This window comes from Vidua macroura, chromosome 9 (assembly GCF_024509145.1).
Source record: "Vidua macroura isolate BioBank_ID:100142 chromosome 9, ASM2450914v1, whole genome shotgun sequence".
Taxonomy (NCBI): Eukaryota; Metazoa; Chordata; class Aves; order Passeriformes; family Viduidae; genus Vidua; species Vidua macroura.
Genome location: NC_071579.1, coordinates 32830335 through 32900125, shown reverse-complemented (window position 1 = coordinate 32900125; position 69791 = coordinate 32830335). Strand labels below are relative to the sequence as shown.

Below are 69791 nucleotides of genomic sequence, written 5' to 3'. Positions count from 1 at the left end.
GGTGGTATTCTCAGAGCACCTCCTGGCACCTGTACACCGTGCAGAAAGGCACTAGCTCCCCGTGCTGCCTGTGGGAGCCTGAGATGCCATGGTGAGAAGTGGCTGCAGGTTGGAGGCAGCCAAACCCCAAGTGCTGGTGATGGATTAGGGCTTTGTGTCAGATGTGATGTGTGACTGCCTTCTTTTTTCTCATTGCACTTATTTTTATGGTTCCCAACAAAAAGGCAGATTGTTTTGAATGGGTAAGTGGTGTTTCTACTTGGTCAGTAGCGTTCCCTTGCTACAGAAAATGGTTTCTCAGGGAAGCTGTTGGAACTAGCAAGCTAGGAGGAGCTTGAAAGCATGTGCCATCAGCCCCCACTCTGCCGTCCAGCATTTCCAGCCTGAGGTTCCATGCACTCCCACACTCCCTTCCTGCGATGGATTACCCAGGCCATGCTGTGTGTCCAGAACAGCGCTGCCTGCTCTGACACTTGGTGAGCTTGTCTCTTTCTTGCATGAAAGACACAGAGTACCTGAAAAGCAAGGGGAAATTCTCTGAAGGACTGTTTTAGGGAACAGCTCCCTGTTGTGACATGTATTTTCCCCTCTAGTGTATATTTTCACTGTCTTCAAATATACAACTTTATTTCATTAATAATGTTGTTTGGACTACTGTTTTCTGCTCTCATGTGTCATGGCTGTTTTGAATTAAACAAGGAAGTTTTTTAATACATTTTTTGACTTTGGCTTTAACCTTAAGCCCAGTCCCAGAAAAACCTGTGTTCAGCAGTTTTCTGAACTCTGTCCAAATATGTTTACACAGGAAAATATTCTTTCCATTGCTGCATCTAAGGCCACAATAAATTCCACAAGTTTTAGGAAACTGAGGATAGTAGCAGTATTTGGAGGCAGACTTTTGATCTTAGTTCCAGACTACTGAGGCCTGAACTCTGCTGAATCTCCCCCCACAACATCTTCTTCAAATGTTTCATTATCAGTCCTTTGTCAAATTTCAGTAAATCAGTAATGCTAAGGATTTCCTGAAAAGACAACTTTTTTTTTCCCCCCCTCTGGTAATTAACTGAATCAGGTTGAGTTTGCTTGCTGGAATCAGTTGTTTTTAAATTAAAATGTGTCACAGACTGGAATTGTTTCCTATTTTCTTTTGATGTACTCTTTATATTAGTTACATTTGTAATCAGATAATTCCTTATTAACCTTTTCTCTAATCTACCATTTCTTTATTGCATCCTCATAAACACCAGTATGCACCCATTCACTTTAAATTTGAACACTAACATACAACATTTTTTTTTACTTAGTAGAAGTTTAAAATTTAGTCTCTGAAGTGGGCTGTCTCCAAGCTCCATCCGCATTTTAAAGATTCTCAGATGATCCTGACTTTGTGTACTTGTGTTTATTCCTGACTTGGGTGGTACTTCTTATCATCCCTTTGTTTCAGGGTGAATAAAATGAAATGTCTATCCTTAAGGTAAACTTAAGGCTTTCAGTATTTCTGACAAATGTAAGTACTGTTTAAAACTGTCCTTGTCCTTATAGGGGATGTGGATTTCCCAGATGTTTAGCCTGATTTGTTAAAAAACAGAGCTGAAATCTGGGTTCATTTTCTCCCAACTAACTTTGCAGAGAGAACATTTTCCATTTCCTGTGTGGGTGAAATTCAGGAGATGGCCAATGCTGAAAACATTTTCCTTTGCCTGCTATTTCAGGTTCTACCAGGTGCCTTTTGAAAAACATACATTTGGTCATACATTTGTACCTGCTTGATACCTGAGACACTTTCCTACAAAATGGAACAGGCTTTTGGGAATCTTGAGGAAGAATCTGGGCTCTGGCTATAGCTAAGCAAAGCCATGCAACTTCAGGTAAAGGAAGTGCAGACCCAGGTTAGATGTGAACACAGCAGATTTTTTTCCAGAAAGAGGGTGAGGCTGTTGATGATGTGTGGTGTCACCCTTTCTGATTCCAGTCTGGAAAGCCTCTATGGAAAGGTTCTCAGAGGCATCCTTGGTAACATTGAGCTCCTTGAATCCAAGTGCCCAGTAAATCTTGGCCCGATCACTGCTGGAGTTCATAGCATGCTGGGGGGATTTCAGGGCTGGCAGTTTGGCCACGTGTTTTATACATGGGTATTTATTAGGATATGCTCTACTCTGAGCTTCTGCCTACTCTAGGTTCAGAGGACTTTTCTTTTCCACAAGGCAGCATGAAATTTTAATTAAATTTTACTAGTTCTTTAAAGTATATAGGCAATTAGCTGTGTCTGAGGCCAAATTCTGAGTAAACTGTCCTGGGTTTCTGGGGAAAAAAAAAGGTATTCCCCTCACATATTTGGCTAGCAGGTCTTGCTACAGACTGGTGACTCTCACGGTCAGCAGTTGAGTGGTCTTTTCTAAAGCAGAACTTTTTGTGTAGTTTTTCATCTACTTTTACATCCCTTGATCAGCTTGGTGTCTGAAATCTGCTGTGTGAGTCTCTTGTCTCAATGTCCTGCAAATGTTGATGTGTCAGGCTCAGGTGGCTTGGTCTCTTAGTAGTATGTGGTTCTGTTTGTGAAAAAAGAGAAACACGTGGCTTAAACGAAACCTTGATTGATGTAGCTCACATAGATGGTACTTTTTTGGCAAGATTATGATGGAGTAAAAGGATGATTATTTATCACTCTGTCTCTGGTCTTTAGGAACCTCTGAAATCCATCAACCTGTGAAATCTATGACACCCAGTGTCAAAACAGTGGAGTAGGTGGAAGTGAAATTTGATGTCATGGCATCTGGGCAGTCCTGGCGAAGATGTCACTCTGGGCTTGATGCTGCTAACCTGTGCCTTTTAAAATCCTTTACTAATAAATGTTAAAATTTAATCACTAGTAATTATGTCATCAGCTCCATCTATTAGAAATAGCTGAGACTTAAGATGCTGAAGATTTTTAAGTAATTTTGCCCTTCTGCACCAGAGAGTATGTGCAATAAATACCTCTGGTTGTCTTAAAGATCTTTATGTTCTCTTAATATTTCTTCTTCATCTCTGCATCGAACTCCTATATTTACTTCTACAGAGGAAAGAAAATTCTCTGCTCTTTAATAGACATTACAAAGATATAATGTGTAAGAGAATGGTAGAGGAAGAGACTGTATTCCTGTTTAAAAGGTCTAAAGATACGTAAGTTGGAAGTAAATCCTAAAATAAAAGACTTTTATATGGATGGAAATTTCATGAATGAATTTCTTTTCCTTTTTCCCCTCTGCTTAATGAAGAACACAAGTAAAATTGCAGATTCAAATACTTGAGTACTGAGGCAGGCAGGGGGTTGATTAGAGTTCTCTAATTATAACTAATGACAGAAATAACATGGGCTCCTGTTTTGCCTGGATGGCATAGGAATTGAGCCACTCATACAAATACAGCATGGTTCCCCTTATTTTCTTTATGGTACAAAACTTACTCAGTAAACCCAACTGCTGTTTGAGGCTGTCAAGAACAGGAGCCTCAGCCTGCTCCCAGCTCTGTTCACCAGGTTCCTGGTGAACGTGGAATGGCATTGACGGGAAAGGAGCAGCAGGCGCTGGGGATCACAGCTCTCCTGCTGTACCTGTTCTCGTTTTGGCTGCAGCCAGCTGTGGGCTGAGGCTGACATCTTGCTTAGGGCTCCAGTTACTCTGACTTGGGCACTGTGCTTCTTCGATATGTTGTACTGTTAGCAGTGGAATTCTTCTGGCTGGATTGGGAATGGTGCTACTCTGGTGCTATGCTGAGAATCCCCCCGTTGTGCATTTCAATATTTACTCATACTCCAGTCTGTGTGAAATCTCCTAGGAAGGACAGGCCAGGAAAAAATGGCTTTTTTTGCTTAAATATAGTCAGAATAAGATACTTAGGAATGCATTTATTGCCCAGCATCTGCTGCAATAAACTCCCACCAAGCTTCATTCAATCAGCAGAGCTGTCAGTTCCTCCAGTGCAGTGCTGCCCAGAGCAGGGAGCCGGGCACTGCCTGCTCCCCCAGGGCAGGGACTGTGTTCTGCTAAAGGACTCCTTGGGCCTCGGTGTCAGTGGTTTCTAAATCAGGACGTGCATCACTGATCCTGTTTAAAAAACAGATCTTCTAATCTTGTTTGTTTTGTCTACTAATGAGCAGATTCACTGAAACAGGCACCTCATGTCCTGAAGCAAAATTTCAGTGCTGAGTGAAGAAGAAATGATAAATATTTTTGTTACATATATTTCTTTGTCAATATTTATACAACCTGATTCCCTGGGTAACTGTGGGTGAAATTACAGAGGGGAAAAAAGAATCCTTGAGCTTCTGTCTGACTCCAAGGGAACCAGCCTGTGTGCACTTGTATCAAAGGGAAGCAGGTGAGGAGAACCAGGAGTGTGCAGTGCTTGGGGGCTCTGCCTGTGGCAGCTGTTCCTGTGCTGTTGTCAAGCCCTGTCTGGTGTGCAGGGGCTGCTGGGGCAGAGCCCACCCTGGCTTTCAGCCCTGGCCCAGCACCAGCTGAGCCACAGCACATGGCAGGGGCAGCTGCCCAAGCTGGTCCTGGCACTGGGCAGTGCCAGTGGGAGGGCTGGGGGGCTTGCTCCTCCGTGTGCCCTGGGCTGTGCCGGCTGGGTGTGGGGTACCCTATGGGCAGCCCCTCGGGCTCAGCTGTCCCTGACAAGCAGCACCTGGTGTTCTCCCCAGGTGATCCTGTGGCTGCTGCCCCTGTGGGAGCTGCTGAAACCAGTGGGAGTCACGGCATTCAGCTGCAGAGAGGTGCAGAAAAGCTGCCCATTTATTCCAGTAAACACAGCGGGAACAGCGAGATGGAGTAACAGGGCACAAGCACAGAAAAAATCTGGCATGCAGACCACAATGACAACTCTCTTTTTTTTTTTTTTATTTCCCCAGGGAATCACATGTTTATTAAAGTGGTAAAATTTATTGTCTCACACTTCCTTTAGGCTAATCCCAGAATTTGCTAGAAAAATCCTTTCTTGTAAAGATTACATTATATATCTGTTTTTTAAAATAGGGTTCACAGTAGAACTTTGTGAATGTCAACATTTAAGCTTAGCATTTGTGGGTCTGTATGAATAACGTGGTTTTGCTCAAAGTGAGAGTACCCACATACACATGCTGTGTACTTCCTTAAAGCTCAGGAGAAAATGAGTATGTGCAATATATGTGCTTAAGTGTGACTGTGGAAGTGTGGCGTGATAGCTGGCTAAAGTGACATCCTCTAATAAACTGCAGTTACTTGAGTGGTCTCCTTTCCTGCGATTAGAGAATAGATTTAATACATTAAAGCAAATAGTGAGGAAGTTCAGGTAGAGGAGACACTGACAAGGGAAAGAGCTACTGAATTTTAAAAGAGTCCGATTCTTGCAAGAAGCTCAGAACATGAAATGTACCTTTAATTTAATTCTTCATTCTCTTTCACATTAAGAAAATACAGAATCAGCTCACTCATTATAGTCAAAGTGTTTGAGCTCCATACCCTTCCTGGGTCCCTTGCTTATGCTGTAAATCCATATGATTTAGATAATAAGGACTATGAAATGGCTCTTGTATTCAGTGAAATAGTTGTTTTTTTAAAGGTTCCTGATTAGACTATCAAGATGGGATAAATTGCATTTCTGCTTCAATGGTCAGAGGAATTTCAGAGGCATGCATCTTCATTAAAAATTATGTATTTAGCACCTTTCTATCAAAGAGATATTTATTTTCAAATTCTATTTATAATTTGTGTTTACTTTTATTATCTCTATAACTTTTTTTATAATAGACCAGTCTATCAAATAAACTAGTGTGCTTTTGGGTCTTCTTGCAGTATAAAATATCACATCACTGACTCTGAGGATGTGACATATTTCACTCCTGCAATCCCTACAATTAAAATAAATTATGCATCGGATACATCTGGTCCAAAATATTTCAGCTTACTGCCAATGAAACAATGCATATCTCCAGCACTTTCACCGGCAGCATCTTCTTCCATTTCCATATTATGATTTCAGGGCTTCTATCTGCAACAAACCAGAATATTTTCATAATAGGGGAACTTTGTAAGTAGAGATAAGACAGGCAGAAAACCTCTGCTAGACACTGAAGAGATCCCAAGCCTGTTCACAGGTCCCATAAACAGGGACCTTGAGTGTTTTGCACGGGTGTGATTTGGCCAGCTCTGGTGTTTCAGTGCCAGCTGGTGGGAAGTATCATCTTGGGCAGGGGTTCCCTTCCGTTCATCCACTCCTTATATCCTCTCCTGGAGTGTGGTCTTGAAGTCAGTAGTTTCCAGTGGTCGGGAGAGCAGAAGATGACTCCCAGCAGAAGCTGGGAGCAGCAGGCAGGGGCTGTGGGATGATGCGCAGCAGTTCCTTCCCCCAGGAGTGCGTGTGCTGGTGCTAAAGGGGACAGGCTGCACACAAGTGGCCTGGCCACAATGGCTCATGTGTACAGGGCCAGTCTGAGCTGAAATAATTCTGAGAAAGGATGGTACAAGGGGCTTTATTGGGGTAGTGGCAAGTATCTACTGTAGTCACTCAGGGATGGATTTGGAAGTGAAGAGAGATCAAAGTTATTTTGGGAGGGAAATTTCTTTCTTCCATTTTTTTCTCTGTTGAAATGCAAGTTTGCATGGGGACAGTCACTTAAAATTAAATTCTGGGGATGTTACCACTGAGTGTAAAATGATTTCTCAAATAATTGAAAGATGCAATGCCTTCTCCTTGCATATTTTACAGAGAACCACAAAACTATTGAAGAAAAATACTCCAAAAAATAAAAACATTGTCACTTTTGTTATTTCCCCCTACCCGGGATTGCAAACAGCATCTGGGTAGCTATGGGTCCCTGCTCTGGCACAAAACTGCCAGGTCTTCCCAGGAGCATAGCCTTGAGCAGCACAGTTACAGAATTGTCCAAAACCAGATGGTGACATTGGAGCCAAAATTGCTCACAACTGAAATGCTTTAGTCCTAAATTCCTCCCTGATGTTGCTCCATCAAAGCCAATTACTTTAGCCTCCTCAGCCAGCATCCTTCTGAACTTTGCCAAACCTTTTTGGCTTGTTCCTGTTGCTTGCAGATGGTTTTAGAACAAGTCCTCTTCCCACTCCACAGTCAGAGAACATGGTCAGTGGGCAAAGGCATGTTACCAGGAAAAGAGCTGTCCCTGCTTATGGATTTGCACTTGACCCGAAGAGATTATGTATGATCTATTAACTGTGGGTCTAATAAAGCAGGAAGGTTTTTAGAATTTCTTATTGCTTGCATCAAATTCTGCCAGCTGTTATAAATGCTCTCTTCTCCAGAGAATGTAAAGTAATACAAGGTAAAAACTAGTAATCTCACTCACTGGAGTCCACAAACACTTGGCAGCTGAGCTGCTGCTCAGCTTAAGAAGCACTGGGTTGGCTCAACAAAGTCTTGACAAAGTCTTCTTTCCTGGTCACTCATTCAGATCCAGAGCAGGTTGATAACCTCCAGCTGCTCTCCCTGGGGGATGTGATGGAGCTGCCCAGTGTAAGCCAAGGGCTGCTGGAGAATGAATAGCCCTTCCTCCTCCAGCCTCCCCTGCTGCTACACTGGTCTTCGGCCACAAAGGTGAGGTGGGTTGGAAAGCAAGTGGGCTGGGAAAAATAGAGGGAGGGCAAGACATATCAAGGTAGGGCTGGAAACTCTCCCTCCCAGTGTCACAATTTGAGTTTATTATTTCCTTGTAGATGCTTTGGTATGTGCCAGTTTCCCATAGTCCGTGTGATGTGCAGTGTTGTCTTACAGGCAGAGGCAGGAACACAGAAACTGTTTTTCCCCCCTTTCTTGCTTCCCACCCAGATGTAACTAGAGTGAATTTCCTGGAGTTACTCCAGTTAAAAAATGGAGAAATGGGGAAGTGTTTGCTTAACACAGTTCTTCAGAAATGATGTTTCCTGTAGCTGTCATCTCACAGTGCCACATGGATCATGGCACAATGCTGTAGGACTGTGTTGGTTGGGAATGTTTCCAACACTGCAGTGCTAGTCATGGTGAAGGGGAAGAGAACACAAATGTCTGGACTCTCAGTTTGTCTTTGGCCAGGCATGTATGGAATGGGAATGTTTGTCTTTGAGCTGAATGCTTCTTTCCACAGGCTTCAGTTTGATTGTATTTATGATTTAAGGGGCTTCAGTTCCCTGACAGGCATTTCAGGTGCTTTTCCCTGTATTCCAGGAAGGGATATAAACCCGCAGCATCAGTGATGAAATAAATGGTGGACCAAAATGTTTTGTCAAGGAGTCATTCTTCCTTTGGGAGAGCCAAGGTTCATGGTGGGGGGTCAGGTCTGTGCTGACCATGGTGCTCCTCATGCTGATCTGTAATGCAATGCTGCATTTTCCTTCCGGAGGGAGAAATACAACTACATCTGGTAATGATGTTATTCTTATTGCATTCGTGTGTTGCACTGCTGTATGGACCTTGGATACATACAGCCAGCCATCTGATCCAGCTTTTTCTTGACTCCACACATTCACTTACTCATCAGCTCTGAGGCATATTGACTTAATTCCCTCTGTTTTCTAATGCTGTGTGTGGTTTAATCACATCCCCAGGAAGAGGTGTAATTATTAAACCACAGGAAAGTTAATGACTGGTATTTGCTCTTCAGCATAACCCATTTTGGTGTCTGGGGTTTGGCATGTCATCCAATGGGAAAACCAGCTCTAAGGCATAATCCTCAAAGCACACATGATTTTCCAGTGATTTATGCATCTTTTTTTTTTTTTTTTTTTTTTTTTTCACATCTCAGTTTTAACAATAGCTTTGCTGGTTGTTTCAGAAAACTGTGTTTTCTTGATCAAGCTTACTGTGCTGAAAATTCTTCCTTGAAATTATGCCATGTTTTATTTGGGGGATGGGTATTACACCATATGTAAACCATATTTTACATAAAATTTGCATACTTGTGAAATTTTGCCTACAATACTTGTCCTTACACTTATGCATAATTCACGTTTTTTTGTTAAATCAAGAGCTCCTAATGTACTTTGCTTATTATGTATAAAATCCCTAGGAAACTGGCCAACAAATGCTCAACATTTTCTTTACTGAAGGGAGTTCCTGGTAGTCTCTCCATAGCAGTTGTATATAAGTAGCTCTTTGTATGTCTTATGAATTCTGTTTGACTAATGATCCACGAAACTATAGAAATTTTATTTTGGTCAGAAAGAAGGGAATAGAACCCATCAGAAAATATAATTTTTGCATTTGGTTGGTACTTTATTTAGGAAATTATGATCTGAAATAGAACTTCTGCTTTTTTGTCTATGAGATTAATAAAAACATGATAACAATAATAAAAGCTTAGAAATAGGGCTAATTTAATCATCTTTGTTAGTCTCCAGACAAAATTTGCAAACCAAACAAGTAATTTGTCAGCCATGGGCAGTTTTGGAGTCCACATTCTCAGAGGAATTTAAAAGCCATGTGGATGTGGCATTTGGGGACATGGGTTACCAGCCTTGGTAGTGCTGGGGAACGCTTGGACTCAGTGGTCTTGGAGAGCTTTTCCAACCCAGATGATTCTGTGATTACCTGCAGAGCTGCTGCATGCATTCCTTGATGTTTGCACATGCCTGGCCCTGCCTTTGCTGTTACCCAGACATCCCTGAATCAGACTTTAGTATGATAGTCCCAGAGAGACTTTAGTATGGACTTTATCAGTTGGGTCTAGCGGGGAAGGAGAGGTGCAGACATTCTGCTTTGTGTATTATGTTTGAAGTCCTAAGGTGGAATAGAATACCAGTGATAGTTCAGGAAATGGTTGTGTGATATCAGGGAAAACACCCATGGAATGGGGTGCTACTTTGTGTGAGCAAAGGCATCAGAATTGCAATAAGTAAACTTGAAATAACCATGTCTGTTTAAATTAACTGGTTAATAGCTCTGGAAATTGAGGGTTAGCAATATTTTCTGGAGTGGAGATGACCATGGTTTGTTTTGAGATGAATAAATCAGAATTGAATAGTACTCAATTGCACTTTGGTAGTTTTTCTTCCCAAACATTTGTGAGACTTCTAGTCTTACTGTGCAGGAAATCAACTTTTTCCCCTTTTCAGATGTTTAGTCTGAGCTTTACTTGGGGCTGCTCTTAAGAACTACAAAACCCATAAAGGGTTGGTTCTAGTTTTATGCACAAACTCAACACTAATGGTGGTTTACTACATTCACTTTAAAGACTGTTTCTGATTTTATACATTTCAGTTTCAGAATGTCAAGATTCCTAATTTAAACTGGCCTTGAGGTAAAAAACAGACTGTAAGCTTTTGTTTAGGAATTTACAGTCATTTGCACATCAAACTGGATATAAAAGCCTCCCACAGCACTGCAGCCCACTCTGCCTGGGTCTAAGGATTATACATGGTCTGGACCTGGAGAATCAAGCTTTGGGATAGAAATTCATCATCCCTCATCTGAAATGCCTTGGCTAGCTCCTCAACCTGGCAGCATAGTGAAGACAGGAAAAGTGTCCCCAGCACCAACAAAATTTCCCTACTCTGTCGGCACAGGTGAGCTGCACCAGTGAAGGTGACCCTCAAAGAAGCTCCTTTCTGCACGTCCCCTTTGTCACTGGTGGGCTGAAAGGGGTGGCACACGAGGCAGCTGGCTGCCTGCTGCCATAGCTCTGTGGCTATGCAGAATCTTAACTGGAGAAAATCAGATGATTTCTCAATGAAAATGTCCATGGCATTGGAATTATTTTCATGTTTCAAGAAAGACGAAATCTAGGAAAGTGCTTTTGTTTTTGTGCAAGTGCAGGTCAAAAAGAAGAATGTCACTAGGGAGAAGGGAGGCAGTTGTTCACTTAGAAAGTTTGAAACTTGTTTTTGAAGCAAGCGAACATATTGCTATTTTTTTCCCCCACTCTATAAATAACTCTTGGCAGGCAGAAACAACCTTGATTGCATGAGATGAAGTAGAGCAACCAGCAGGCTCTACAGCAGAATAAATGGCACAGTGCCAAGAGCTTCATCAAATGAATAATAGCTTCCACTTGACAATCAGTAAAGTGCCTCTTCTCCTGTGGATTTAGTTTTTAATGATGATTAGAGAGGATGGGCCCCTAAAATTTCTCTGGTAGGAATGACCTCCTATTAATTTCTGTTACTTGAAATGCTGAATTCAAAGCTATTTTACAGCTGCAAAACCAAAGGCACTGACATAAAGGAACTATTATCTTTGTAATTGTAGCAACAAGTACTAAATTTGTCATTGATTAAGAGAGACTTTTAAACTTTATGATTCTTCTGTTGTCGATGTCCCTTACATAATGTTCTGGGCTACCCAGATTGCTGTCCTTTGGAAGTAAAATGTTTGTTAAAGTGTGAAAGCTTATCTTGTGTATTAGGGACCCTTTCTATGGTACTGCCTTTGTTTAATTTAATTCCTTCACATGTTTTTTTCTGACATTTGGTACTGATGGTCGTGGGAAGCCAAGGGCATGTTTCCCTGTGTGGAGCATGGGAGAGCCCTTTCCAGGTGCGTGGTCAGGGTGGGAGGAGTGCTTTGGCAGTGGGGTGCATCACAATGAGAACAAATAAGTAAATCCCAGTCATCACTTTCCCCATGAACAAAGAGATTTTCTCTGCTCTGCTGAGTAAAAAACCTGGGGATTTTAAAACAGAAGGATTTAATTGCCTTGAAAACTGAGACCTGCAACACATATCCCATGCAGCTTTCTTTTTTTGTTTTGTTTAAAATAAAATTTTAGAAAGAAACTTTGGAGAATGCTGTTAGACCCTCCATGCTGTTGTTTTAATTGGGAGTTACAGGAAAGGCTGATTAGGAGTTAGTTCTTTATTAAAATGTAGAAGCAAATTGTTGTCTAGTCTAGGCTTCTGTCCTTGGGTTGCTGCTGCAGCTGGTGGCTCAGGATAGCGCCCACAACACAGCGTTTAACAACTTGGTGTAATTTTACAGAGCTATAAATTACTTTGTGCAATCAGCTCTGAAGGTCCCAGAGGTGCCTGTGTCCCTCCTAGCGAGCCCCGAAGGGGAGAAAAAGGCTGTGCTGATGGGGAGGCTCACAGGGGCTGGCTGCCCCCCGCCCTCATCCCCGGGGACCACCGCGGTGGCAAGGAGCCCCTTTCAGCCCTGCTGCCAGCTCTCAGCGGTCACGGCCACTGCAGGGGCCACCCCAGGGCAGAGAGGCTTCCTGGGAGCCTGGCTGGCCCTCCATGCTCCCTGCAGAGAGGAGAGAAATGGTAGAGGAAAGCAAGAAAGGAGACAGCATTCATGAATCATCGTGGGCATGTGGCTGTAACTAAATGAACAAAGTGAGTACTTGGGGTGAGTAAAAGAGGCTCCGAAATGAATTTTAGAGCCAAAGGTGGTTTCAGAAGGCTGCCCTGGCATGCCACGCTGTGATGAAGCATTAGCAGAGGGTGAGTAAGGAACACTGTAATGAGAAATGTTCATCAGAGCAGGTCCTCAGACTTGTTACTCATGGGGCTGCGGCTGCCTCAGTGTGTTGGACTTGACTCCCTGCAAAGTGAGCCCTCTGCATCGGTGTGAATCATGCTGAGAGGAAGCTCTGGCATCTATGGATAGTACTTAGAGGGATGCTGAAGGAAAAAAAATAATGAGAAAAGACCTAAGACCACTGTCCATACTACTGCATGTACCATTAAGATGTGAGGAAAGTCTGAAAATACAAAAATTAAGGGAGTCAGTTGCAACTACTTGCTTAGAATATTTTAAAATATTATGTTCTGAATTTCTTTCTTTTTTTTGTTTCATATTATATTTTTTTAATTTGTGAAAAAATGATTAGTTTTTCATAGTAAAAGAGTGACTTTGAATAAAAGTTGCAACTGTTAATATCAACTTCTAAAATTGGACTTTGGATTGGATGTTGAAACTGTCAGTTTCTCATAACTGACCTTTTCCCCTACATACAAAATTACTGTTGATGAATCAGCACATTTTTTTTATATAAACGTTTCTCTAAAACCACTTGGCAGGCAATGTAGGTATAGACAGCATGTGCGCAGAGATAGAAATTTATTTCTGGTCCTGATATGTGCATTGTGGGAGTCGGGATTTTCTTCAGTTTTGCCATGAGTGAAAATTATCTTGCGACTCTTTTCTGTAGATGCATCCTTTGGCTTCCTTAGTGTGTTGCGTTGTATTGTGGTTTTTCGCCATGTCAGAAAATCTGAAAGGAGCGTTTTGGAGTGAGGCTTTGTGTGTGCAGCTCCAGCTGCTGGGTGCTGTGCCCCGGCCCAAGGCTGGCACAGCAGTGCTGTGTGTGCTGCCAGCTGCTGTGGAGTTGCACAGTGTGGAGATGGAACGCTGGCTGGAGAGCAGAGCCAGAGGAGCCTGAGCCGCTGCTGCCCTGCAAGGGGAGTCTGTGGGGGATTCTAGCCCTTGCTGGCTTTTCTCCTTTTAGCTAATGGGATCTGCACTAAACAATTTCACAATCATACTTTATGGCTATTGGCAGAAGTTGGCTTTCATTTAGCAAGGTGTGACTTATCACTTAGAATCCTCACAAATGATGTGTGATCAGTTAACAGTGTTTAAACTACATTTCTCTGCCATCAGATGTGTACTTCAGTGAATTTTCACCGAAACTATTGGAGCTCTTTTCAAGGTTTGGAGAATACAATAGAATATCCAATGCTGACAACAATTAATTGCTTTTGTGAGATGTCACAACACTTCAAAAATCATCATCTGCTTTAAATTCAGGGGACTGTGGGATTGTTTTGGACACTGCTGTTAGTGAGCACTTCTGTGACAGTGACCTGTGTGAGACCAAGGTAACACTGAGCCAGGAATGTAATCCTGGCTTGTGGTTTGGGAATTGGAGAGGCAGAGGGGTGTCCAGAACATCAGGTTACACTGTGAGGATTCGTTTTCCCCCCTGGCAGAGGCTGTGCACCATGCCCTGTTGACTTTCAAAGTTGATACTCAAACTACATGGTGGTAAGAAAGGTGCTTTTGCAAAGTCCCTCCTGTTGACAAATGGCCTTTGCACAGTCATGCACCTTCAAGAAAATCCAACGTCTTATTTAGTAATTGATGACCCATTTGTCCTTTCTTTTTGCACCTTCCTTCATCACAGAAGAACATCCCAGTGTTTACTCTGGGGTTTCAGTGTAAATGCTGGCACTATGGACACCCTTTGTAAGGCTGTGGCAGCCTAGTATTTGTGTTTTAATGTAAATTTAAATTTATCTGGACTATTTCAGAGGCACCAGCATCATCTCTGGAGCTCTAAGTTGTACATCTGTGAAAGCAAAATAAGGTACTGTGTAACACCTTCCCAGGAATCCTGCCAGGACATTGAGTCAAATTCAACTCACATATGTTGAAAATTTGAGTGTATTGTTTCAAGTTAATGAGTACAGCTTTAACTCAAGACAAAAACAAAAGCTCAAACCAGGTGAATATGGCTTTGAACCACACAAGAATTTCCCTTGTGATTTTTTTTTTAATCTTTAAGTTCAATTGAATAACATAATCAAAATACTTCATAAGAATGGTAAGCTTTAAAGTGTTTTATTCCAGTAGTGTGGCTTGGTCATTTTGTGGTCAGTCTGTGTAACTCACAATGTGGTAAAAATAATTTATTGCAGGTATTAGGAATAAAAATTAGTTTAGAATAAAAATGGTTTAGAAACCAACCATTGAGAATTTCTTGTGATTTTATCCTGTAGAAATTAATTGGACTCCTTTGTAAAGCTTTGTCACAGAGATGTATTTTGTAGGTAATCAAATTCTAGAGAGAATTAGTAATTTTCCATATGAAATCTAACTCTTCTATATATCTTCATATTTTTATAATAATTAAGAACAACTATAATTGTTTTTTTTTTTTTCAGGCAGATTCTTCCCCATTTCAGTCTCCATTTTCTAACTGAAAAAAAAAAAAACAAACCAAACCAAAACAAAAACAACAACAACAACAACAACCAAACAAAAAACCCGCCAAAAAACAAACCAATGGCCAAGTGTTTCAAGGACTTTTTATGCCCTGAAACCTTCTGAAACCCAAACATGCAAAATAAAGGAACTAAGACTGAAGGTTCCCACAGCAATCCTCTGACAGCTGCCTCAGCTGGGGACAGAGATGCACACAAGTCTTGTACTGCTGTAAGCTGCAAGTTGTTACCTGTGCTGCAAAACAGAATAATGGTCCTGAGGTTCATTCTTGTCTTAGCTACACCTGGTTTTCCCATCATGGAGTAGATTCTTCTCACACAGATGGTCATGGTCCTCTCTTATCAGCTGGACATCAGACCACAGAAATTTCCAAAAATCTGGATGGAAATGGAATCAAACCTACTGCTTTATTATTTTGGGTTTAGTGTATTTTGTATGGGTTTTGTAGGTCTGAGTTATATTTAGCAACCAAAGGGAGAGTCTTTCTTCTCAGGGAATGCAACATTTGTTAACAGATCACAAGAAAATGCTTCAGCACAACCTGAGGCTCTGAAAGTCTGCTTGATAATTTCTGACACCTAACACTTTTTTTATTCTTAATAGGCTGATTTTTACCTTTGCAATAGGCACAAGACCTTGAAATTAATAGAAATTTCACCAAGTAAAAACTGGCTTCTGGGCAGCTCTTGAGGGGAGGGAGGTGGACTGTAGTGTGTCTACAGTCCAGTGCCTACTTTTGCCTGGGAATTAGCCAGCAGTCATAACAGAAAAGAAAGCCAAGTAATTTTTGCAGCATCTTTGGCATAAAGCCTCTACATCACTGTGGCAGAATAATTTCTGATGTGAACTAGAACCCTGGAGCACTGCCTTTGTGTATGATGTAGATGTGCCCTAAAATCACAGTGTCTGATTCCCCTGAGTGGCTGGAGGCAAATGCTGCCCCCACTACTGCACAGGTGACGAAGACTTGGCTCCATTGACTAAATGACAGCAAAGTCTTGGTTCACTTCCAAAGGCTTTTACTGGTGATGCAAAATCTTTTACAAGACTGACTATGAATCTTGGCTTCTCCAGAGTGGTGTTCTTGAGAAAGTGCCTAAAAAACTGCTTAGACCCCATTGAAGATGGAGTTTAATCCTTTCTGTTCCCAAGTGATTACTTCTTGCTAGAGGAAAATTGGCTGATATATTCTAATAGTTTCCTGAAGTCGGTATGAATTTGGCTTGAGCTGGTAAACTGCAGAGCTGTAGTATCTAAGATCTGGAATGGAACAATAACTATTCCAGCATTCCCAAGGAACATGGGTAAAAAATGAACATGTTCAGGGCTCTGCTTTGTTAATATGGGAGTAGTAATAGATGTGTATTGTGAAATTTAAGATCAGAACTTGTTGCCCTTGCTCTTGCTGTGGTAATCAAAATTATTATATTTTTCCCAGTATCATCATACTGATCATCCAAAATGCAAAGGCAGAACATGATACAGTTCAATGACTCACACCAAAGAAAACAATGCTTAATTATCTTTAATAAAAGCTGCATTTTTCAAGAAACTTAAGTCCCAGAACAGCCATGTTGAGGCAATCTGGTATTTATCAGTGAACACAGCCCCTTTGTGGGACATGTAAGTGTTTGCCACAACATATGGGGAAGAACTGATTGATCCCTGAGTGTCCACAGCAGTGTGGGGGCTTGTCTCTGGAGGTGCTCAGCCCTGGCCCACCCCAGTGCTATAGGCCCCTGGCTTATTCCCTTTCTTCGCCCATGTTTCATTATGCATGTCAGTGAGAGGACAGGAATGAGCTGTTAGAAACTCTCATTCACCCCAAAAAGCTGCAACCACTCAAAGACCAAATTTAGGCTAATTATTTGATAAGCAATTAGATTGGAGAGGTACATTTCAGGAAAAAAATGCATATCCAGAACCAGCAGGGCTGTAATGAGCTGAATTCTGCTGGTTGTGTCTGTGATGTGCAAGCACCTCTGTGAAAGACTGTTACTGTAGCCAGTTCTATGGCTGCTCAGACCTCTCCGAGAACCTGCTGCTCAGTCACACCTGTGATTTTTCTGGTAGCAGCAATACTTTACCTCCTTCTTCTACAGACGAAGCTGATTGTCTCCTTCTCACAAGACACAGCCAGCCCTCTTGCTCCTGGAACTGCCTTTTACCCCTCTCTGTGCGATACCATCATGACAGTCCGAGTGAAAAATATAGTAAAAATATGTTTTTTCCAAATAACAGAGAAGAAACTCCAAGTACAGAATTATACAATTGTTAGGGCTGGAAAAAAAACCTCTAAGATCATCAAGTCCAGCTATCAACCCAGCATCAACCTCATGTTCACCATCAAACCATGTCCTTGAGTAATACAGCCACATGCTTTTTGAACTTTTACAGGAATGGTGACGCCACCATTGCCCTGGGCAGCTGTGCCAGGGCTTTACAACCCTTTCCATGAAGATTTTTCCCCTAATATCAAATCTAAACCTCCCGTGGTGCAAGTTGAGGTCATCTCCTCTCATCCTGTTAATGGTTCTTGCAAGTTAGATTCACTGGGAATAATATGGCCCCAATCTTCAAGCAGTATGTGGTCCTTGCCCCTGAGCACTTTTGAGCACCACTCAAGGCTTCCTGGGCTGATGTGCTTTGTGAGAAAAGGGCAGTGAAGCACTGGAGTGACACCTGTGGTGCTGCTGGTGAAGGACCGTGAGGTGGGTTTTGGTGCCACGTTCTTCTGCCAGTGGCACATAACCTCGCTAGCCCAGGGGGTGGCCAGGTGATGGGATGAGAGCAGACAGCTCGGAGCAAGGGAGGGAAGAGCAAAACCACAACTTTATTTCCCAAACCACTGAAATAATTCTCCTTGCTTTGGCACTGATTCCTAAGCTTCTCTCGTTGCTTCCATGGGACTTCAGTATGTGTTTAAGCGCATGTTTGATTCCTCTCCTGGATTAGGAACCATTGAAAACAGATAAAGTGTCTTGTATAAGGGTATGCAAGCCAAAAGAATGGTTGGCATGGCAACAGCTGAAAGATTTCCCTGGTGCAAGAAACTAGAGTACCCTGAGCAGAAGAATGCTGGTCCCCCCTTGTCTGTCCATCTGATGACTGCCAGGAAGCCCAGCCAGCACCTGGATCCTCCCAGCCGCTCAAAGGTGGTCAGCCCTTGCTCAGAGCTGGGTGACTGGGTAGAGACATCTTATTTTTTGGCAACTTTGCTCATCACTACATTGTATTTATGAAATCTCCAAGTGGACCAAATTTAGCCTTCACTCAGGAATTTTTTGTGTAATTGTTCCTGCCTCTTAAGTTAAATCTGTGTGTTTGATCATGGCTTTTTCTCCAGCCACAGACATACCCAGTGCAGCCCACACAAGCTCTCAAGAAGACATCTGTAAACTGACACATTTACATGACTTTTGAACATATTATCATGAGTACTTTGGTCTTGGCCCAACAATGTGCATAGAATTATGGAATATCCTGAGCTGAAACGGACCCGTGAGAACCCTTGAGTCAAACTCCTGACTCCACACGGAGCAACTGGAAACTTAAACCATGTATCAGAGAGCTTTCTCCAAAGATCTCTTAAGCACGGGCAGACTTGCGGCTAGCTAATAAAGTTATTATTTTTTGTTACTATAAGTAGCAAGTATGCAATGTCTCATGTTGGTATGTAGGCAACTATATTACAGGTAAGGTTCCAGCGCTCAAGAGTGTATAGCCTAATCCCTGAGTTGAGAACCTTTAGAAATTATTAGTAGTGATGAAGACTATTCTTTTGTTCAGCTGTTAACTTTTAACACTGAAGAGCAAATAGGGTCTTGGCCATCAAAAATGCTGAATAAGTTGAATTTTACAGGAGGTGCCATGATGAACAATGCTACTGTGACCTTGCTGTTTATTGGGCTGGTTTTGTAATACCACAGTGTTTTGAAAAAATCATTTCCATATGAGCACTGGTGTGAGATTTTCCTTTCTGAGCATACCTTCCTCAGCTTGTCATGGTTTTCACTGCCATGGAGCTGTGAGCAGGAACCTATCTGTTTTCAATTGGTTTCCAGAACACTCACATATTTAGACTGTGCAGTTAAAACTGATTTATATTGTGGATATGGAGTTGCAGTTACAAACTTTTATTGAATAATCATCATTGGTAAAGAAAAAGCTGAGACATGCTGCAGAGAGATGAAATATTTCTGAACCCATGGGCTTTCATCTAAGTGGTGAAGTACAGAGCCATCTGCTATCATCCTGAGGGCCGAGAAGGGCCTGGAATGTTCCATCATCAGTCTGCTAGGAGATCTCAATTGGATACTGAGTGTTATGGTGTATGTGGTGATGGATGTTGGAAGGAAAATCCCGAATAAGGTCAAACCTCCTTTTGCTTTTCTTGCCATAGTCCTGTTTCAGAGGGAGTTCTGTTCACTAATCATGATACCATGCTGGGCATGAGGGCAGTCCATGCTGAACCATGTGTGGTTACAGCTAGAAGGTGACTTTTAACACCCCCTGCCTCTGCTATTCTCTTGGTTCTTGCTGTATGGCACATGGCCGTGGGCACGGATTGGGTGTGGAGAGCACACTTGTGTTTGCCAAAGGAGCCAAAGACTCTGGACATTAAATTTCAGTCCCCTGCTGTGGCATGACATCTGTGTGCCCTTGGGTAAATTTCTCAGTCCCTTAGCATGCTTCCACTCATTTTCTGAAAAATTACTCTCAACTGCACTTCTTAGGGGTTTTACAAAGGAAAATATACCAGAGATGGGGAGCTGTGCAGTTTCTACCTGAGCCTTGCAACCACACCAGTCCTCCCTGGGGTCCTTGAGTGTTTCACTTCTGCCAGTCGTGGTGGGAATCTGTGGTCCTCCAGTGCAGAGGAAAGGTTTAGATTAACAACTGTGTATTCCTTATACTCACATTCACCTGTCAGCTTTGCTCAGTCTCCCAGCATGATTAAGTCATCCAGGAATGAGTTGAAAGGTTTGGATTTGTAATTAAAACAGGAACACATGGCTTAGTTTCCTTTTACCCGTTGCAGAATGTGGAGCACAGGGCACGTAAGACATGAAGCTGGATGCAAACTTTCAAGAGGAACTGAGTAATCATCTTGGCGATACTGCCCGGGGCTCACTGGCTGCTTTTGATGCAGCTATAGGGTTACCAGAGGATTGCTCACATCTCTGTGACTGTTGGAATCCTGGGATTTTGATGACATTTCCTTTCACTGTCTGTATCTCTTCTATTCATTTCTAAGAGGGCATAAGTTTCGAATTAGGTTAGAGGTGTCCTAGCCATGTTGTTCCCTCAGATTCCTTCTCAAGGAATGAAAACTGAAAAGAACAGAGCCTTGACAGAATTTTGGCTCTGGTCTTTTGGCTGGTATTGAGTCAAAATGTGGTGTGAAAAGTGTAGGCTTACACTGTTTCCATCTGTAGTGAGTAATAAGGGATTGCAGTGAGTAATAATGGATTGCAGTGTTTGGTTTGAATATCAGCTGCCTTTGCAGCTCAAACCCAGCATTTGTGCATCTGTCTGGAGGTTTCTCTGGGGCTGGTTCTGCACACAAATGCTCAGGTCTGTGTCCAGGGGCACAGCTGGCACCCACAGGGCTCCATCACAGCGCTGGCACCAGGGACCCACAGCACAGGCTGAGCCCCCTCAAACAAGGCTGTTATTTGGGCAGGCTTTGTAACAGCTCAGACTGCCTCGAAGACCCCCTTGACAAATTTCAGTGGCTGATGGGTGCAGAGAACTGCCTGAGGCTTGGCTCTGGATGTGCCTCCACAAACCATTGGGCAGTGCAAGAGAAATGAGTGAGGCAAAGGTGTTTGGTACTGTGAGTTATCAGCAGGTGCTTTACCCGCTGCTTTGGGCATGCTACAGCCACAGTCTGAGGCTAAAGCTCAGGTTAAAAGGGAAACTATTATTTGCTTGTGGAAAGACAGGTAAAATGGGGCATATATTTAAGTCTCACAGAGAATCTACCGGAAAGCAAAAGACAGAAATCAATTCTCTCAAGCTGGGGGCCTCAAATTCAACTACAAACCTGTTTTACTCTATTGTACTTGCACTTTCATCAGGAGCTTGTTTTGTTAAATTCCTAGAGGTCTCAGTGTTCCCTATGGCAGGAATGAGGCAGTGCAATGGTTCATTGCCTGCAGCACTTGCCATGATAAAACTGCTCGTGTTAGTATGTATGTTTATTTATACACCCAGGAAACTCTTCTTGCAGTTTACTTTTGCTTGGTCTAATTGTACATTCTCCATCAAATTACTAAACCTTGGTATCCCACTGGAAACCATCCTCTATCCTCAATTTGCTCAAAGACTGACCTAAGCAGGAGTGTTTTGACTTCAATGCCAGACTGATTCATTGGAAGCATATCTTGCTCCAGATTTAAGACTGTAACTCGGTAACTTGGACAGGTGTGTCATGTTTGTGTGTTGTTTGTTTGTGGCACATGTATTTAAGCTGTTAATGCAGCAGAAGAATTCAGAACCGTCCTTGTTACTGTCAGACAAAAGATCACTAAGGTTTGGAACAGAAAGAAATATTTGTTTGTGAAATTTCCTCCTTTGGTTTTGCCCTTAATCGTTTTTCTGACCTAGGCCCAGGTACCAGCTGGTGCCAGGAGAACCTAGGCCCCCAGGCCTCCTCACCAGCTGTGCTGCAGTGGTGGGTTCTCTGGCTGTGTTGCAGCTGGAGAAGGATGTAAAACTCCCTGGGACACCCTGGGCCCTGGCTGGGTGACACCATTGTCACCTTGTCTGCGGCTGACAGTGAGGTAGCAGGAAGGGAACAGAGGGGCTTGTGTTCTGAAACAGATAGAACTGAAATTATTTGTCTGAGCACATTTCATCCACCTCTAATTTTAATATTTTAAGGTTGTATTAAAATGCAAACGGAGGAACAATCTTCTGGAGTGCCTCATCCATAGCTGTGAAGATCCACATCTTTTCCACAGAGAGGTAGTGTTGTTGTGCCTGTCATTTTAGATTTAAATTCTGGTCTTTTAAAATGCATTTTTCCATTTGATTTGTGCGCTGCTTTAATTTTCTATTCTTTGCATACATAACAGTTATGATAATTCCAAACAATTATTATGATAATAGTATGAAGAACTGATAGGTACTATGAGCTGTAGGAAGAATCTGAGGCATGTCTGATACGAAACTCACTGAAAATAACATGACTTTATGTGATAACCAAATAAAATATTTTGTGAAATCCCTTTTGGTTGACAAGAGCAAGAACAAAAAGCAGATTCGGTGTTTGTTGGAGACATACATCATATTTCACTGGTGAAAACAAACAGAGCAGGCAGTGCATTTGAGTGGGGCTGTAGTTGTATACAATGAGCTCATCTGGGTCCAGGTGCAGCCATCAAGGAAACATTTGATACTGTGAAGTTCCTTAAAATTCAAATGCTGGTATTTCTAGAAAGGGAGCTATTTAATGTAAGTGTAAATACCAGGCAAGAAAGGGAACTGCTTTTCATAGCTTGGGAAGTCATGTGCATTCTCTCAACATAAATACAATTAACCATTTCATACCTTTGCACACCAGGAAAAAGTTTGATGATGTAGGAACTGTGACATTAGCCCCCAGTACTCTGTTGATACTTGAAACTGTGACAGCATAGCCTGCAGTTTTGCCAAAAACAAGACGTGAGCTGTCTTCTGCCTGCGAAACAGCCCTCCTGCCCCAAATTGGAGGCTGCTCCCAGCTGCTCTTTGCAGACTCAGCTTGGTGATTTTCTTCTCTTCACACCCCTGGGCTCTTTCCTAGAACCAGCCTAGAAGGGTGTCCTGACCATGGCATGTCAGAGTGGAGCTGTGGCTGCCATCCTGCCCAGGATGGAGGAATCCTGGCAGGGACCCAGGGGGCTGTGCCTGGGCAGGACTGGCCACTGCAGGGGCTGGGAGCAGCTGATTCCCACCAGCCATTGGGTGTCTGTGTGTGCACCCAGTGTAAGGAAAGCCTGATGATTTTCATGGATGTGTTGAGAACTGAACTTTGGTAAGGAAATTGCTATAGGCTAAGCAAAATATTAATTTAATATTAGTAAGGAAGACAGCCTCCAACTGCATTCTAAATAATTTTTTTCAACATTGGAGAGCACTAACTAGTATTTTTTCCACTCTTTGCCTCCTTTTAAAAATGATTTTTAAGCAGTCTATCAAGTTAGTAAAGAAAAAAGACAGTGAATGGTCCCTTTGTAATGTTGTTAAATGTGGGGGGACATCAATGCAGGTTAACACATTAGGGAGGGAATGAAATAAAAGTTGGTTAGCAAAACTCTAGGCCAAGCTCTACTGTCTGGAGATGTTTATTCTCCTAAATACAGATACCAAATCTCTTCAGATTCTAAAAGCTGTTTTACACTTGTTTCTCAGTTTCTAGTACTAGAGAAAACTCCTCACGGATATTGTTTAAAATTCTTACGTTTTGGCCTTCACTGGCATATTCAGATCCTGAAACATATCGGTCATACGTTTGTGCAGGACCAGAAATAAATTACCCTGGGTCAAGTTCTGTTTATACAGTGGACTGCTCTTGCAGAATTACCTCCTTGACTTAATAACTTCCTTTTGGATGACATTTCTGCCAGAAAGAAGACAAATTGGCTAAGGTCAGCTTGCGGATCAGCTCAGCGTGTAGGAGGAAATTGTAGCAGATCAGCCAAATTGCAATGGGTCTGGCTGGTGGCAGCGTGGCTCGGCCCCCACAGCCCAGGGCTCTCCAGCAGGGTCGGGCTGCAGTGTGGCCAATTCCAGCCTTTCTGGAGCTGACAGAATTCAGCTGGAGCAGTGACTGTGAAGTAGATCAGCACAGGGATCCTTTTGGATCCACACTGAGTGTGCAGTGGCCTTTCAGAGTGCTTGTGTTAAACACAGCGTTACCCGGCTGTACCAAAGTGCTCGTGGGTCTCTGCAGATGTCACACTGTGAGATTTGCCTGCATGCTCCTCTCACTCATTCCTGCAACCTTCTTCGAAATTGTTGTCTTACAAGTAGCTGGGAGCTGAAAGCTTGCAGCTGAGCCTGTTCTCATCATCCGCAACGGCAGGGGGGAGGATGCTGAATTTGCTTCCTGATGAGTGACATTGAGGCACAGGATTGAAGGATTGGATGCAGATCCCATAATCCCACTCTTGATGAGTACCTTGGTGCTGCTCTTTGTAGATCTGTATGTTATAATAGACCACATTATGTTAAATAGAACACGTTATGTTATACAGAACGTATTATGTATATGTTATATATTTAATATTATTTATTTTACTTATAAAACATGAAGCCAAACAAATCTGAGTTGGTGAAGAACAGTCCTGCTGAAGTCAGTGGCCTTATATTGTATGGAATTGGTGGTAAAAGAGCAGTGGAAGCTGCAGGTATTGGCCAGAGAGGAACCAAAACCTTTGCAGAGCCTTTGCAAAGTGCTTGAGAAGTTGAGCTGCCCCTCGGCCCCCTGCCCATCTCACAACCTGCCCTGTTCCCTGGGGCAGGGGCAGTGTGAGCTACTCTTGCAGCACTGTTACTGCACCTCAGCCCTCCAAAGTGCACTTCCATAGCCCAGGCACAGAGGGGAAAAGCCAACAGCCAAACTGCAAAACATTTAAAATGGTGGCGTTACATTTTCCCTTTGCAAATTCTTCTATTTCTCCTGCGTTCTACAAAAAAGAAATGCAAAAGCCTCCTTTTAATTAAGCTCTTTATCCTTTGAAGTTATTTTGGACCTTTTTTTCATATTGGTGATGTAATTTATGTAAATAATCATCTATCTATGAAAGGAGTGTGTCTGTCAAAAGCTGAAATAAAAAACATCCGTCATTTTGAAGTGATTAACATTCTCCAGATGTTTAAATCATCAGATTTCAGGAGTTTCCCTTTGTTGTGATAATGATATAGTATCCAGAACAAGAATGTTTACTTTTTTGTAGGGGTCAAACATAGATTTTTCACAATCCTATTAAAGCAAGCAGTTTATTGTAATTGTATGTGCAGATGAAAGCATATGCAGTTATTATTATTTCCCTTAATTGTAAACTGCTGCTGGTAATTTTACTGTAAAGCTGAAACAAAAGGAGCATACTTGAAAGGACCACCACTGCCCACTTATGTAATCAATTTATAGATGTCAAGTTTGTACCAAGATGGTTATCCCTCTCCCTCCAAGCCCTGGTGACAGGCTACCACCCTGCAGCACAGTCTCTGCACTGGGGGCTGCCGGGGAGCACAGGAGATGTAGCTGATAATGATTAGTGACAGCTCTGAACCACTGCACCCCGAACGTGCTCAGTGTCAGGCTGCAGGGAGGAAGTGAGACACACATTCCTTCCTGGTGCTGGACCTCGTGGCTGACCAAGAGAATTTTGCCTGTCCTGCGCTGGCCAGCCCACTGTGGTGACTGGAACCACAGCAGCTGGATGTAAGGAAAAGGAGGGGTATAATCTTGGAAAAGGGGTACATGTGAAAAATGGACTGTTTCCTTTTGCTCCCATAGTCCTTGCAGAGCAACACCCTTCAATTCATAAAACTGGCCAACACACAAGACATGTGGATCTGACAAGTCACCCCACTGGCAAACTCCTCCAAGCTGACAAAATACAACTGGAGAGATCTCTGAGTGGGCTGACGGGTAACAGCAACTGGCCAACCTTCTTCAATGTATGTTTTTAACAGAACCTCTCCTGAAATGTAAATTTACAAAAAAAAAATACTAGATGTTCCACACAAATAACCACAGCATCTACCTGAAGATTTCAACTGGACTGAAACTTTAACTAAGGTGTTGCATCCTGGAAATATAACATTTTTTCAGTTGATGGAAGGTTCTTGTCAGATGAGCAGATACATCCTGGGGGAATGTTGCAAAGACAGAGACAAGCTGGCCCTGTGACCACTGCTGCTCTCTGCCCCCAGTTTCCCCTCGGGGATGATTTTGGCACCCATCCCCTCTCTGGCTCCAAATGGGCTGTTCTTAGAAAGGGACACAACCTATTGGAGCAGTTTCTTCTGTGTCCCACCCAGAGGAGTTGGTGGCTGATGGCTGATGTTAGTGATGCACTAGACCCTCCAAACTGACATTTTGAAAAACATGTCTGAGGAATAGGTGAGTTACAGACATGCACTAAATACCTGTTCTGCTGCATTTGCAGTTTCCAGCATAAAGAGATATTAGTTCTGTTATTTTTCCACTGCCTGTTTTTGCACACAGTCAGCAGGACTAGCCTTCTAATGCAGCATCACATCACATCTCATCACATTACATGGTAAATGTTACATCAATTTACATGGCATTACATGGCACAGCCTGGCCCCTGTGCTCCCAGGGCCTATCACACCACTGTAGTTGGGGTTTGGTGCATTTCCATTCACCATGGTTGCAGGGATGTGCCAGTGGCCCATAGAAGTGTGTGTTACTGAGTTAGCTGACATAGTTCCTGCCTGCAAATGGACTACGTGGCAAAACTCAGCTATTTCAGAGCAGTAGCAATTAAAGGAAAGAGGTCTATGTGTGTGGCTTCCTGCAGATGTACTGATGTGCTCCTGAGTCCAAAGTGCTGGCAGGCTCTGCTGGACTGGAGCAGGGTGGCCCTGGTGCTGCTTTGCTGCCTTTTCTGCACAGGCTTCATTGGCTGCCACCAGGCTGGGGGGCCAGGGTGAACCCTGGGGTCTGCAGGGCACCAGCCCCCTCAGCTGTGCTTCACACCTCCAGAGACAGCTTGGGAGGAGCTCTAAAATACAGTATGCTAGCAGAACAGGTAACTTCTGGAAATAAATGGTATAAATACAAATTCTTGGCTAAACTCAGAGTTTCAGGCAAACTAAACTCAACTCCAGCACCCAATCACCCATCAGTGCTTCTGGATTACTTCAGTCCTTGAGCAAATTACTTCAACCCTATTTTTCATGTAACTGCAGATCTGATGTGTACATAGAGCCAGATGACAACCAGCCAGCTTCACCTACCTTCTTTCAACTTCATACTTGGAACTAGAGTTCACACAATATTTTCAGAGATATCCATCCCCCCTCATCCACCCTCAAAAAAAAAAAAAAAAAAAAAAAAAAAAAAAAAAAAAAGCATGAGGAAGGCAATGGGAGGATAAAAGACAAACACAAAATGCAGTTCACTTAAAAATATCTCTCCTTGATGGAGGCTAAAAGGTGGCAGCTGTGCCAAAGTAGTGGACCCTAAATCGCTGAGCAAAAAAGAGCAGGGAAGACTCTGATTGCACCCAGTACTGTGGTGAATGTGTGCTCTCAGCCACAAATCAAGCAAGCTTTAAAAAAAAAAAAAAAAACCCAGAAAAAAAAGACTCAATCAAGGCAATAATGGCCTCCACTTCACAATCAGACAAGTGCTTCTACTTCAGAAATCCTACCATTTATGGCTGATTGCTAACCCTGGCCTCATTTCTAATCTAAAGGGTGAGTAATAATTTGGAAAAGGAATTATAACAACTTCCCAACCATTTGGTAAATTGTCATTACTTTAAAGGGGTGTTGGGGAGCTGTTGCTGTTTGTCAGATATTTTTTTCCTGCTACTGCTCTCCTACTTCCACCACCCCTTTTCTCCTTGATCTCATACTGGAAGGGAAGTAATTTACAGTGGAAATATGTAAGAAAGAAAAGTCTGGAGGGATCCTCTGTCCATGGGACTCTGACGTGTACAAGTTGCCATGCAGCACAGAAAGGTGAAATGGCTCTTCCCTTTGCCCAGAGATTCATGCAGGAATCGGTGGCACACTGAGCATTGTTCCCAGCCCAGGGGCTCCTGCATGAGCTCCCTAGAGTGGGAAACTTCTGCATTAGGAACTTCCCAAAGGAAAGGATGAGGGCCACCCGTGCAGGTGGATGGGTGATGCTGGGGTGCTGGTGCAGCAAGAGCCTGCTGCCCAGCTGACACCTCAATGCAGCCACCCTGGCCGTTCTCTCCTGGCCAGGGGCCACCCAGTTGGATGGAGCTGGTGCTTTGCTGTCCCAATCCTGCCTGGACTGTCTGGAGTAGGCAGAGAGACATTAACCATTGGACCCATAGTTTATCCTGATGGGAAGTACCTGATGGAACCCTGAGCTCCATTTATTTCCTGGTTCAAGCAGGGAGAACTGCATCTGTAAATATTTCAGTATTTTTGTGAATATTTTTTTTCCATCTTCTGCAAGTCTATTGTGATTTTTCACAAGCACATCAGAGTTGATCTTAGAGGTTATTCCAACCACAGCAATTCTGTGATTCTCGGGTTTTCTAGGGAGAAAATATCAAAACAGAGGACTTGGACAATGTTCCTTCTGGCCATCACCTGTGAGGGTGCCCTGGACAGGACTAAGGACTTTGCCTGGTGCTGCTGTTCTCAATAACAGAGTGTTTAAAAACAGATAAAACTTGATGCAGAAAAAAAGAATCAGGTGGGACCTATGCACAGCTTCACCTGGGTTATCTATTCTAATCCTGTGGAAATCATGATGGTGTTTTGATAATAGCAGACATTTGTGATCAAAATACCTCTTATTTCAATGATTCAAGGACAAAATGGGATGCTATTGTCTCCCTGGATGAATGTGAGATGTTTTATGAAAGGTACGATCGGTGTGTTCAGAGAATAACAAAATTTCCTTCCTATCTTGGGAGGTAACTGCAGCACCGGCTGTGCAGCACTGAGTCCCTTACTCCTGGTTTGTGCTGTGAAGGGATCTGTGTCACAGTTATTTATGTCTGTATTTTAAATATTATTTGAAAAGAGACTGATTCAAAAATTTTCAATGACCCAGTGAAATCTGAACTGCTTATAGCAAGACAAGAAGTATAATGCTTCAATCAAAATAGCAACTTGGAATGTGTTTTATTAAACAGAGTTCATTTAATACTACCCCAGAGTGCTGTGGATGTGAAAACACATTCTGGAATTGGAACTTTCATATCTAGGTAATAGGAATGAAGGGAAAGTGGTCATTTTTAATATTGTACATTTTGGGACAAATTCTGATCTCATATAGAATTACCCACAGCATTCCTGCATATTTTCCAAAACTGGTGTGTCCCTGGATCCTGTATGTCACTATGAGGTGAATATGTTACAGGACCAACAAGTAGACCCTGCACGGAGTTCTAAGTAAAATCCTGGCAGATTTAGCTTTCACATCATTCTCTCAGCAGTCTTTTCAAGGTGTTTCAAGTGAGAGAAAACAAAACAAGGCTCAGGCTAAGTGTGATTGAAGAAAACCCTGAAATAAGGCATCAAGGGATGCAAAATAACAGAAAAAAAGTGGATTATATGCATAAACTCTGGGTGCATTTCCCTTGGAAATATTCCTTGATTTTTGCTAGCAATGTTATGCAAAAATATTTAAATTAACAGATTATAAGAGAGCAGCGCTGCCCGCGTAACATGAGTGCCGAATCTATCGAGGACGAGCAGTTGGGAAGTGATGGAACCATTTATATCTCCATTAATGGAGAATTGCTGATCATCCCAAGGAAAACAGGTTTTTTCTTGACAGCTGTTCGGTATTTCGGGAGTTTAAATGGCTTCTGCTATCAGCCGGAGCGTGCGCGGGGAGAGGCACAAGGGCTGATTTCTCCCGAATGCTGGGCGATCTCCCCGGCCCCGAGCTCCCGGCGCGGGGAGCGGGACCGGCGGCGGCGGGGGCTCAGAGCTCGTTCGGTGCTCACGCCGGGCCTGGACCCCGCGCCAGGTCCCGGTTTCCCTCGGTCCCGCCGCCGCCAGGCACCCCCCGGGGCCAAGGAGGGACTGGCGGACCAGGGCAGGCGCGGAAAGCTACGCTCCCTGCGCCGTGTTAAAATACGATAAAACAGAACTGACTAGGTCCTTATTTAGAGAAACGAAAAATCCTGTTCTGTTCACACGGAGGAACTCCAATGCCTGTATGAATGAATTCTCACCGCCGTTAGAGCTGGTCGTGCCGGCACCTTCCACCTCTGCCCGAATCCCCGAGACAGAGGGAGGGTGTCAGCAGAGCGCCGAGGGGACGTGCCGAGCATCGGGTTCTGCCCGCGCAGCAGCGCACTCACCGCCCGGCCCGGGCTGGGACAGAGCCGAGCGGTGCGGGATGGGGCAGAGCCGGGCGGTGCGGGCTGGGACAGAGCCGGGCGGTACGGGACGGGACAGAGCCGGGCAGTGCGGGCTGGGACAGAGCCGGGCGGTGCGGGCTGGGGCAGAGCCGGGCGGTGCGGGCTGGGACAGAGCCGGGCGGTACGGGACGGGACAGAGCCGGGCGGTGCGGGCTGGGACAGGGCCGGGCGGTGCGGGCTGGGACAGAGCCGGGCGGTGCGGGAGGGGGCAGAGCCGGGCAGTGCGGGCTGGGACAGGGCCGGGCGGTGCGGGCTGGGACAGAGCCGGGCGGTGCGGGAGGGGGCAGAGCCGGGCGGTGCGGGAGGGGGCAGAGCCGGGCGGTGCGGGCTGGGACAGAGCCGGGCGGTGCGGACTGGGACAGAGCCGGGCGGTACGGGACAGGACAGGGCCGGGCGGTACGGGACAGGACAGGGCCGAGCGGTGCGGGCTGGGACAGAGCCGGCGGTGCGGGCTGGGACAGAACCGCCGGTGCAGGCTGGGGCAGAGCCGGGCAGTGCGGGATGGGGCAGAGCCGGGCGGTGCGGGATGGGACAGAGCCGGGCGGTGCGGGCTGGGGCAGAGCCGGGCGGCGCGGGCTGGGACAGAGCCGGGCGGTGCGGGATGGGGCAGAGCCGCCGGTGCGGGCTGGGGCAGAGCCGGGTAGTGCGGGCTAGGGCAGAACCGGGCGGTACGGGACGGGACAGAGCCGGGCGGTGCGGGACGGGACAGAGCCGGGCGGTGCGGGATGGGGCAGAGCGACTGTCCTCTGCCAGCTGGGCTAAGCGCCCAACAACCAGGCTCTGAGCTGTCAGAACTACTCTGCAAAAATCACAATTACAACTATAAAACCGATTTTGAGAAAAACATTTCTCTTTTCTCGGGATCCTGCAGAAAATGAAAACAAGCTTTTTCCCTCCAGTATAAAATTGACCAAAACAGCTCAGGTACCATCAATAAACTGCATTAAGAATGCAGAACAAGAGCTTTCATGTAATTTCTATATGGAATTTGGGTGTCATCCTCTGATTTAAGGAAAAAAAAAAAAAAAAAAAAAGCTGAGAATTTTCTCACCTTGATCCCAGGTAGCTGCCTGCTGTCACACCACTGCCAGCACAGCATGTTTGACAGCAATTCTTACCAGCTTTATTTTCTCCTGGTGTGAAGAAATGAAGTGAGCAGCTCAGGAAATTTTGGTATTTATATAATTTTTAAAGACACGAATTTTTTAAAGACACACCTTTTCAAAGGTTCTCTCACAAAACACCCAGCATGTTCTGCTCGGGTACTTTCAACTATGGGCAGATCAGAAGTGAAACATTTCCTACAATATCCCACTATGTAAAATCAAATTCACAAGATATTACAAAGTAATTGTGTATTTTCAGTAACCAAAAGTACTGAAGAACCCGCTAAGTCTCCAATGCATGATACATTTAATATGATAAATTCAAAAAACTTGAGACTGATTAAATTAAATTGAGACTTGGTTAAAGTCAAGTGAAGCCCTGGCAGGAGTGGAAGCTGAGAGGTGCAAAGCCACCCTGGTCTGGAGAGGTTTAACCCCATGTGCAAACATTGATTTCACTGCACTCTGCAGCTATTACTGCCACACTCCTGTGAACCATTTTAAGTATGTGAATTTCAGAGGAAGCTGTTTCAAGTGAACACTTGCACTCCTGACATCTGTGATTTGCATGTACAGAATTATGCCAGCGAACAGGTCAAGTGACTTTGTGCCCAAGTGCATGGATGTGCTGGGGAGCACAACTGGCTCAGAACCTGTGGCACAGCCACAGGGAATGCTGTGGCACTGATTTGAGTAGTTTCCTGGTGTGGATGTGAAATGCTGTGGGGTGAAAAATGACAATCAGTTCCTGGAGTGAATGAACCCATCTGCCTCCCCTGAAAAAACTGAGTACACAGGGACTGAAATTGTAATTTTAAAAAATTTAACACAGTGAGAGCAAGTATAAAAATATCTTTTAGATTAATTAAGTGGCTAAGCACACTTCAAAATGATAAAGATTTGACAGTTTTAGGAGTCTTGTTGCTTATTGGTGAATTTCCAGGCAGCCATAACCCCTAGAATCCCCTTTTCAGGGGTGCTGCCTCCAGCTGCTTCTGGATGCTCTTCCCAATTGCTGCCTGTGCTCTGCACACTGACAGCCCAAGAGAATCCCATACAGCAGCTGGAAATAAAACACAGCTTGACAAAATTAACCTCAAAATGAGCTGGTGGAACTTGGGTGAGTGTGGGGCAAGGTCTAAGGGCAGTGGTGCATGAAGGAAGGTGTTGCTGGTGCCAGAACACTGTCAGGGTGGTGAAGCCTCCTCAGCATCACTGTCTGCAACCTTGGATGGGGTAAAAAAAAAAAAAACAACCAAAAAACCAAAACAAAAAATACCAGAAAAATGTTGCACAAACTCTTCTACATACCGAAGTAACATGTTTCCCTGATCCTTCTCTGTTTGTCTTGTTGTAGTGTCAAGTTTTAGTACGAGATCCTCAACAGTCTTCAATCACTGGTGATGAAGGGAATAAAGTAACAAGATGCAGACAGGGTAACATTTTTGTGTTAAGATGCCAAAAAGTCTTCCTGAATTTTTAATCATTTTTCAGAGGAATGCGAGATGAGTTTCTGACAAACTGTATTTCTCAGAATGTAAATACTGTAGTGCTGTTACACAGGGTGAGGGTTTGGGCTGTTACAGGGTCTGTGGGCACTGCTTGTGGTTGGTGCTGGTGTCATCAGTCCCTTGAGCCATGTCCAACAGACCAGTGCCAGACATTCTAAGAAATGTCACATGCAGAGGAGGGTTCAGACTATTCTGAACAAACTCCCTGAAATCTATAAGCAACAACTCCCTCCTCTGTGTGCAAGATGTGCCCCCCAGGCGGTGAAGAGGGATCTGCAGGAACAGTGGGTCTCCCAGCAGTGGGGATGGCAACAGGGGTTCCCCAGGGCTTTGCTAAGGTAGCAGGCTGGGGAGGACCCTCTGCATGGAGGCAGATGTTGCTTTTGTTGATGGAAGCCCTGGGGTTTCAGTTCAGCCCAGACAGGCAGTTGACCTTCAGAGTGGAGAGGAAGGCCTGTGGAAAATGGAGACTGCAAAGGTCTGACACAAGCCCACATCCCGACAATGCTGCAGTAGCACCTGTGGCAGAAGCCATGTCCCCACACCTGAGGAGCTGCAGTGCTTTGCCCTGCTGTGGGCTGCTCCCACCACCTGCCTGCTGCCCCATGGGCTGTGGGACTCCAGTTTTGCTCACAGAGCTCCTGGCCAGCAGCTCTGCATTGCTAGAAATTATGCCCCTGGGTTGAGTCGTACTTTAACCAGTCCGCCCAAACACACAGGAGGTCTAAGACCGGTGCACACAGGCTACTTTGTAAGGTTTCTGTGTTTCCACCGCATGTATTGGCTGTCTCACAAGTGGATGGTCTTCAGTCTTCAATGCTTGTCTTCCCCTTCCTGAAGGAGAAACCTGCAGAGCCAGCTGGCTCCGCAAAACCCAGGAAGCTGGAAGTGAAATGCCGCCACAGAGAACAGAGTGAAAAGCTGCAGCAAACCAGTTATTTCTGGGATAATTGATGGAGTACCACTTTGTTAATTCAACAGTACACTTTAAAAACTCCCAAAACATTCTACGGCTTTGTTCTCTGTGTCCTGTAGCTGCACCTGCTCACAATTCTGTTAATTACCTTTTTTTCTGGTCAATATCCATGAGAATATTACTAATAGGAGCACAGGAGTATATAAGTCTCTTAAAAAGAGCATTACAGTAACTTTTTCAGTTCACCATTTGCTTTCAAATGTCTTAGTCTATATCATGATTTCAGCAAACAGACCAAGACTGCTCTCAGTATCATCATGGGGTTCCAGCTCTCTGCTGGAATCAGCGTGTTCCTGAGCGGTCCGTCTCTTTCTTCTGCGCATGTACACAGAGTGGCTCTCCTCTGGCCCCTTGGGAAACAAAGTGTCTGCAGGGACAGCAGCTTCCAGAGCTAGCTCCAAGCCTTTGTGGAATCTAGACAGAAACAATTCTGTAGTTACTGTTTTTATAGATTTGCTCAGGATCTGCAAATTACTCGGAGAAACTAATGCTTTAGAATGTAATCAAAACATGCAAGGGAGAAAAGTGGTTACTAACATCTTACTTAATACTGAAGAAAAAGTAGATGTTATGAACAGAACTGGTGTATTCTTACAGACCTGTCAATCCTCCGTATGTTTTCTTCCATTTTCTGATTGGCTACATGTACCAGAAATTCAATATATTCTTCGGAGACCATCAATCTCCCTTTGTGGCTCAGTGGAACTTCTAAGCAGTGAGTGCTCCGCACTGCCTGAAAACACACACATGATTTACCTGGAATAAAGTTTTTTAGTTTATGAAGGTTATTTAAATAATGTAGGGAGTTCATTACAGTAAGAAACCTGCTTATCCATATGATTATTTAGGTTGCTGTCACCTAAAGCAGCAAGCTATTTCTTTGCTATAGCATGCCCTGTGACAGCTCTTAAGCACCAATCAGGTCTTGGCTCGTACAAAAATTAACATAACAATATGACTTTATTACGTCCTTTACAGTAACAGAGTCCTTACCATTGTAATTTTTCCTCCTCTGCCAACTGTAATACCAGAGTTCCTGAACCCAGAGTCAATAGCCACTGAATGCTGCAGAAAAAAATAAAAGCTTAAACAGGTCTTGTATACTTTCACAGCAAAAAAATATTTATGGATGTGTTGCAATGCAACATACAATCTCAATTTTGCAAAAAATGTATTCAAATCATCTACCCAAACTTATTCAAGAACAGTTACATTAAAATACTTTTAAAGATCAAACCCACAAATGGTGTGTGGTTTTCAGAGGTGGATCCTGATTGAATCCATCAGTGCAGAAGGGATGCAATGTCTCTCTAGGCACTGAACTACTTTATCCCAATGAGCTGGAAGTTCACAGACAGTCGTGCCACCCCTTGACAATGATGAGTGCAGCTGCACTCTACATGAGCCCCTCAGCTCTTTCTTCTGCACTAACGCCAAAACAAGCCCAGCATGGCACACACTGCTCTCCGCAGTCGTACTGGAAAAAGCAGAAGGCAAAGGCATCATTCAATGCACTGGAAATGGAGCCTAATGACCTGGCCAGCAGTGAAGTACCATCTGAAATCCAGCCCTTGCAGCCAGTGAGAGCAGCCAAGGCTCCTCAGGCAGTGCTTCATGCAGCAGTCTGCTTCTGCTCAAAGCCTGAACTGCAGGTGAGTCTTTTTACTTTCTAACTACAGTAAAACCCTCATCAAGTTTAAAGCTGTGTTCTTTCATCAGCTTACTTTACTACCCTAATTATTAAACACACAGCACACCTGGGACTGTTTCTAAGTGCAACTGCTTAGCCAGGAGCCAATACTTTTATTTTTGCAGGCAAGAATGTAACAGAGCAACGTGTCATGGTACTTGACGTGGCTTTACCAGCAGCTGTGCATCCTGCAGCTCCCGACACAGCACATGAAGAACAAACGGTTCAAACTTGAACACAACATCACCAGTGGCTTTCTTGAGTGCTGTCATCTGGAAAATAAACCAAAATACATATATAAAAATCAGAGTACTTCCTCTCGTAATAGTTAACAACACCCTACTGCATCCTCCTTGGCCTGAAATTTTAACAAGCTTTGCTTTGCTGGAACAAATACTAATGAAAACAAATATTCTGGAGGACACTTCTGTGCCTGTGTGAGAATGTATATCTATGGTAAAGTGAACTACGGCTTGAGTGAGAAAACGCTGATCTTGCAACTGCCTCTTTTGTGGGACAAAGCAATATATGCAAAGAGTAGATTATTCTGAAAGCATACTAAAAATGAAAAACCCCACACTACAGATGTTTTGAACTTCAGAGTATTTAATGACACTAAATTAACAACGCAGTATAAGAGATTCCCTATTACACCACTTTCAGGTGTCTGTCTGCTAGCACAGCAAGCTGGGCTCAAGAGATTTTTTAATTTAAGAATTTTAAATATGACTCCAGACAGGAAGAAATTATATAAGTTTCTGGAATATCAGCTGCCTTTATAACTATGCAGAGAATTTGATACTGAGCTTAAAAGCATTCTCTTAAAATGGGTCCGAAGAATTTATTAAGCAACACATCTAAGGAAAAGTCAATTTTGAGAGTAGAGTATCAATTCATCTCAGTAGCAGGTATAAAAGCCCTTTGACACAATGTGTTTTCCATGACACCAGGAGCATTTCTATGAATAAATATAAAGGCTGTATCTCACTGTGCCCTTACCACATCGCCTTTGACACACGGGTCATGTGTTACCAGCAGCCACGTGCAGTTCTTCTTCTGGATCCCCGTGCCGTCTGTGTCCTAGTGATGGGCAGAAACCATTAAAATGACTCGGCAGCTCGGTGGCTTTAACCGCGTGCTGCTACAAAAACGATCCTTGGAAATAAAGGAGCATCCCTTGAAGCAAGAGCCCATTCACACCGCGACCAGACCCCCGGTCACGATCACCCAACCTGCCGGTCCGGTCCCATCCCTCACCCACCGTCTCTCACGCCCGGCCCGGTCCCGCACCCCGGTCCCTCACGCACCTCACGGTCACCCTGCCGCTCCCGTCCCTCACCCCGGGTCCGGTCCCTCACCCCCGGTGCCATCCCGCACCCCCGGTCCTTCACGCACCGTCACGGTCACCCTGCCGGCCCGGTCCCGCACCCCGGTCCCTCACGCACCGTCACGGTCACCCTGCCGGCCCGGTCCCGCACCCCGGTCCCTCACGCACCTCACGGTCACCCTGCCGCTCCCGTCCCTCACCCCGGGTCCGGTCCCTCACCCCCGGTGCCATCCCGCACCCCCGGTCCTTCACGCACCGTCACGGTCACCCTGCCGGCCCGGTCCCGCACCCCGGTCCCTCACGCACCGTCACGGTCACCCTGCCGTCGCACGAGCTCGTGCTGCAGAAGCGCTCGCGCGCGTTCAGGAGCCGCACGAGCTCCGCGGCTCGCGCGTCCAGCGCGCGCTTCCGGCTGGGGTCGGGCCGCGCGAGGCACTGCGCCTTGCGCCGCGCGAACGCCGCCATGGCGGGGGGACGGCGTCCCGCGACGGACAAACCTCGCCGCGCCCGCGCGGCGGGGCGGAGCCAGTAGTGGTACGGCCCCGCCCTCCTCGGCGCTCCGCAGGTAGGCGGCGGGCGCGGGCTGCCCGGCGCTGCTCCAGGGGCAGCGGACGGGAGGGGGAGACCGCGGCTCGGCGCCGCCCGTGCCGGGCGCCGCAGCCCCGGGACGCGGCCAGGCTGCACGGGGCGGCTCGAACGGGCGGGACCTGGTCGCAAGGAGCGCTTCCGGGGCACGGCCTGACCGCGAGGCGGCTCAAGGGGCGGGGCCTGGCGGCAGAGGCGTGTTTATGGGCGGGGCCTGGCGGTGCAGGTGTGTTTGTGGGCGGGACCTGGCGGTGCAGGTGTGTTTATGGGCGGGGCCTGGCGGTGCAGGTGTGTTTATGGGCGGGGCCTGGCGGTGGGAGCGTGTCGCGGGGCGCGCCCGATCGAGGTCCGTCGTATCGGGATCACATCGGGCACGGTCCTGAACGCTCTTACCCCGCGGTAGCCCCGCTGGCCAGCGGCCCCGGCTGTGCTTCCCGTCCTCCTCGTGCCCAGGATCCCGGAGGTGCTCCCAGCGGGGACGGTCCAGAGCAGCTCGGAGCCTTCCCTTGCCCCGCTCCCTCCCCTCCCCCTGGTTCGGTTCATTACCGCGGGACCGATCCGCACTCCGACCCCGCGGTGTGTGCCGTGTTCCAGGCGGTGTCCCAGGCCATCTCCCGGTGGCTCAGGCTCCCCGTGACCTCAGCAGGTACCACGGCTCTCATTGTTTCTCTTAGCAGATCCTCTGGTCGCCATGGCAGCCACCAGGAGCGTGATGAGAGCTGTCCGAGTGTTTGAATTTGGTGGCCCTGAAGTGCTTAAACTCCAGTCAGATGTGTTAGTTCCTGTTCCAAAAGAAAACCAGGTATATGTGAGCTCTCTGAAGGAAAATAGTGATAATGAATCTTAACAAGTGCCTGCAGGACAGAATGAGAGATACAACCCAGAACCCTACACCTAGAGTACCTGAGTTTTGGTCAGTGTGTTCATACTGCTTGAGATACCATGCTTAATAAGTGTGGGCTCTTTACTCTGCGGTGGGCTATATATTCCACATCAAGATTTCCCTGAAATTAGCTTTGCTTTGACACTGGGTTGTCGCAGAGGCTGTTTGAGAAGTCAGTAAAAATGCTACAACGCCATGCTGTGAATTCAAGGGCTAAGTCTTTTTAGCTATTGCTTAAGAAGTGTATTTTCTTTTAGGTATTAATTAAAGTCCATGCCTGTGGGGTGAATCCTGTTGAGACGTATATTCGTTCTGGGACTTATGCCAGGAAACCGGCTTTACCCTACACTCCTGGCTCGGATGTGGCTGGGGTGATTGAGAGTGTTGGGGAGCACGTGACTGCGTTCAAGGTATTTACACACTGGGTGGAATTCACTAGTGCTTAATGGGTCCTCTGTGGCTGGTTGCTGTGCTACTCTGCCTGGTTTTGTTGCTTATAATCACGGAATCCCTTCGAGGGGGGAAACCCCTTCACTGGTAAAAGCCCATAGTGGGATCCCACTGGCAAACCAGTCTGCTGATGGGACTGTGAGGAATGCTGTGCCCCCCTGAAGTTCAGAGGTCCCAGAAGAGGCACTGCAGTCTGCCTTTAAAGCAGTGATATCTGGTGTACAAAATCTGGGGTTTGGAGCTGTTTTTCTGGCATTGCAGAAAAAGTTGAGATTGGATGCTTCTTGCTGGGGGTAGTAATTTTAGGCAGAACTGAAAATTTTTCTGTAAAGTATTTGAGACGTGGAAATTGCTTACTTATAAAGCTCCATAAATTCTGTTATTTTTTGCTAAAATTGTTCAAATACTGTATTACTCCTGTCTAGTAACTTTACTTGGATTTCTCAGTGTGAAAGTCTCGGGACAGGAGAAGGCAAATATCAATTTGCTAAAAGATATCTACGACATCACATTAGTTTTTAAATTGGTTCTCCCATTTAAGTCATTAGACATTTGGTTCCAAACCAACATAAAAATTGTAGGTAAAATTGGGCTGGAATGTCCTGATTTGGAATTTGTGTAACAATTTTGGGAGATCTGAGAGATAAGGGTTATCAAGAGAGAAGAGTCATCTTTGTTCATATTTTCTTATCAACAGCTTGCTGTATCTGCTGTGTGTGACTTTTTGCTTCCTCTGACAATTGTGATGCTCTTGACTTGAATGAGAGAGAGATGTCTTAGGGTATATTAAGAGGACACATATTTTCACATTTAAATAATTTAGAAATGTTTCTTTTGTGTTTGTAAAAGCTTTTGAGGTTTTGCCTTTAGAATCTGTGGATGGAATTCCTGATTTCGGTTAAAGTTCATTAAGGTTCATGTTAATGAGGCAGTAGGTTTGTGTGTTACACTGCAGGGTGGGGTTATGATTATGATACTTAGATTTAAATATAAGAAATTATACAGTTGGTGTTGCATTGATGCTATGTATCAGAATTCATAAAATTTTTTTGACAAATGTAACTGGTTATTTTGATAGGAGAGCTGTTAGCAATAGCCTAAACCTCTGTAAATTTCATCTTAATTTTTATTAAGGAAAAAGTAAGGGAAATTATTGATTTCTCTGTGTTCTTTCCCTCCATTCTAGAAAGGTGACAGAGTTTTCACCCTTGAAACACTTTCTGGAGGATATGCAGAGTATGCAGTTGCTGCAGCCAACAGAGTCTTTCCTTTGCCAGACAAACTGGACTTCAGGCAGGGAGCAGCGATCGGAGTGCCCTACTTCACTGCCTACCGGGCCCTTTTCCAGAAGTAAGGCACCAAAGCCATGTTTGTGCACTTTAATCTTTGGTATTTACAATACCAAAGTTCATATTTTCGACGTCCTTTAAAAAGGGGGAGGTTGGTGAGTGGGAAACGTTTAAAAACGTTTTGTGGATGGAATTGTCAGATAATTGCAATCTAGAAGCTTGTGACTGTGTTTTCCTGTTAAGTCTTTTTTCTTGAGAGAATCTACCTGGAAAGGCTTCATGGAATAAAATATGTGACTCCCTTTCAGTACTCACTGGTATTTTGGCTGGGGAAGAAAAAGAGCAATAGTTCTCATTTCCTCAGCAAGCAGACAGGCGCTGTGGAGCAGAACCACTGCTTTCCTGTGACAGGCCAAAGTCCTCAACTGAGGCTCAGTACCAGGCTCTAACTGGCTGCTGGCTGCATGTTGCTTCAAGTCATCTGTCACAGGATTTATTTCGCCTCCTTGTTCTCCCAAAATGGCTTATGGTATCTCTTTAGCCATAAATTGGAATGTAATTGGAACATAAACTGGAAACAATGCTGTGTGAACAATGAGATTTGATGTCAGTATCTGCAACCCCATGCTCAGTCAGTGTGTGCTGCAGTCACAGTGCCAACATTTCTTGTGTTCTTCACTTAGAGGCTGTGCCAAAGCAGGGGAAAGCGTGCTGGTGCATGGTGCTAGTGGGGGGGTAAGTATTCCAACGAGGCAACTGCTCTCTGTCCTTGCATCTGCTTCCTGGGATATGAGTTATGGTCATATTTGTATCAATAGATTAGCAGATTAGGTTTTTATTTCAGATACTCTAGGATACACTTTCTTAGAAAAAAACCCTGTCATTCCCAATAACTGTGAGACTGCACGAGTGCTGGTGTGAGTTCCCCAGTCAGAGGGTCACACACTGAACAGGTGTTTGCTGCAGGTGGTAGTTGGTCTGGAAGTTTTATTGCTGATAGCAGAAAGCTTTAATTTTCCAGTATGTACAAATTGTTCTCAGTCCTCTGAGAAGAAGTGACTGGTGCAGGGTGACTGTGCATTTCTGTTTACATTCTAATGTTTTTACCCATGAGCCAACAGCTGACTGCACAGGGAAAGGTACTGGAATATATAAACCTGCAACTGATTACATGAAATTGCACTTCTAGTTTTCTTTGGGTTTTCATGACAAACTTATTTTAGATCTCTATGACTCAACATATTAGTTTATCTCCCACACTCTGCACTTGCTCACTTTCTGGTGATGCACCAAGCAGCTGCTGTGAACAGGCCAAGTTTCCTTAATTATTTGTTAAACACCAAAAAGATGAATTCATATCTTATTTTGAGATACTAGAATGCCATTTAGCATCATAAGTATTTTTTTAAATTTTCATAAACTAAATGTAGTGGTTCTATTCTTACTGGAGTGCAAAGCTGGTAGGAGACACTGAGAATTTACTTTCTAAAGAAGTAGTGTTAATAAAATTTGTGCCTGCAGATTTTCTTTGCAATGTATAATGCTGGTATTAATAGCAGGTGATTCTGTGAAGAGAAGAATTTCCTTGGATTTGTATCAAAAATATAGGGCCCAGATTTGACAGATACTCAGCATTCTACATCGATCTGTGTCAAATGCTGATGGCTATTGAAAAACCTCAAAAATTTACCATGCCTCATGTCTTTTCTTTTTTAAAAAGTATTTGGCTGTCTTTAAGATCCAAATTATTGGCTAAAAACCACTTTACCAGGCTAGCTTTTTAAATGCAGACGTTCCAAGTCACGGGTAGAATATTTAAAATTCTAAGAAAGAGGTAAAATAATTTTCTCTTTTGTTTTTTTTCTCCCCTCAGGTGGGACTAGCAACATGTCAGATTGCCAGAGCTTGTGGTTTGAAGGTTTTGGGTACTGCAGGAACTGAGGAGGGCATGAATATGATTCTGAGAAATGGTGCTCACCAAGCCTTTAATCACAGAGACCCGAATTACACTGAGAGAATTAAGGTAGGCCTGTGTCTGGACTCAAGAATGCAGGTTGTGTTTTTCTTAACAAAATGTGAACAGTTGTTTGCGGAAGACTTTAAACTAGATTTATGTAGGATCAATAGTGTACTGCCTTTTTCATTTCTACACAAGGAAAAGCTTTCTCAGGCTGGAAGAGCTGAGCTTTCCTCACAGGCAGTGGCATTTAGAATTTCTTACATTCAGCAAATTCTAGTGTGGGATCACATCACAATTTAGCACAGCAAAATGTGCTACAATTCAGCTCACTAGCTGTCAGCTGCAGTACAAAGGCTCTATTGAAAATTTAAACAATGAGCTGTAGGGGATACTTTCTGTAGTTTAAAATCAATGGTGGTACCCAAGCACTAAAATAACATCCTGTGTCCTGTACAGGCATGCACAGGGCCGGGAGGAGTTGATATCATCATAGAAATGCTCTCTAATGTCAACCTGGATGCTGACTTGCAGCTGCTGTCCTGCGCAGGGAGGGTGATGGTGAGTGTTTGTGTCCTGGGCCAGCAGGGTGACAGTGAGTCCCTGAGCAGGGAGGTGATGATGGGTGCTTGTGTCACTGATTTTGTGCATTCAGCATCACACTGAACAGCTGTGACTCCATGCTTTGGACACTCCTTTGGGCAGGTTGTGGGCTGCAGAGGACGCATTGAGATAAACCCAAGAGACACAATGAGCAAGGAGTCCAGCATAATTGGAGTGAGTCTGTTTCTTGCAACTGAGGTGAGAAGCATTTCTATTTTAAAGTATGCTTTATTGGCTTGTTCTAGCACCTCTCTATTTACAGTTAAAATTATTTGTAGGAATGAGACAATAATTTCACTGTAACAAACTTGTTAGTTCATTCCTTTATGTTTTGATTCAATCTCAGAACATCATAAAATATTTTCAGGTTGTGGAATTTGCTTTAATTCTTGCATAAATTGCCAATACTATTCTAAAATGTAAAGACCTTGTCATAAAAACTGTGTTTGTTACATGCAGGAGGAAAGGCGTGAATGTGCCACAGCAGTCCTTGATGGCATAGAAGCTGGCTGGCTGAAACCTGTTGTGGGCTTGGAATATCCCCTGGAGAAAGCAGCCAAGGCTCATGAAGACATTATTTGTAGCAGTGGTGCCCGAGGGAAGATGGTGCTCCTTCTGTAAAGGAGCACCTTTTTCCATTTATTTTGCAGCTGTTCTAAGCTTACATGGTTCACTGAATGTATGTTACAAACATACCTTTGATCATGTTTGACAGTAGCAGAAAATGCTCACTTAGATGAATTAGTTATTATTTTCTTTTTGCAATGAGCAGAGTTGCATTTACTGTAAAGTAATTTTGGTAGCCTTTTTGATTGATGTGGAAATAATAAATTTTCTCTGCTGGAACGGTTTGTGCTGCAGGGAATGGTAGGGTTTGGTATTATGGTCCATGTGAAGGCAGAGTGAGGCCACTGTAGGTAACACAGAATGAAGATGCTTTTTACAGATACACGAAAATAAATAACTCACTATGTGTGTTAATTATAACTGTAAATTCTTTTAGCCACAAAATTTGTACTCAAATTTTGTACTCAAATTTTGTCACATAATTTACTTGAAATAAAATCTTTTACTGACAAAATAGTTTACTTTCCAGCTCAAAAGATGGGCAAAATGTGTCAAACATGAACTGTTTGGAGCCAAGACAGTTTTACTTGTCTGTGCCTCTAAGGCTGAGGTGACAGTATCCTGGCTTATCCATAGGGACTGTCACTCTGGAGCTGCATGCTGGGATTTGCCTCTTTGGAGCTGATGATCATGACCTAAGCAGCTGATTCCTGGATGGTAAACGGCTCATTGTGAAGATTTCAGTTCTTCCTATGTGCTTTATTAAAGTCTCCTGGATCCCTGGCTGCACGGAGAACGGAGGCTGCATGGCTTTGTGGCACGGAGAGTTCCTGTGAAACTCCTGAGCTCCATCTGCTGAAGTGGGCAGGGCACAGCCTCAGCACTAGGGCTTGTGTGCAGGTGTCTATGTGGGGTCACTTTGCCATGACACTGGGTTCATTTCATTGTGTCTTCTTCTCATAAACCTTACATCCACTGCACAACAGATGGTGTTGCCAGGAAAGATGGTGGAGTGTTTCCAGAGTTAATGATTTCAATTTAGGGTTTCAGTGAGTGGTTTCAGAAAGCTGCTTGGGGAGAGAAGGATGAGGCCAGCTCAGCTGTGGGACTATCTGCCAAGGTGCAGTGGGATCCTTCCTCCCTCCAGGCTGCCCCAGGGGAATGAAGCTGGTTTCTTTGTTTGTAGTGCTTTCCACAGGAGTAGGGAGCTGTGTTTTTTATGTGAAGTTTAAGTGATTCACCTGGTAAGTGATGTGTGTAGCTAGTGTCTCAGCTGATTATCCAGGTGAAAGGTGCTGACTGTTCCTGTTGTCTCAAGCAGGATGCAGCCTGAGCAGTGGTGTCATGCTGGGAACCTGCTATTTGTCTTGACAATGCTTTTAGAGAAAGCAAAACATCTCTCAATATCAAAGTACTAAACAGTGGTTAAAAGTAATGGCTAATGACAGATATGATTGTAGACATGATGAAGTATATACCTTTCCTGTATATTCTGTGTTCAAATATGAAATTATTTTTAATTCAGTCTTAATTTAGTAGGGGTCTATGACATGAATGAGAGGCTGATGGTTTGCAGTGGCTCCTTTCTTGCTTAGTGCTGCCACTGCATCGTGGATGATGTTTAGGGGAGAAATTCAGAGGAAGTGTCTGGTCTGTCCTCATCGTTGTTGTCCCAAGGGCCGTGATTGTAGTGGAGTTTGTCGCCAGAAGGTGTCAGAGCAGTTCTGTGTTACCACATCATCGCTGCTCTCTGCCAGGTGACCTGGCAGAATGGCACAGCAGGACTGGGACTGACTTGTTGGGAATACCATATAACGTTTGTTCTTCTGTCAATTTCCAATGTATTGTATAAATTGAAAGACTATTTTATTTTAATTTTGCAAAAAGCAGTGTGAATAGAACTAATGAGGTAGGGCTCAGGTGTGTCTGATTTGTGCAAGCCACCAATCTAGGGAATGTCATCCTGGAGAGTCCTTGGTTTGGGACATGCTTTTTGGGACATGTCTTTTTGGGACATGCTGCCTCTTAGCAGTGCAGAAAAGGATGAGGAAAGGAGTGGGGGCCACAGACCATTGAATTTGGTGGAATAATTCTCTCAGTTTATTGAGAATCTTTTCCTGATTTGACTGGATGGGATTTTGAAAGCAGTGGTTCCCAGTCGCAGCCTGCTTGGTGCTGCCATGGGTGTTTGGAAGGGTTAAACAGGCTTTTGTATTTGTGCCGACTTTGGCATCTGCAGGAGAGGTTTGGGGTTCAAAGTGAGGAGTTGTGTACAATGCAAGGCTCTGGAAACTGCTGTTTTCTGGAAACTATGTGTTTCTGAAACAGAAAAGAGTGGAATTTTTCTGAAAAGCAGCTGCTCTTGGTTAATTTCATTGTGCCCCAAATAAATGCTGCTTACCTCTTCTAGTCATTTAAAGTGTAGTTGCCTCTCTATTGTAATTGTCCTGTGTTTGTTCCTGACTTCTTCCTGTGCTGCAGGATGATACAATAAGTTAGTTTAAGACTTTAATTACAGAGTTGGGAAGAGAAAATATCAAGAGAATATTTATGTCAAGAATTGCTCCCTTTACAGAAGGCAGGTCAATATTGAGTTTGGGTGAATCATGCCACAGAAAACTTGAGGATGGTGAAGTCTAAATTTTGGAACAGATGTATCAGGAGGGATGGTTGTCCTTGCTATTCCTCACTGCAGGGATCTCCGCTCACATCAGTCACTCTAGCCCTTGGAAGCATTACCTTGTGAGTTTGTACTTCAACTGGGACACAACTGCAAGAACTGCAGGAAGAAGGGAAAAACGAGCATGGAAGGGTGTTTATTTCAGTAAATCGGGTGTCTGTTGCCAATGCGCACTTCGGTACTTCCTGTCATCTGGACTGAGAGATGGAAATCAGGATTGATATTGGAAGTGCATCCTGTCACCTCATGATATATTTTAAAGTTTCTGGGTCTGTGTTGTATGAAAATGCCTTCTCCATACTTCTAACTTTTTTCTTCTTATATCCTCCCTCCTTGTTTTTTTTTTTTTCTCCTTTCCTTTATTCTTTTCCTTTTCCCATATTTCCTTTCTGTTTTTTCTTTTTCCTTCCCCTCCCCTCCCAGTCCAGTTGCTGCAGCGCCAGTGTCCCGCAGCCCCACACCAGCCTCACCCAGCTGGAGTCCTGTGGCCAGGTCCAGGCCCCTCAGTCCAAGAAAGACAAGAAGCTGCTGGAGGGGGTCCAGCAGAGGGTTGCAGAGATGATGAGGCGTACTGCATCTGAAGCATCTCTCGAACGCCGAGAGACTGCCCAAGGTGGGCGTGCTTAGTGTGGAAAAGAGACAACTGAGAGGGGATCTCACCGATCCATACAAATATTTCCAAGGGATGTCACAGAATGGTGCCAGCCTCTGTTCAGTGGTGCCCAGTGACACAAGGAGGAGCAATGGCCATGAACTAAAGCGCAAGAAGTTCTACCGCAACGTCAGGAAGAACTTTCCATGGAGGGTGGCAGAGCTCTGAAAGAGCTGCCTGGGGCGGGTGTGGAGTTGCCCTCTCTGGACACGTTCCAAACCAACTGTATGCGTTCCCGTGTCACCTGTTCCAGGTGACCCTGCCTCGGCAGGGGATTGAACTTGGACTCGCCAAAGGTCCCTTCCAACCCCAACAATTCCGGGGTTCTGTGATTCTGGGGCGGTAGGCGGAGCACCGGCCCCCTCCCGTCCCTCCGTCCCTCCCTCCCTCCGTCTCCTGGCGACTCCCGGGACGCGGCGGCAGCGCCGGTGCGGGGCAGCGCTGGGCCCCGCGGCCGCCGCCGCTGCCATGAGCGCCCCGCAGCCCCGGTGAGTGCGGCGGGGCCGGGGCCGGGGGCCGGGGCCGCTCCGTGCCGGCCTTTCAGCGCTGCGGGAGTGGTGGCAGGCGCGGGGCCACCAGCGGCGCCTCCCTGCAGCCCGCTGGGGGAGAGAGCGGGGCTGGGGGTGCCCCGAGCTGCCCGGAGAGACCCCGCGGAGCCTGCCCGGTGCGGGCGAGCGTCCGGCACCCCCCGGGCTCCCGTTCGGTAGGGCCTGCCTCTGCGCAGGGGTGATGGAGCCGTGGGGAATGGGGCTGCCGGCTGCAGGTGAGTCCCTGGTTACCTGCCTTCGGACCTGCAGGCTTTGAGTTCAGAGAACCCGGACTTCCCCGAGCTGATGTCACAGACCAACAGTGAGGAGCAGAGAATCGCTGCAGGTCTCTGTGACAAATTTCGGCACATCCTGGTATAGCGGGCAATGATCTGAGTAAGCAAGCAGTGGTAGAACTTGCTCCTGGGCCACGCAAGAAATCAGTAGCAGAACAGTCCTTTGGCTTCCAGCTCCGTGTGTGGTTGTGAGGCTTAAGACTCCCTCTGGGGGGGATGGCAGACGGGTGCCAGGTAGAGCACAGGCACCATGATCCCCTGTGACTCTGCCAATTAGTAACGGAAGCTTTGGTGCGCTCTCACATCGTTTATTTGGTGATCACTGACTTAATTGCACTGTGAAATATTAACTGTGAAGGTTTGCTTTACAAAATACATAGGATGCCTGCTATGGCTTTGTCTTGATATCCTTCCAAATGAGTGAGAGTGGTCTTAAAATTTACCGTGGTACGCAGCTCTGGCTCTGAGTGTAGGGCTTTGGGTAAGCTGCTAGCTGAGAACAAATATACTGTAAATAAAAGTGTCGATGATCATAGCATCACAGAATTCTAAATAACCTCAAATATAAAATTACTGACCTAAGAGTGACATGTTGTCACTGGCTGCTTTGCCAGAGAAACAAACATGACACTCATCTTGAGAAGAGCTTCAGACATACCCCAGGAATCTACAGATCAGTCAGTTTAGGTTCTGTGCCAGGAAAATTGTCTGCTATTCCAATAAAACCCCAGCATTTTTAGAGAGAAGAATGAACAGGATAAACATGCAGAGAAAACAGGAGTCCCAGGAACACCCAGAAAAGGGATGTGATTACTGTGACACACAGGCTGTATAGAGCTGTCTGAGGCTACTGCTCTCCCTTTCCTGTGTTTTTTCCTAACGTGGATTTTTGTCAGTTCTGCACTTCTGCCTGTTGCATGGGTCTCAAAGGTGACGTTTGTGTGTGGTTCTTTAATGCTGGAACCTTGAACAAGACAGTTCAGACAAGAACTTCTCTTATCCTTTTGTTGATACTGGGAGCAGGCTAAACGGGACCAGTGGCTGCTTTGCTGGAGTGTTCCTGGCCATGCCCGAGGCACTGGCCTATGCCAGCATTTATGGCCACAGGGGATTCCAAGGCTGGAACACGATTCCAGGGCTGCAGCACGGCACAGCCTGACCCTGGGGGGTCCGCCTGCATTCTTTCCAATGATTTAATGGGTGTGGGTTCAGGCCCAACACATTTCCTTATTTCCTCTAATACCCTTTTAAACTCTGAATTTAACTCATTATTTTTGAGGGCCAGCCTGTTCATAATTTAAATGAGAAAATGCATGTTCTGAGACTTTGGTGAAATAGAAATTGCCACATCACTGTGTTCAGATGGGAGCTGCATTTTAAGTAGTTATGTGGTCCAGGATATCTTAGGTGGTAGGAAGTAAATTAAAAGGAGTTGGATTGAGTTTCTTCTCTGCCTCAACATGCAGTTGCCAGGTGATACCATAAATGAATACTTAGCAAAATTGGTAGAATCATGTGGTGGTTTCAAATGCAAACTCTGGATTAAAAAGGTAACATACAACAGTTGCTATCCTACCAGTGTTTAACCAACAGGCATAAAAAGGTAACCTACATTGTTTGTTTAAAGTTTAATTTGTTGTTGGCAGCTACCTTTGAGGTTATTGTGAAACCCCATGTAAAATTCCTGTAAATTCATGATCTCTTTACTTCAAAAAATTTCTCCTTTCTTTCCTTGAATATGCTTTTGTGTGTGGCAGATCAGCCTAGCAATAGACATATAACTGAGTTATCCAGCTGGAAGGGATGTAACAGAGGAACAGTGCATTTAAATCTACAGCCAAAGAAAACAGGAGTTCACTCTCTTGTGTAACGAGAGCCCAGAGAGCCCAGAGGTCAGGCTGAACATATTATGTGACATGTACCCGAGTGTGTAAACTATACAAATGTGAAAGGATTTAGAGTATTACAAACTGCATCCTAGTGTCTCTGGCTTCTCTATTTGTCCTGTTTTCTAGAGGGCGAAGTAAGATGTGGTTGTGCTAAGAATAGTTGAAAAATATAACTGCTAATTATGAGTGCTTCAGTGTTTGTGTTCAGCTTTCACATCTGAGGTTCCGTTTTTTGAAACTTTGATCTTTGGCAACTGTGATGATTGTAGTGAGGCCCAGGTCCAGGTTGCCCAGAGAAGCTGTGGCTGCCCCATCCCTGGGAGTGCTCAGGTCAGATTGGATGGGGCTTGGAGCAACCTGGGCTAGTGGAAGGTGGCCCTGCCACCAGCAGGGCCCCTGGCAGAGTGGCTGGGGAGCTGTGTCTGTGCAGCTGGGCTGCAGCTCCAGGCACACCATGGTCAGGAGCTGCTGGTGGAGGAGGCTGTCAGGGCTGGCCTGGCGGGGCCGTGCCGCGGTGGTGGCAGCGCTATTCCACACTCAGCTCTTGGCCTTAGGTACCAGTCACGTGTTTCTGATAGGAATTTCCAGGAGGCCACAAGATATTCCTTTTACATAATCTGATGGGCACTTACCTGACCAAATCTAGGATGATTTACTAAGGCAGCATTTTGTGTAGCAAACTATTGGGTAGCTCTGTTTAACTTAGACTGTAATAATTTGTCAGTCAAGGGGATTATAAACATCTCCACTTTTTTTTTTATTGCAGACTTCTTGAAACCTATAACAGTCTTACAGACAAACACCTGGTTGGATATTTCAGCAATGCCAGGATAAGACGACATCTTCAGAAATCAGGACTGGTGAGACTGAAAAGTTTCCCTCAATTCTACATTCAATTCAAAATGTTTTTATGCTTTTTTTCCCCCCATATTTCTTTTTGCTTATTCGAGTTTCCCTCTGCAAAGTGTTTCAGTTTGCAGATATACACCATCATATTGATTCACTCATGGTTTTTACACTGTGAAATGTAAGCATCTTTGACTTGTTTAAATAGCTTTAGTATTATTTTTCAGAAGTGTTTAATGGAAAACTGAAGGATTTGGTAAAGGTGAATATGCTGAACATTTTGTTAAAAACGCTGGTGCTCTCCTAGGTGTGACTCTTTTGCACAGGCAGGTGCAGTAGGGCAGCAAGTGTTTAATCCTTCCACCCCTTTGGGCAGTGGCCTGTGAAGGGTAAGGCTGAGTCCTAGGCTATTAGAAATGTGACTGCTGCTCCTTCCATTTGGCTGGTGGAGTTCATGAGGTCAAAGATAATACAGTGCTGGAAGGTGAGTTCCAGCACCATGGCTGGGGCGGAGACGGAAACAAACCAGGAGGAGAAGTGGTCTTCTGGGAAATTGTACTGTTTGAAAACATCCTTTATTTCATCTTCTCCTTTTCAGTAACATTATATTTGTGTGTGGCAGATCTCAAGGAGCGGAAGAATAATACCTGAGAAGGAATACCGTCTCAATGCTATGAGAAGGGACCACCAGAGATACGTCCAGGAGTGCTTGGCCGATGCCATATTTCATAAGGTCCTTGACACGGAGGTGTGTCCTTACTGAGGATGTGTGAGCCTTCTCAGGTGTTTCCTCACTGACAGCCAGGGGCTGCTAATCGTACTGGACTGCTTTCCGTGGGTGCCCTCATGCTCCCCTGGAAGGCTCTTTCCTGCTGGGAAAAAGGACAGACTTTGTGCATGAGGCTCCCCACATGAAACCTTCATGGGCCTCTCATTGTCAAACCATGCTATTGTGAGAGCAGGCACTGTCCTGGCTTCCTTATTGCTTTTTTGACAGCTCTCAGAATATGCGATGATATTCACAGGGCTAGTTTGCTTAAAAGAATTCTGATAAAAACAAACCAGTTTGAACATATTTATATATATATTGTCTGAGTAAAAAATTTGGGCATGTTCCTGTGGGATATCAGGAATAGAGTTGGTTCCTACAACTTTACCAATTTTACCAGTGCTCAGTTGTTTCCTTGGCTGTGTGAATATATGCAGGGGAAATGCACGTAGATTCAACCCACAGCAGTTTTATTACAGGGCTCAATGAGGGTAGTGGCCAGGGAGAAGGCATGGGACAAGCAGGAGAGAAGCAAGAGTTCTTGCACCCACTGACATCTCATAATGGCCAGTAATGGGATTTCTCTTCCTCTTATATTGATAGCATCATCATCAGCTGGGGATAAAAAGGAGACTTGGTTATTCTGCGAGGAAAGAGATGATGCAGCCAGTCAAGGTAAGGCTTCAGCCCTGCTGATGGGGCCTGGCAGTTTTGCCTGTGTTGAGTAATAACCATGAGCCTGACCAGTGATTCATTGAGACAAGTGCTCTGCCTCTGACATGGAAAAGTACAAGAAACAGGCAAGTAGAGGACGATCCTGCCCCAGTTACATCTCCTTCGTCCTTTGTCCAGAAGTTCAGGAGCTTCCATTTATGCATTTAATTCCTTTTGAATCTTGTTATTCTTCTACTTCTTGGTTGGCAGTGTTCTTGGTTGGGTGATTTAATCATGAATTGCATGAAATGGTACCTCCTTGTATTTCTGTGTAGGAATAAATATATCTGCTGACTGATGTATCTGTTTGATGCTCCATTGTTCTCAGTATGACAAAAGTTATTAAATGTTCTCTTTTCCCAAGGCATCTGTGGTTTTACATATGTTCTTCACATTCCTTCTCAGTTTTCCAAGCTGAAGGTCCTCAGTCTGAATTTTTCTTACCTGAACCATTCCAGGCTTCTCATTACCGTTGTTATTTTTTTACCTTTTCTTGTTCTACTCTTTCTGTTTTGAAATGGGGAACCATAACAGAATGAATAATTCAAGATACATTCTCCTCTCAGTAATTCTAGACCTCTCTGCTTTTGACTGCTGATGAGCACTGAGCTCATGTGTTTTGTTGTTTGCCTCTCCACAGGATTTGGGCAGAACTGGCACGCGAGAAATCAAAGAGGTTTTAGGAGTCTTCGTTTAGGTGTCATGTAGGTTGAACTTGATTATCTAGTTAGAGTCATGAAAATCCCATAGAAGTCAATGGTTTTTCTCCCCATGCAATCACCTGAATTCATATGGGAAAAGTCATCCTCATTTTGGCAGAATCATGCTCAGAATTTTATTTCTGTATTAGTATTATTTCTGAATGCTTTGAGAAGAGTGCCTTGAGAAGGTGGCTGCTTCATTGAGCAGCTGGTAAACAATGCCAGGTCTGTTAAACTGTAAATAATACATCTGTAACCAAGTAATGGGGTAAAGAGAGGAGGAGATTTTCCTGAAAGACACTGCTCGCTATGGAAATCGCAAAGGCGTCGTTTGCTGATGGAACTCCTGTGGTAGGACATCACCCCATGGAAGCAGCAATTCTGGCACCCTGTTAAGGGATCCTGGGCTTGAATAATTTTGGAATGTAAACCAGAACTGCTTCCTTCAGAAAGACACCTGCAGACACCTGATCTGTGTTTGCTGTGCTGCCTTGCTGGGATGCAGGAGCCTGGCTGGAGCCAGTGGTGTAATTTAATTCTCACCTCATCTGTTCAGTGAATTCATCTGAGTCGCTCATCTGAAAGGAAAGGAGAAAGGCAGATGGCTGAGCAAGGGAGGCTGAGAGACAGAGCTGTCTGTTTCCAGTGGGGCAGCCATCCCAGCATTGGGTTGGTGAGAAGAGAAGGTGGGGAGAGGCTGCAGTCACAGCAGGGAAGTGGCAGGTACACTCAAATTTAAGAAAAAAAGAGACTTTTACACCAAGAATTGTGAGATACACAGAAACAGACATGAATTGAATCTAGTGGGTCAGCAGCTGGAGAGAGCTGCAGGAAAATGAATCAGAGGTGGGAGCAGGTCTTTTGCTTGTCCCCCACATTCTCCCATGATTTCCTTTCTTTCCTTTACTAGCTGTTCCGTCGGGTCCAGGCTGATTGTCACAGCTGTCCAGTGAAAGACAGATGTAATGAGACAGACATCGCTGTTTTTTGATTCAGTGCCTCAGAGATGTAAATTCCTTTTCTTTCAGATGGAGCAATTAATGGGAGAAGTCACCCATATGTACTCCCCACATCCCCCAGTCGCTCCGAGGAACCACCATGCGCTCTGTCCTTTGGTGTCTGGAGAACGCACTGGCCGCTCACAAAGGGTGGGTGTCATCAGCTTCTGCATGGGCTACCATGGGAGCACAGACAGCTGAGAGTGTGCCCATGCACCTTAGTTCACAGCATTCACTGCCTGGATCATTCTGGGTTAGGGCCTCATCCTTGATCACTTGAGGCTGATTTCCTGCTTGTGTTAAAGAGGAATCTCCAGAAGGTAGTGTTGCAGGAATGGCACATCAGAACCCAGAAAAAAACCCCAAAAACCTTTGCTGTCTGATAAATATGCTTCAGTGTTTCCCTTTTAGCTGCCTCATGACTGCAGGCAGACCAGTATCAGTGTGTTGAGCATTGTCAGTGGACACAGGGGCTATAGACAAGGTTACACATGTTGTAAAGCCCTGAAAATGGTGGGGGTCTTTTAGAAAACAGAGTTGAAGGAATGAAATTAGACTGGAGCTCATTTCAGAAGGTTGTGGTCTAGGAGCTCTGACTTCTGCTCTTTGTTAACAGCAAAGAAGGAATGTTAATAAACTCTTGAAATATAATGATACTAAAGCCTGAAGTCAAAGGTCAAATATCTAGATCAGTTTCAGCTGGTTCTCTATATCAATAATGATAATTGATGCAGACTGAAGAGAAACTTTTGAATCCTGAATGTCCTTCTTTTCATATAGAGGGCAGCTAGACTTGGAGTTGATTTTGGTGGTGGACATTATTCTCATTATCAGCGGACCAAGGATCCTGCCTGCTGTAAGGTGGTGAGTTAACCTCAGTTAAACAGTGGTGTTATGTGTTAGCATTTTGACTTGGTATTCTGAAGGGTATACAAGGAAAACATGAAATAAAACAGCCAGAAAAAGCTGAATATTGAACAAAAATAGGTACGTTTTTGTTGTGCATTCTCTCTGGGTGCATGTGCTGAAGTCCACAGCACACTGCTACAGTTTCTGAGTTCATAGCATTTGCTCCAAGGGTGTGTGGTGACAAGACAGTAGCAGACCTTGTATTTATGGCCAAGAGTTGTTTTGAATGGTCTGTTCGAGGTGCCTAAAGGGGTCTGGCTCTTTGGGGACAGACTAGAAAATGTCATGTCCTGTAGGTACCTGAAATAATTCACCACTTCCAGATACCTTCATCAGTGCTATTATTTTTCTTTGCGGCACTGCTCTGCACTGGAAGCTACTCACTGAGATTTTGTCATTGTTTCTTCCTCCTTTCATAGAGTTCCTGTCGACCAAATACAGCTCCAGGAGATATACAGCAGCCCCCTCGCCTCCAGCCCCTTCTTGGCTGGGCTGCAGCAGGGTCTGTACCAAAGGTTTCCAAACAGAAATGCCATGCACTGGAACATTATCAGCAGTTTGCCTGTGGGGTGAGGCTGTACTGTACTTCATTCTGAAAATAATATCACTTTAGGGATGGTTTTATAATATTGTTTAAGTACTGTGGTTCCCAGAACTGTATATGACAGGGAACATCCCTTTCAAATGGCACCAACTTTTATTTAAACTGTCCTTTTTCACTTCCCCTCAATTTTCAAGACACTGCCTTTCTGGTGTAATGCCCAGTTCTTGATCACATTGAGGAAAAATGTGGTGACTTACCTTTTATAGTATAAAATCTTTCTGTATATAAAATTTTCTCTTATGTAGATTTTCTCTTATGTAGAGAGAGAGGCAGCACCTGGTTGACTCCAGGAACTTCAGAATATTTTCAGTTGCAAGTCCTACAAGTTGTCATCGTCACCTACAATGTAGCTGCAAAGTAGCAAAAAATTCCTTTTTTTTTTGATCATTCCTTCTACTAAATCACACTAGTGGGATTAGAGAATGGGAGTCAAACATGGTCTTGATATGTTTGCAGTTACTTTCAAGTGATATTTGGACTTGTTCTCTGTTCTAGGAAAGCATAATGTAATTGGTTTTGTGATAAACATTCCCTGGGGTGAGAGGGCTTTGGAGTGGGACTGTGATCTGCTACCACTGGCTGGCAGACTCTGTGTGAATAGCTCCCTTCTGTGTTTGCTATGTATCAGCATGGTCATGATTCTTTCTCCAAGAATTTGCTGGTTGGTCCTCTTTATGTCTACTCAAATTATGGGTGATTTAAAAGTTTCTTTAGTGCTCATAACTGACAAAACAGCTAAATCAGATATAAGTTCTGAGAACATGATGCAGAACTCAGAGCCACAGCATGCAGCGTTTACAGAACTTGTTCTCTGGTAATGTCTTACTCCTAAGGGCTGGTGGTCCATTTCATTCTGCAAGAGCACTAAATCTCTATTCAGATGAGGAAGAAGCATTTTGAAGCACATCTTGTATAACTGATGCCACGTGATGTTTCTGTTGGACAACTGGCTGCTTGGGGATGTGCTTTCCAGCTGCAAGGGAGCAGCAGTGCTGCAGGGCTGTGCAGGGTTCTGTCTGAGATGAGATTTTGGTGGCGCTGGAGCCAGGGCTTGGTGTGTAGTGCTGTCTGTATCTCTGAGGGTGACATTTTCAAGCAATATGAATGTTGCCTTGCAAATTAAAAGAAAGGGTTTTAGCACAGAAATATTTTAATGAGCAAAATTTCAGCCCCCGAGTTAAGGAGCTGTTTCAGAAGGATGCATGTTGCTCAGTGTACCAAGAAGTCAGACCATGGCCAGCTCCATATGCTCGGGAGCTGGTTTTGCAAAGGCTGTGTCACTTCATTAAAATGTTTTTCCAGGGTGGGAGGAGTGAGTTACAGTTTAGGAATCCAATGGAGTACATGGCTGGTGTGTCACCGTATCAGCTCCCTGTCATCAAGCGTCGTCTTCGTGGTCGTTGTGTGGTGCCAGTGCCACCGCCCCGCCCGCACATAGGGGACAGGTGTATCCCTGGAATCAGGCGTGGGCTGCCTGTGGAGAGATGGTTTCATCCCACCACTGGATTCAATGAACAGTTTTTGATCAATGTAAGTAGTCTCTGTCCATGTACAGGTGTATGGCATTCCTCACTGGTGTGTTTGCTTAATGCTGAAAGATGTGCATACCTAGTTTGCATAAAGAAAATGTATAACTATTAAAATATATAATTGCTATGCATGTCTCTGTAAACGAAAACATTTGGTGTTTTTCATCAGCTAGGGAGAAAAAAGGTGCTGAACAACAGCCTAGATCAACAGTTATTCAAAGCCTTCCACTTCAGTCAATCTGATCCTGTCTCTGGCACTAGAATCTCAGGGATTTGTGAAATGCCTTGAGTGTATGAACACTGCATCAGTTACAGTCTCCAGCCAGTTTTAACTCCTGTAAATAAAGTTGTAGGAACCCAGGACTGGGAGGGATGATACGGGTCATTAAACTTGGTCCCTGCAATTTGGGGCTATTCAATACGTTGGGTTTTCAGTTAGAAATATATCCCAGACCCTCTGCATGTTACAAACACTTGCCAATTTAATCAGCTCAGCACTTGTTATCAAAGCCTGGAAGTCTCAAGTGCATGCTGCACAGATGTGAGCTTTGTTTCTGCCTTTGTGGGAGCTGGGAGCTGAAGGCATTTCTGTGCATTTTCTGCTGCAGAATACCAATGGGTTCCCCAAGTCCCCATTATGCAGCAACGCCCTCGTCACCATGATCTACCTAGGAAAGAGTAAGCATGTGTCTCTCCGTGACTGGAAGGATGAAATCAAAGTCTATCAGCAGTACTGTGGAACAGAGAACATTTGTGTCTATAAAGGCGACCTGTTGGAAGGAGGTAAGGATGGAGTCAGAGAGTTCGTATTGATTGTGGCAACATTGCTTTTTTGCTAAAACTTTGCCCTGACATCAGAATGATTACAGCTCAGTTTGGTCAAGATACATGCATCCAGGGATGCTTGTACCATCTGCCTCCACATTAGATCTGGATCTACTGTCCCATGATTGAAAGTGAGGTTACAATTACTTTTGCAATGATGGTAGAAGATTTTGGAGAATTGATTTAACAAAATACTTGTGGCTTATGGTAATTTTCTATAGAGGTATATGGTTAATAGAGCAGTTGTAGCAATAAACTGTCCTTAAAAAGGGGTTATCTGAGTTGCTAAAATACATCAGTGAATGTTGATTCTTATTCCAGAAGGAAAAGTACGTAGTGGGAGCATGGTTCCCATCTCTTTTTATGTGAGTGCAATTCCATCACAGCAGTAAAAGATGAATTGTGTTCTGGGAAACTGGAGACAGGAAATGGCTGGGAGGCTCTGGCCTTTGTCCTGCTGTAGCAGTGAGTGGCCAGACTGACAGTGTGACACTTATCCTAGCTGTCCCTTAGGATTCTGGGGCTGGCAAGAATCAGGGCTGTGTGTGTGGAGGGGTAGAGTTTAACCAGCTGTTGAACACACCTGAGAACCCCAGTGCCTGTCCACAGAGGGCTGGGTACTGTGGTGATGCAGTTAAGACACAGCAGTTGCTACAGGCTGACAGTGAAGCATAATGTTTTTCTTTGAACCCTTTATTTCTGTGATTGCAGACACCTTCCAGTTCATCTCCAAGAGGTATCTCGGTTTCCCGTTCAGCCTCACCTTTTTCCTCAACGGGCTCCAAGTTGACAGGCTGAGCTGTTGCTGTGAGTACAAAGGCTTCCAGTGCAAGAGGCCTTCCCGGCTGCGACGCAAAAACACCTACTTCAGGGTGCTCCATGTGGCAGGAGCACCTCCCTGCTACAGGTATGGAGAAAGTGCTCTTTGCTCACAAGGACTTGGTTTTGAGAGTTTCTAACTCGTTTCTCTTCTGTCGTCTCTCTGGCTGCACAAGCTCTGTAGAGCCTGCTGTGTTTCTCCGTGCCCCATGGAAGGTGCAGGAGGGAGGTGCCCTGTCAGGGTCTCACAGCCAGGGGTGCCAGCACAGCTGGTTCCCGTGGCTCCTCAGCCTCCCGTGCTGTGTGCACAGAGTGGGAATAGTGCTTGTGCTGGAGCTCGGGGCAGTGGCTCTGGGGTGGGGACCTGTGCCACCCATGTGGCTGTGGCCACAGTGGCAGTGGAATAAATACTGAGCATGCTGCTCAGTCAGCTGTGGTTTCCAGAGACTTTTTTTGTGATAATTGATTTTTAAACAGCTCTGCCTCTGAAGTGAGATTCTGCTGTAATAGCCCCAGCTTCAGAATAAGGCAGCACTGAATATTTGCCATGGTTCAGAAACCAAATCTCTGCAGAGAGGTCTTGGGTAAATGTCAGGCTGTGACCAACAGCTGTGATTCTGCCAAGAGGCTTTAATTTTCATAAAATCTCCCTTTTCTGTAATTCTCAATTCAGGCCATACAAGTAAACTTATGGACATGTGGATAATTTAAAATCTTTTATGTTAATTTAATAAATAATTTCTGAAAGAGAAGCAAGCAGTTGCGACAAGAGACTCTCCACAGAGGTGTACTCTGTTCCTTCAGATAAGGACTGAATTCTAAGAAAAAAAAAATGCTAGTTTGTTGTACCATAGTTTTTGCTCCAGTCTAACAATGAACATGATTTATCTTCATATTATGTTCATTGCATGTTCAAAGGAGTGAACAGCATCTGAATTCAGAATGGCTATAGTGGCTATAGATTTTAGGAAATGCCCCAATCTTAGCTTTTTGAGGTTTCTATAAAGACTTGAAGTGAATTTTCAGATTTTAATATAGTGTCCAAAAATTAATTGAATTGGATTACTTAATTCCTAACTTTCTCCCCTCTTCTGTCCCCCTTTCCCTCTTACTCTTAGTGATAGCTCTCTTTTCCTGACCTTATCAATCCAGCTGACCTTATCTGATGACTAAAAATCATCTCCATTAACCTGATTTTCCCCATAAATTACAACTATTTTCACACCTCTTCAGGCCAAGTGCACTTGGGTTTGTTTTCTGCTCTATGACATACATTGAATGCCCACTCTGGTTCCCAGTAAAAGTCCCAGCTGATTTTCCCTGGTGGGTCAAGGCTTTGGCTCACAATGAGGTGATGCTGCAGTGATTTCTGTACCATGCTGTAAGCCTTGGTCTGAGAGCTTTCTGCTGGCCAAGGTCCAGCATTTCTGTACAGCTCCTGACTGTAAGAGAGAGAGAGACAGAGCATATCACTCCATTTTATACAAAAGGGGCAGTCTCAAGAACTCGTTCAAAATGCTTTGTTTTCCATCTGTTTGGGTTTCTTTTAAGTAGGTAAACAGGACAGAAACAGAAAATTACTAACTTTCAACCTTCTTCTTCCCCCACAGCTCTTAGACCCGTCAGATAACTTCAGAAACCCCCAGACCCAGCCACAAACCCTCAGTTATCACACTACTGGGAGTTACAGCAGGATCTGGATCCAGAACATGTCTGACTCAGAGCTTGTCTGCCTTTCTCAGTGGTTCTGTCTTCACAGCCAATGCTTGGTGCAGCTTCAAATTAATGGGCACTTGTAATAATTTTGGTTCTGTTTGTATGTCAGTTGTCGCCTGTAAGTGTAGGCAGCATTACTGTCCTTCAAGGAAGAACTGCATCTGTGTTAGGGGAGCTCTCAGGGATTTCAGGGTGCTTCTCCTTGTGAGTCACTGTGGTGGTGCAGAGGCAGATGGGTGCTTGGTTTCCCTGCTAATAACAAGCTGAACTCACTGTCTGCTGCCCTCCATTGTTCAAAGGAAGAAAAATGTGATACTTCCCAATTATTATTACCCTGTTATTTTACAGGTGCTTTCTTGCGATGGGTCTGGACAAAAAGCTGTTCCCTCCCAAGAGGAAGAGTAGGTACGACAAGAGGCAGCAAATGTGTTCCTGTTCTCCTTACTGTGCGCACAGCCAGCCGTGTGACAGCAGCATGGTGCAGAAATCACTGACAGACTCAATGTCAGTCACCATACCGAGTCATGAAGTAAGTGTGGAAGCTACTGAGGAAACACTGGAGACTGAAGAGGAGTCCAGCGAAGAAGAAATGGAAGACCAGTCTAATCAGGAGACTGAAGACAGTCAGGAGGACACCAGTGAAAATGGTATAGTATTCCCAAACAGGAGCAGGGGATGAGAAATGGGAGGGGGTGGTTCTGGAGAAGGTATGGGATTGTGGACCTCCAGCTTTGACTTGGGCATGGAGAAATGTGGTGATGTCTGTATCTGGGTCACAGAATTAGAGGGGCTCCTCTCAGCCATGTAATAGGATGAGGTGGTTTGCAGGAGCCAAGAAAGTGAGTAAGGAAGGGTGGTGAGGCAATGACACAGGTTCCCCAGAGCAGCTGTGCCTGCCCCATCCATGGAAGCATTCGAGTCCATGTTAGACGGGGCTTGGAGCAACCTGGGATAGTGGAAGGTGTACTCAGCTATGGGAGAGGTGTTGAGCACAGTCTCTGCCTTTACTTCCTCCTTATCATAATCTTCTTTGGAGGCAATCACATTCAGAGATATTTTAATTCCTATTCCTATTCCTATTTTTGCTTTCACAGTCCTGCAGTGTTGCTGGTCATCTGATACTCATTAGTCCCTCCAGATGTGTGTTTGGGATTAATGAAGCCTTTTTCCTTCAGGAGGAACTGCCCTTCTGACAGAGACCTCACTGCCAACATTGCAATTGGAATCTTGATTTTTAATACAGAAAAATAAATCTCCTTATGCCCTTAGCTCTCATTGTCTTGGTAATTGTTTGTTTGCCTTAATGGTTCTGCATCAGGAACTCTTCATTTCTGCCCTTGGTGTTCTGTCACTTCAGCGTGCTAAAAGTCCTGATGGAAGGAAAGGAGGGCAGCAGTAAAGCCTGTGAAGTGAGGAATGATGGCCACAAGGGACAGCTGTTGTGGCAGCAGTGCCAGCTGGCCTGCACGGTGCAAGTGTGTTCCCCGCGTGCGCGGGGAGCCCGCGGCAGCAGGGCACTGTCTGGATTTTAGGTGGGAATCCCCGACATCCCTGTGCTGGTGCCTGGGACGTGCACAGCACAGCTTTGGGGGGAAGGGGAGTCTTCTCTAATGCATCTGCATGAAGAGGGTCTTCACCTCCAGAGCCAGCAAAGTGCTGTGAAGGGCCAAGACTCGAGGATCCGTGTGGATCCTGTCCAGCTCAGCATGCTCTGTGATCTATCAGATGTCACAGCTTGTCAGGCTGGTGCCTGGCTGAATTCCAGAATGTGGATATAAGAGTGGTAATTCTGCGCAGGCTTTGTTTGTACTGGGCTTTCCCCTGGGCCCTGGAGGAGCACGTTAGAGCAGTGTGATAACAGAGTGCCTCTGCAGTGCCCTTTGGCTGGAGTTCATTAAATTCATTGAGCTCATAAGACACTTCTTTGCTATTTAGCCATGTCAATATACATTTATTGTACTTTGTACTATAATATATTACCTTTCTCCAGCTTTCTCAATTGCTTGTAATTTTTTTCATCACAACCAGTTTTTCTCCTGTAATAAGAGACTCTTAAATTTAATTTCTGAGTTTTTGCAGCCCTAAATTTTTCTAGTACTTTCTGTGGCTGGTAATTTTGTTTATTTTTGTTTTAATGCATTAATCATACCTGTAGTTTTGCTGCATTTTTGCTAATCTATGAGGAACACAATGCTTTTTTATGATAATATGCTCTTACAATTCCTATCTGTGGTCTTAGATTCTCTCATGGCTTTAAAAAGGCAGCAAATTCAAGGGTAAAAGGAGATTAATGATGTTAATTAATATAAGCTCAGAACGTTAACACTAGCTCAGTGTTTCTATCTGCTTAAAAAGAACATTTTAAATTGTGAAATCTGTTTCCTGTCTCACAGTACAATTCTTCTATTTTAGAATATGATGAAGATTTTGAAGCGGATGAAGAAGTTAATGAAAAGGGAAAGACTGGTGATCAAATGAATGGAATGTCAGAGTCATCCTCAGATGATAAAAACCATAATTTAGACTATGGAAAGGAGAGTGAAACCTCATCTCAGAAGTCACTGCAGTCCTCTGGCAGTGATAAAGATGAAAGTGACGGATATTCTGATGACAAGGACTCTGAAGATTATATACAAGGTTAGTTTTGTTCATAACAAGGCTTGGAGGAGCTGACCTGATGCATGTTTTACAGTTTGCGTGTGTCCAGTGTGTATGTAGAGTCTGCATAGGAAAACCTATGCCCTTCCTACTGAAATGCTAAAAGACAGCTATTTTATCTGCTGTTAATTGTGCCACTGAAGTGCAGGCAGCCCCCTGGCAGTGAGAGATGGGCCTTTGCTGAGCTGTTCAGGCTCAAGATGGAGGTGCAGCCAGCTGGCTCTCAGACCCTGGCAGGACAGCCCTCCGTGTCAGCAGGCACTCGCGTGTGGGAATCTGGGACCCCTTACACCTTCTGAGGGGTCCCAGGAAACCTGACAGGCCTCCCTGGGTTTTAAAACTGCTGTCTTTAATGGCCCTGAATATGGCCCTAATTTATTTGGCTGTGCTGGAGATCTGGAAATAGTTAGATGGTCTGAAAGGCGATGGTGCTGTGCAGGGCTGGGAGTTGGACTTGATGATCCTCATGGGCCCCCTCCAGCTCAGCTGATTCTGTGATTCAGTGATTCTGTGGTTCTGCCTGTAGAGGAACCCACTTGGTTTTGCTGTGATGGAGCAGTAGTAGTCTGAGTGGGTATCGCAGCAGAGTAATAATTAACATTGACCCCATGATTGCAGAAGGCTGATCAATAGCTTTATTGAAATATACTATATTATACTACTGTACTATATTAGTGTTCTATTAAGAAACACTCATGGCTCTCGCAGACAGTCCGATGCAGACTGACCAGATTTGTTAATTGAAATCTAAACACCACCACCATGGGCTAATTAGGAAATGACCTTTTGGTAAACAAATCTTTATAACACATTCCACACGTGTGCAGCAGGTGCAAAAAGTGAAGATAATAATTGTTTCTCATTCTCTTCTCTGAGCTTTCTCACAGCTTCCCAGGAAAATCCTGGGAAAGCTATCTCTCTCTCTCTCTGTTCAGAGGATATGTGCTTACTACAAGTGGGAATCTTTAAACTGGGGCTTTAAGGTTTCTTGTTACAACATGTTTTTTAGAACATGCACTTCTGCATGGATTATAGTTCTGACACTTTTATTTTCTCGGCCTGACTGGATTTTTTGGTCTTGAGTTAGACCAATCTCTTCTTGAACCCATGTAGGTTGTGGACAGCAGCAAGGCTGAGCAGCAGTCAGCTCTGCCATTCAGCTCACTGTTGCATGAAGGATTACAGCCTCTTTTCCCCTCAAATTTTCCATTTATGAATTTAATATGATGATATCTGTATATTTTTTTAGAGGAGACAGTGAACTTCATCTCCAGTTCAACCTGAAGGGTTTACACATGGTTTAGATCTTTCTAATAGTCAATGAGTTAACAGAAGGGCACTGAGGGATTGTTGCCATGGTTGAAGTCTTTTATCAAATGAAGCTCAAGAGTCTGTGCTAAACCCTGTCTGAGCCATATTTAGAAATGCATTTGGAGGTGTATTTCTGTGTGATCGATAGAACTACTCTGATTTATTTTCATTCGATAAAAAGCCTGCATGTTAAATGGCTTTAATTTTAATACTTCATACATCTGGGCAATGTTCTTCTATTTACACTTACTGAAATTTTGTCACAATATCCTCAGATGGTATAATTCAGAGAATGCTATTGGATAGGATTGTGTGCCTCTGTGAGTGCCCAGTGAATGCAGAGGTTTAGTGACAAACACTAAATTAAAGTTTGCTGTTTTCAGAGAGGAGGCCTGCAGACTCTCTCTCATCCATGAGAACTCAGTGCAGCACTGAGACTGACTCTCATGCTGAAATGATGGCAGACAATGTGAATGGCAAAGAGGACTGCAATATCAAAAGTACATCTGATAGTGCAGCACATGCACACTATGGAAATGAGAATGGAGAGAAGAAACTGCTCAGAGTGGAGGAAAATCAGGAGAATTCTGTGCTGGAAAAAAAAGGAATAGATGAAGCAGAAAAGACAAAACCAGAAGATCTAACAGCAAGGGAAGATACTAGAATTTTTAATGAAAACATAATGGCAATGCAGCATCAAAATCCTGAGGTTAATGGGGAATTCAAACAGACTGGGTCAGGAGAAAGTAACATGAATGAGGAGGAGAAATGCCCTCCAGTGCCTTGGGAAAGCAGGGTATTGAACATGGAGGATGGCAGTGAAGAGGCTCCTTGGAGTGAGGAAGGAGTTGGTGAGTACAGTCCCCCTGCACAGCTCTGCAGCCTGTGCTGCTGCATTTGCCTTGTGCTCATTCGTGGTGCAGCACGGGGAGTTGCTGGAGCTGCTCTGAGCTCAGTATCCACTCAGAACATTAACACTGGCTCTGTGTTTCTCTGCTACTGTTTCAAGTGTAAGGATTTGTCCAAAAATTAATTTTAAACCATTTTAAAGCTGAGATGGCTGAATGGCTTCTAGTCCCCTTTTGCTCTTTGATGGTTTCTCTTTCTTGCTTCCTGTTTTCTTTGTGATAGTTTTTGACGATAGCAAACCAGTCCAGAAGGAAACAGCAAAAGCAACCGGAAATGATCATCCTGTGAATTCTGACCCTGAGCCTGGTGATTTGTGTGCCAATGAGGAAGAAAAGAACGCAGCAAATACAGAGCATGGTGCCAGTGGAGGTAAGATTGGTGGTCAGTCAGGGACAAGGATTAAATTACTCACCTGAAGTCTTTCAACAAAAGTGTTTGCCCTTTCCCTCTCCTTTGGCTATCAAAGTCCCCTTGTGCTTTTTTGCTTTCCTAACTTGTAAAAAATCAGGTGATGACTAGCTGGCATCTGTAGTCATGTATAATTAATGGTTTTTTGGCTGTTAAATGGTTCTAGAAGAATCCAGGACATGAAAAAACTGTGAGTCAGGAATTAGCTGTGGAAAGCAGGAATGCAGTGAGGTTCCATGTGCAGCCTCCTTGGGAAATGCCTTGGTTCCCAGGGGCAGGAATTAACCCCGTATTTTTCCCTGGTGTAATTACAGAATCCACAGGAAGCTGAATGCTCTTTGTCCTTTCTGTGCATATTTCACATGAGCCATTTGTCAGCTATTTCTGACTTTCTGAGTGTCACTGTCAAGCTTATAGGTGTTGCACACACACACAAGCTCCCTGCAGGTAGGGAGGGAGGCAGAGCAGGCAGGACAAGCATGATTGGCCTTGCATCAACAGTTTTAGTTAAATTCTTTATGCTAGATGCTAGAACAGCAGTACTAAAGACACTGTTAGAGCACAGGGATGTGATGAGAAGCATCACAGCAAGTTCTCTTCGGGTGCCCAGGTTGATGTCCCTCATTGGCACCTTTAGCACTAACGCTGTGAAGCATGTAACACTGACGTGGTGCTGATTATAATGTTTGATTATTTCCCGACAGCACCAGATGGAGGTTTCCTGGCAGAAGGGAGGAGAAGCCCTGATGTGCAGGAGGCAGCAGGACAGGCGGCACGAGAAGGGGCGGTGACAGGGCCGGGACAAGCCCTGGAGCAGGACGGTGCTGCCGAGGGAGAGGCTGGTGGCGGAGAGGCCGCGGGAGAAGCTGCACGGGCGGGGGATTCGCTGCCCCAGGCAGGCGCGGGGGCTGCGCTGCAGGAATCCGCACCTGGGGAAGGCGCCGTGGCAGAGGAGCATCCCAAAGAAAAGGGAACAGGGGAGGCAGTACAGCTGGGCACAGAGGTGTCACCTGGGGAGCAGGAGGTGCTGGTGGAGGGGATGGAGAGAGAGGTGGCACTGGGAAAGCCGGCAGCTGGGGGACAGGGGCCAGCTGGGGCACTGCCAGGATGGCAGGCAGACAGAGCCGTGCCCCAGGGGCAGGAGGGGGCTGGGGGCACCACTGAGGAGGAGGCTGCAGAGGAAGGCTTCAAAGCAGCAGGGCCGCCAGCAGAGGAGGGGGGTGAACCAGAGTCCGAGGCAGGGGAGTCCCTGGGGCAGGGAGGGTCTGCAGGGAAGGACACGATGGTGGGTGCTGTGTCAGAGGGAGAGGAGGCTGTGGAGGATGCTGATGTGGCAGCAGACGGGAATGCCGGAGCTGTCGGCCCTGAAGGAGAAAAGGCTGTTGAAGAAGACATTTCTGAAGGGGAGGAGGCTATGGGGAAGCCTGGGGCTCTCTGGGAAGCACCAGGGGATATGGAAACAGGAGCAGCAATGTCTGGAGGGGAAGGGTTTGTAAAGCCAAGTGAGTTTTCCCAGCTGAAAGTGTCAGGGGAAGAGTGGATGGAGATGGGGAAAGCTGTCGCAGGAGCAGCAGTAGCACTTGAGCATGCTCAGGCTCTCCAGAGAGTGGAGCACACGATGGAAGAGTTTGTGGAGCCTGACAAGGGTCCTGTACTGGAAGTGGCACCGGGGTTAGGGGCACAGGGGGGTGCTCGGGCGGATCCTGTCACTGAAGGGTCATCACAGGTGGAGGAGACGCCGGCAGCGCAGGAGCAGGAGGGTGCAGCAGAAGCACTTTGGAGTAGAAACCCGTCTGAGGACAGCAAAGCAGAGACAGAGAGAGCAGTGGAAGGAAACCCCGAAGGACAGGCGGTGGGAGGGTCTGCAAGGGAGGCCGGAGCGGGCTCGGGGGATGAAGAGGAAGCCACAGATGGAGCAGGTTCAAAGGAGCCGGCAGCTGGGACAGAGAGGGGGCTGAGGTGTGGACAAGCGAGAGGGAAGGAGAGGTCTCCCGGGGAGGGGGTGGTGGGCGAGGCGGCGCTGCCGCCCCCGGGGCGATGCGGGACCCGGGCGGGCGAGCCCGGGCTGGTGGCCATCGCTGTGCTGGGCGGCCAGACCGGGCGAGGAGCCCTGCCCGGGGGGCCGGCAGGGGCCGGGGCCGGCGGGGTGGGCACAGGAGCGATGGCACAGGAGGGGGTGACAGGAGCAGTGCTGGGGGCACAAAGCAGGACAGGGGCGGCAGTGGCAGAGGAGGTGTCAGCCACGGGGAGGGCGGCGATCGGGGAGGCCGGGAGGGCCGGGGAAGGTCTGGCCGATGCACCTGTGGCTGCTGAGCGAGCGGTGAAGCAGGAGGCAGCAGGAGGGTGCGAGGGGCGGGGGGCGATGCCGGCGGGAGCCCAGGGCCGGCCGGAGGCGGAGCGGGAGCCGGGCGCGGTGCGGGTCGGGTCCCCAGGGCACCGAGCAATGCCGGGGGCACAGCCGGCTGCAGAGACCGGCCCGGGCACCCCTGCCCGTGGGGACGGGGGAGCGGCACCGAGGGGGAGAGGAGGGTCCGCAGGAGGCGAGGGGCTGTGCCTGGGCACCCAGCCACAGCTGGCAGCTCCCGAGACAGGGACAGCGCGGGGCAAGGGCGGGCGGCAGGAGGAGGGGATGGAGCAGGCAGCAGTGAAAGCCGAGGGGGAACAGCCGAGTCCCTGTGAAAACACGAGCGAGGGCGAGGTGTCGGGTGCCTCGGCGAGTGCAGGGGCCGCTGCGGGAGCCGGGGAGCCGAGGAAGGACAGTCCCGTCGGAGAGAGCCCAGGTGTCCTGGCAGCCGCTGCCGTGGGCGAGAGTTCCCGTCAGGTGAGTCCTGCGTGGGTCACTGCCCCCAGCAGCCCCCAGGCTGATTCCTATCGGAGACAGGGAATGCACCACCTCGTCCCATTCCTTATCCATTCCTTAAATGTCTGCTGATGGTAGCTGGGTCAGGGGATGATAAATCCTTTTGGGTGGCGGCTTCTGCATTGTTTCCTATTCCCAAAATCCCGTGCAAATAAATCGCTTTGCTGTGGTACTAATTCTCACAGTCCCTCCGCCCTCCCTCCCCTCGGGCCGTGCAGAGCAGCTCCCCGTACCCAGCGTGTCGCAGTTCTGGTGGCATCGGGTGAGCCCTGGGAGCAGGGCCCCTGTACTCTCTACTCTGGCCTCTCCTTGTAGGAGATGTCTCAGTAGCTCCGAGTTCAACACGTTTTCTGTGATGTTTGGTCATTGTTTTGTAGGATAGTGCAAACCCAGACCCACTCATCGTGTCCTCAGAACAGCCTCAGGATGGGGAAGAAACTCTGCTCTGAGCTTTTTCTGCAGCTCCTCAGTGTTGTGCCCTGCACTCAGCTGGCCGTGGGTTTGTGCCGGTTGGGATGTCACTCCTCTCTTCACCCTGTGAGTACCACAGCCACCTGTCACGTTTCACTGGAGCAGCTCCTCAGCGTGCAGCGCACAGCTGAAACAAACCTGTGTTTGCCGGCCCAGGAAACAGCAGTCCTTTGGAAGGATGAAGACAGTAATCACAAGGATTGTTCCACAGCTGTCTGGCTTGTTTTTCTTGAAAACCAGAGAGATAGTGGACTGACTGAACTTCCCCTCCTCCCCTAGGCACCACTTGCTCCTGCAGGCAGGCAGGGCTTTTATCCTGGGAACTTCCCAGCCCCGTGCTAGGGGAGGGGAGCTCTCCTGCATGTGCAGTGCCCCCTGTGCCAGGAGGTGTGTGGGGGGCTTCCCTCCCCTTGGGCATCCAGGCTTGGTGCTGGCCACACTTCAGGGCATTCTCAGCATGCAGAAATTTTGTTGAAAGTTGTTAAATCAGAACAATTCTAGCAAGTATTTGTAAATGCATAAAGCCTGGCCTTCTGCTTTTGCTGGAGTCACTCAGGAGTGGTGCATGGAACCTCAGCTGAGGCTGCCAGGAGGGTGGTCAGTTTAGAGTTGTCTCAGCCTGGTGCTGGCTGCCCATCTCTGCTGCCCAAGGCTCTTCTCAGCTCTGCTGCACCTCTGGCAACACTGGGGCCCCCAGGACCCTTTAGGGCTGGGCACTGGGGCTGGGTGTGCAGCAGCCTCTAGGCACTCTAAGCTTGGTGAGTGCAGCAGACTCAGCCTCACACAGTAGGGGACTGTAACTGGAAAAGACACTGAAATGATCAGGATTTTGAGTGGATTGGTGCTGTGAGTCACTTCAGATCAATATACATGGAACTGGAAACTCAAATGTGATCAAGTGGTTGCTGTGTGTTTGCTCCTGTACTGGAGATTGGCTGCATTTGTGTGTTCAGTCTGCACATGTGTCAGAGGGTTGTGTTTTCTGTGTCCATACCCATGCCTGCTTGTTCACTCAGGCCTATTAAATACCTGTACCAGTCTGTGCAGCTCCTTCAGTTTGTGCCAGGGGTTTAACTGTAGGAATAACCCCTGCCAATGCAACAGGGCCTGAGCTTCGGTGTCTGTCTCTGCTTGCCAGTGGGCTGACTGATGTTGGGCTGTTTGTGCCACTCTCGTGCAGGTGCCCCTCTAAAGCTCATGCCCAGGGCTGCGGGCATGGCCACACCTGGGTGTTTGGACACCTGGGCGGCAATTCCAGGGTTTTGCTGCAGAGAGGGATGCAGGGATTTGCCTCTGCAGAGATTCCCTGGGAGGCCCTCTGGGGCTGCAGGAGACCCAGGGCATCAGAGAAGGCCTTGATGAACAGAGCAGTGACTGTAAGGAACTGGAATGCTGACAGAGCATTATTTAACATTCTTGAAATATTTATCAGTGACACTTATGTGTATGGTTGTAACAGTTGGGGGAAAGAATCCTGTGGTTAGGAATACCTATGTGGACTTCCAAAACATTAGTGTCCCTGTCATTTGAGCTGGCAAAAGTTTGGTAATAAGCAAAACCATGGAAATGGATAGTTGTATAGGTTTGGAAAAGCTTCCCATGGTCCTTTCTGCTCTCCTATATGGTGCTAATTAGTAATTAACTTCAAAGTGAAAAGTAGTTTGCACTTAGGGAAAAACAAGATGTGCAGCAAAAAGAAAAAAAAGACTAATTATTAAAGTGAGCATATGTGAGCAAAGCAA

The 69791-nt window shown here is 45.5% G+C and overlaps 3 protein-coding genes and 1 long non-coding RNA gene across 12 annotated transcripts; 2 read left to right on the top strand and 2 right to left on the bottom strand.

Moving 5' to 3' along the window:
• Positions 1 to 31921: 31921 nt before the first annotated feature.
• TYW3 (tRNA-yW synthesizing protein 3 homolog) lies at positions 31922 to 37752 on the bottom strand. Of its 2 annotated transcripts, none has more exons than XM_053985373.1 (6): positions 37603 to 37752; positions 36297 to 36377; positions 35471 to 35569; positions 34601 to 34672; positions 34207 to 34340; positions 31922 to 34021 (listed from the first exon to the last, which is right to left on the bottom strand). In XM_053985373.1, the coding sequence occupies exons 1-6, from the start codon at positions 37750 to 37752 to the stop codon at positions 33817 to 33819; spliced, it is 741 nt and encodes a 246-aa protein (XP_053841348.1). In that variant the 3' UTR covers positions 31922 to 33816. The 2 variants fall into 2 exon arrangements, with proteins under 2 accessions (XP_053841348.1, XP_053841347.1); XM_053985372.1 differs by lacking the exon at positions 37603 to 37752 and adding an exon at positions 36931 to 37170.
• On the top strand, positions 37109 to 43462 carry CRYZ (crystallin zeta). Of its 8 annotated transcripts, none has more exons than XM_053985370.1 (9): positions 37109 to 37435; positions 37884 to 38011; positions 38350 to 38502; positions 39729 to 39892; positions 40515 to 40566; positions 41705 to 41854; positions 42248 to 42349; positions 42494 to 42589; positions 42851 to 43462. In XM_053985370.1, exons 2-9 carry the CDS (start codon positions 37901 to 37903, stop codon positions 43010 to 43012), a joined length of 990 nt encoding a protein of 329 aa, XP_053841345.1. In that variant the 5' UTR covers positions 37109 to 37435; positions 37884 to 37900; the 3' UTR covers positions 43013 to 43462. The 8 variants fall into 8 exon arrangements, with proteins under 8 accessions (XP_053841345.1, XP_053841340.1, XP_053841343.1 ...); XM_053985365.1 differs by having other exon boundaries at positions 37160 to 37189; XM_053985368.1 differs by having other exon boundaries at positions 37385 to 37435; positions 37887 to 38011.
• A 1580-nt stretch (positions 43463 to 45042) lies between these two features.
• LOC128811343 (uncharacterized) lies at positions 45043 to 46665 on the bottom strand. Its single transcript, XR_008438323.1, has 3 exons — positions 46109 to 46665; positions 45360 to 45737; positions 45043 to 45277 (listed from the first exon to the last, which is right to left on the bottom strand). It is a non-coding gene; the product is annotated as an uncharacterized LOC128811343 (long non-coding RNA).
• A 38-nt stretch (positions 46666 to 46703) lies between these two features.
• ERICH3 (glutamate rich 3) lies at positions 46704 to 67650 on the top strand. The gene is made up of 15 exons (XM_053984911.1): positions 46704 to 46778; positions 49769 to 49862; positions 50471 to 50596; positions 51221 to 51292; positions 53061 to 53180; positions 53811 to 53894; positions 54359 to 54508; positions 55846 to 56073; positions 56681 to 56855; positions 57609 to 57804; positions 59781 to 60079; positions 61845 to 62069; positions 63785 to 64252; positions 64533 to 64679; positions 65423 to 67650. Exons 1-15 carry the CDS (start codon positions 46759 to 46761, stop codon positions 67648 to 67650), a joined length of 4632 nt encoding a protein of 1543 aa, XP_053840886.1. The 5' UTR covers positions 46704 to 46758.
• The last annotated feature ends 2141 nt before the right edge of the window (positions 67651 to 69791 follow it).

Coding starts and splice junctions, on each gene's coding strand:
- TYW3 (XM_053985372.1), bottom strand. CDS start 37,089: ATGGCGGCGTTCGCGCGGCGCAAGGCGCAGTGCCTCGCGCGGCCCGAC. Junction 36,378..36,930: donor ACGGCAGGGTGACCGTGACG/GTGCGTGAGGGA, acceptor GCCCATCACTAG/GACACAGACGGCACGGGGAT. Junction 35,570..36,296: donor CGTGTGTCAAAGGCGATGTG/GTAAGGGCACAG, acceptor TTTATTTTCCAG/ATGACAGCACTCAAGAAAGC.
- CRYZ (XM_053985370.1), top strand. CDS start 37,901: ATGGCAGCCACCAGGAGCGTGATGAGAGCTGTCCGAGTGTTTGAATTT. Junction 38,012..38,349: donor CTGTTCCAAAAGAAAACCAG/GTATATGTGAGC, acceptor ATTTTCTTTTAG/GTATTAATTAAAGTCCATGC. Junction 42,350..42,493: donor CCTGCGCAGGGAGGGTGATG/GTGAGTGTTTGT, acceptor TCCTTTGGGCAG/GTTGTGGGCTGCAGAGGACG.
- ERICH3 (XM_053984911.1), top strand. CDS start 46,759: ATGAGCGCCCCGCAGCCCCG. Junction 54,509..55,845: donor ATCAGCAGTTTGCCTGTGGG/GTGAGGCTGTAC, acceptor ATGTTTTTCCAG/GGTGGGAGGAGTGAGTTACA. Junction 56,074..56,680: donor ATGAACAGTTTTTGATCAAT/GTAAGTAGTCTC, acceptor TTTCTGCTGCAG/AATACCAATGGGTTCCCCAA.